The 70,509-nt window shown below is 48.6% G+C and overlaps 4 protein-coding genes and 1 pseudogene across 4 annotated transcripts; 3 read left to right on the forward strand and 2 right to left on the reverse strand.

Annotated features, from left to right (window-relative positions):
- Positions 1 to 15,324: 15,324 nt before the first annotated feature.
- On the reverse strand, positions 15,325 to 17,361 carry LOC128337431 (scale keratin-like). Its single transcript, XM_053278433.1, has 2 exons — positions 17,323 to 17,361; positions 15,325 to 16,130 (listed from the first exon to the last, which is right to left on the reverse strand). Exon 2 carries the CDS (start codon positions 16,110 to 16,112, stop codon positions 15,633 to 15,635), a length of 480 nt encoding a protein of 159 aa, XP_053134408.1. The 5' UTR covers positions 16,113 to 16,130; positions 17,323 to 17,361; the 3' UTR covers positions 15,325 to 15,632.
- Positions 17,362 to 20,166: 2,805 nt separating this feature from the next.
- On the forward strand, positions 20,167 to 21,907 carry LOC128337467 (claw keratin-like). The gene is made up of 2 exons (XM_053278501.1): positions 20,167 to 20,216; positions 21,293 to 21,907. Exon 2 carries the CDS (start codon positions 21,315 to 21,317, stop codon positions 21,831 to 21,833), a length of 519 nt encoding a protein of 172 aa, XP_053134476.1. The 5' UTR covers positions 20,167 to 20,216; positions 21,293 to 21,314; the 3' UTR covers positions 21,834 to 21,907.
- Positions 21,908 to 37,710: 15,803 nt separating this feature from the next.
- On the reverse strand, positions 37,711 to 38,385 carry LOC128337331 (scale keratin-like). The gene has a single exon (XM_053278193.1). It carries the CDS (start codon positions 38,383 to 38,385, stop codon positions 37,906 to 37,908), a length of 480 nt encoding a protein of 159 aa, XP_053134168.1. The 3' UTR covers positions 37,711 to 37,905.
- Positions 38,386 to 42,426: 4,041 nt separating this feature from the next.
- On the forward strand, positions 42,427 to 44,486 carry LOC128337332 (claw keratin-like). The gene is made up of 2 exons (XM_053278195.1): positions 42,427 to 42,590; positions 43,667 to 44,486. The coding sequence occupies exon 2, from the start codon at positions 43,689 to 43,691 to the stop codon at positions 44,205 to 44,207; it is 519 nt and encodes a 172-aa protein (XP_053134170.1). The 5' UTR covers positions 42,427 to 42,590; positions 43,667 to 43,688; the 3' UTR covers positions 44,208 to 44,486.
- Positions 44,487 to 63,557: 19,071 nt separating this feature from the next.
- LOC128337333 (shematrin-like protein 2) lies at positions 63,558 to 64,181 on the forward strand (annotated as a pseudogene).
- Positions 64,182 to 70,509: the final 6,328 nt, after the last annotated feature.

The following is a 70,509-nucleotide window of genomic DNA, read 5'->3' on the forward strand; positions in this document are numbered from 1 at the left end:
TGTCTCCAGATCTCAGGGAGGGCTTTGGACTGAGAACACAGAACCACAGGTCGGAGGGCTCAGAGGCAAGTGTGGAGAGGAAGGGCACACAAGCTGAGGAGAGGACTTCTCCACCTCTATTCACTATCCCACTTCCAGGTGGAGAAATGGAGACTCATTGGGGTGATGTGTCCACCCCACGTGTGTGTGTGTGGGGAGGGGTGAATGTGTGTTGGGGGTTAAATGGGGCATAAGATGGGGTAGCAGCTAGCTTGCCCCCTTCCCACACAATGCCCCTGTAAACATCTTTAGGTGGCAGAATTCCAGATTATACTGGTCACAGGGAGGGAGGGAGGGAGGGAGGGAGTCCCCCTGCATCAGAACTCCTCTGTCTGAAGTAAACAAAGTAAAAAATAATTCTGCACATGCCCAGCGACAACTTCACCCATAAGAGGTTTTCTTTAAGGTTTATTTCCCTTTGCAGGGAAACAACTCTGCACATGTTCAGAGGCACTCAGTCTCAGGTGACAAGACGACAGGTTTATAAGCAGAAGGCGGCATCTCTAAACTCCAGGGAGAAGATGAACAAAACCACTTCAAAATGAATGCTGATGCGGGAAACCACCTTTTCTTGACTTTGTTCCTTCTTACGGCAGCAAATAGCCTGGATCCGTGGGTTTTAATTAAGCAGAAGCTCTCGCGTTAGCCCAAACTGGCTACTGTTCCTGTTCCTCAGAAGACTGAGTTCACTCAAATCCTCAGGTCAGGGCAGTTTTTAAATTAATTAAAACAGAATTACAATGCTAAACAATATAGATCCAGACACAAACAGCAAAACAAATTGCAGGCAGGAGTCTCTCCTAACCCTACCTAGAGATGCTGCCAGGGACTGAACCTGGAATTCCCAGCATGCAAAGCAGATGTTCTTCCACTGAGCTATGGCTCCACACCCCGTGAAAGCCTGCTTGACTGCTAGGAGGGCCCAACGGGAGATAGTACCAAGAGCCTCACTGGGTTATGCCCTTATGAAAGCTTTTAAATTGATACCCCTGAAGGGTCATGAGCTGTCATTTGGCATGGCTGTGGTGGGAGGTGGGGAATGGTGGCAGAGACCCACACATGATGCAACAGAACACCATACTGCTACCCCACTGGTGGAACCACAGTGAAATGTCCATAAGCATCAGTGTTATTTGACCAGTGGGGGATGTCTCATTTCACCTGTGGACTGTTGGAAGTCTAAAATCTTTGCCCGTTGCATGTCTGCCTCCTATACATCTCCAAAGGGGACCTGGGACTTTCTGGGGAAGAGGAGATATCAGCTAGCAACAATAGTGTCATCTTCTCCCAGTGCAAATGGATGTCTCATTCCAAGCACTCCCAAGAGATCCCCAGCTATAAGGAGACCACCTTCTAACCAATGGTCCCACTGATGAAACATCACCCCCTTGGTCTGGGCTGTCCGCCAGCAACCTGCCTAGCCAAGAGATGCTTATCTTTGGAAGCTGTAACACTTTACTGGCTGCTTGCTTTGTTTCCCCTCTCCTCACTGTGAATGGTCACTAACTTCTCCTGTCTCTGCTGCTTACCCTGTGAAGGTCTGTATCCTTTTTCTCTCCCCCAGAGAGAGCTGGTTTTGTTAAAAAGGCAGGTGGCACCCACTCCCCAGTACTCATTCTAGTAAGCCACAACACATTATCATGAAATTTATTCTCAGAACCACATTTCTACAAAAATGATTGCAGAAAGAGTGAGTGTGTGTGTGTGTGTGTGTGTGTGTGTGTGTGTGTGTGTGTGTGTAGAGTCATGGTGGAGAGGTGGAGATGAATCTGAAACACAATATTGCATTATTGTGAGTTGTAGGTATCACAGAGCAAAAAGGAAGTATTACATTCAGAGTGGTGTTCTTGACAGTTTCGGAAGAAAGCTAAGGTTCCCTTGGCAAGTATCCTCTTTCCCAGAATAGCCAACCTTCAGGAAACCCACAAGAAGGGTGTTGAAGGCAGTAGCGATCCCTTGCTATTTGCCCATTCCCTACACAGCAACTTCTGCTCAGAGGTAGACTACCCCTGTGGCAGGAGGTTTCATTTATCTGCCACAGGTAACCATTCCTAGACTCCCCCTCCATAGAAAAGTCTTGCTGTGTTGGTCTTACCTGCTGCTCCTCTGAGAAGAAGTCGAGAGGGAGAGTTTGTCAGGGGAAGTTGTAGAGAGCTCTCTCAGAGCACTTTTATACCATTTTGGCCCAAAACGGTAGTAGTTACAAGACACCCCCATGATGCCTGAGGGATGAATCAGCCTGCCAAGACATTTTTGTCAATTCATCATAACACCAGTTAACTTTATTGTGCAGCCTGCCAGGAACATAATCAACATCTCATGCTACAACTTAATACCTCATGGGTGTATCCAGCCCTCTTTTCCTCTTCATCTCCATGATCTCTTTTACTCTTACTGTTTCCTGGAATGATTTAGATATTCATCAAACACAAGGCTGCACAATTTTGGCATGCCCGCTCTTTGTTGGACTACAACTCCCATCATTCCTGATGATTGGCCACTGTGGTGTGGATGATGGCTGTTGTAGTCCAACAAGCACTGGAGGGCATATAATGCCCCCCATGTTCAGTGGCAGTCCAAGACCTTTGCTGCAGCATTCCCGGTAACCGGGATTTCCAAATGTTCTGGCCTACAGCTGCCATCATTCCCAGCCCAAGCACACTGCCCCTGGGAATGATGGGAGTTGTAGTCCACAGCATTGGGGAGTCCTTGGTACAGGGAACACTGCTAGTCATCCATCCAATGCAGAAAAGGTGAACCCTGCTCAGCAGAGAGGACAATTCATGCTCATTTCTAGGGATCTGCGAATCGATTCGGGTACAAAACGATTTGTACCCGAATCTACCTGTTTGTGGTGATTTGTGGACAAAACAAATTGGCCCTGTGCTAGCTGGCCAGATTTGGGTTAAAAACACCACCCAGATTTCGGACCCGAAAGATTTGTCGATTCAGACCTCCATTTTGTGGCGATCCCTCTTGCTGTCTCCATTTTGTGTCAGGTAATTCGTTTTTAAAATCCCACCCTCACAAGCTTCAGATTGGTGACTTACAGTGTGCAACAACCGCCTGGCGATTCCCCCCCTGATTTCAGATTGGCTCGTTTCCATTCAAATCTTGTGTTGCCAGGGGTGACTGACCCCATATTGGCTAGGGGAAGAGTCAAAGAAGGGACAAGGGTTTGAAGGAGGGGTTTTAAAATGTATTTAAGGAGGCAGGCAGCCACCATTCTGCCTTTCGGACTCATGGAAGGAGAGAGAGAGAGAAAGAGAGAGCCAGAGGAGCTGGGCTTGGCTTTGCCTGCCTGCTGCCTGGAGTGGATTCGATGCTTTTAGTTCCTGCTTTTCAGATTGAGGAAAAGAGAAGAGAATTTTTTTTTCACCCCCTTGCTGCTGCTGAGAGAATCACTGCCTGCGCCTGCTGTCTGTGCAAATCGATTCGGGTGCAAACTGATGTGTACCTGAATCCATCTGTTTTGGGAAGTTTGTGGAGAAAACAAATAACCTCTGTACTAGCTGGCCAAATTGGATGATTCAATTTGAGTACAAATTGAATTGAAAAAACCGATCCTACTCATTACCACAAGGACTGCTATGCTACACCTGAAGCAGGGCACAAAATGGCATCCCCCTCATATATGCATCCTCTTCCCCTTTTCTTTCATAGGAACATAGGAAGCTGCTTTATACTGAGTCAGACGACTGGTCCATCTAGCTCAGTAAATCCATATTGCTCATTATTGCCTAAACAGACTGTCCCTATCTTGAGGATTATACAAAACAAACAAACAAACAAACAAACAAAACCCCAAATAGAAACTCATAATCAAGAAATATGGATAAATTGGATCCTATGATACCACAATTTATTCAGTTAGAAACATTAAATAATGTCACTATCAGGATACTGATCCCAATCACAAATAAAATACCTATCAAATAGATGCACTCAAAAGCCATATATAAATACATAAACAAAGATTCTTTGAAATAAAGTGCCACCAAGTGTTGAAAGATATTTGAATGCTATCACAGAACCTTCACGGAAACCTTCTTGCTCGTTGAGAAACCATAGGGAAAGTGAGCTATGCCTTCCTGCCCTGGATGGTGTGCTTCCTGGAAGCATCTGATTGGCCGCTGTGGAAAGGAAGATGCTAGACAAGAAACGGAGCTTTGATTCAAAGATGGAGCTTTGGCTTTGATTCAAAGATGGAGCTTTGGCTTGATTCAAAGGATCTTCATATGCTCCCCATAAAGCAGGGCTACACAACTTTGGCCATCCTGCCATTGTTGGAAGACAATTCCCATGATTCCCTTCCACAGTGGCCACTTGACTCCCTTAAGACAGTCACAACCCCTTCTGCTTCTGTGGGGGTAAAGTGTGCCATCAAATCAATTTCGACTCCTGGCATCCACAAAGCCCTGTGGTTTTCTTTGGAAGAATACAGGAGGGTTTTACCATTGCCTCCTCCTGCGCAGTATGAGATGATGCCTTGCAGCATTTATCTATATTGCTGCTGCCCAATATAGGAGCAGCAGGGATTCCAAACGGCAACCTTCTGCTTGTTACTCAAGCATGTCCCTGCTGCCCCACTTAAGGTGGCTGGTGTCTAAAACCTTCACCGTGCTCAGGGAACACAAGGGCACCAGGAATATACTGCAACATTTGTTGTGGGTCCGTGTGTGTGTGTGTGTGTGTGTGTGTGTGTGTGTGTGTGTGTGTGTTTGAAGTGTGAGAATGGGAATTTGGTTTATTCCTCTGCAGGTATTTACTCATCTCTGGAATTTCTGGCTTGATGATTCATTCTCTTATTTGCATCTCAAAGACACCACATTTTGTGTGCCCTGAAGTTTTACCCTGTACAAATATTTGCTGTTCAGATGCTTTGTTGTTGTCAAGCTAATTTTAAAAGATCAGAGCCCAGATTAAGAGAAGTAATGCTCTTAATTACCATACAAGCTAGAAACTGGTCCTACCCTCAACCTTGAACGGATCGCACTGATTTCCAAAAACAGCCCATCAGCAGCCCTGGATGATGACTATACAGACAACAAGACCCAGAGGGGGGAAATGACACTATTGCAGCCCAATCATTCTCTCTGACAGCTTAGCAGTCAATGGCATCTTTTTGCTAATGGCCCCTAGTTCTTTCAGGTCAGGAGTAGGTGGTGGGGCTGTGCCATGATGAGAGAGCAACCTTCTGTTGCCCACAGAAGGTCCCAGTTTCAATTTCCGGGTATGACTGGGAAAGACTCCTGCCTGAAACTTTGGTGAAATCACTACCAATCAATATAGAAAATCCAGAGCTAGATGGACCAATGATCCAGCTAGCTCAGCTTTCAGTAAAAGACAGATTCTCATAAGGGGATGGGGCTGTAGCTCAGTGAAAGAGAATCTGATTTGCATGCAGAAGGTCCTAGGTTCAGTTCCTGCTGTCTCCTGGTAGGACTGGGAAAGACTCCTGGAGAAGACACTACTAGTCAGATTAGATAATGCTGAGCTAGAATGATCCATCCAGCTCAGCCTTCAGTAGAAGACAAATTCTCATGAGGGGGTGGGGCTGTAGATCAGTGAAAGAGAATCTGCTTTGCATGCAGAAGTTCCCCAGTTCAATCCCTGGCAGCTCCCCCCCTGCTAAGCAGAAGAGAGATGCCATTTTAAGAACGTGCCCCCTGGCCCACTGGGGATTCTCATACTGGGTGTCAGAAGAAGACCTGAAGATGGATCTCTGTCCCAAAGACCTCCTAATCTGAAGAGAAACTCAAGGGAAACACCAAGAATATCCACTGAGGGCAAGGATGCCAGGCTGGGCTGAAGAGGGACAGTTGCTCTCCCCCTTACTAAGCGGAAGAGACTTACCCCCTCATTTATTTATTTATTTATTTTAATTATTTAATATTTATTTTTAAGCGTCTCTTGCTTTTAACCATGGGGATTGGGGAAATACTCACCTCCTTTAGTTGAGGGGTATGACTAGGAGCCCAGATGCGCAGAAACCCATTTTCTTTGGGGGCAGATAATTGCACCCGGAGCGAAATAAAGTGATGAATGAGGTACTGCAAGCTGGGACAGAAGGCCTGATGGGATAATGCACCCTTTGGGGTCCGAGCCCATTTCTTGTTTCTGTGCAGGTTGACCATTTGGGAGGCAGGAAACCCAAATGCTTGACACCCAGCAGGAAGTGGAAAACATCAAAGCGTCAGCTTGGCCACAAATTGCTTGTCTCCTCACACCATTGAGCACTGCTGACTTCATGATCTGCCTGTTAAGAATTAGGCTATTCTGCTAACAACCTGCATTAAGGATTCTGTCCTCTATTACACCCACATCCTCGGAGCATCAAAGCTACCTTGCATGTATCCCCTTGAGGAGCTTAGAATCTTTTACCCAGGTGGCTGTCTAAGCCCAAGGGGACCACCTCCCATATGATATCGCTGTTCCCATCTGGCAGCAGTCACAGTTCCTTCATTAAAATAAATAAATTTAAATTCCGACTTCATATTGTGCAACTCTTTGATTTCCCTACCGAGGACTGTCACATGAGACTAAAGCTCCGTTAGCACATCGGCCTGGAAGGCACACAGGAAGATGATTTTCTTCAGACATCTGCTCAAGTGTGTTAATAACAGGGTGGGAGGTGCATTTGTTTCAAGGGTGAAGCGAAACCCAGCCAAATAGAGCCCACTTAGCTTTAATTTATCAGGAAAGAGATGGAGACTTTAACCAATAGTGGCAGAGGGATGAGGATGGAGCTCAGTGTGGGTTTTAAGGGTCAAAGTTCAGTGGAAGCATGTCTGCTTTTTATGCAGGATGTCACATTTTCAATCCCTGACATCTCCACGTCAATACTTTATAGAAGAATGATCGTAGCTCGGTGGGAAACCATCCACTTTAGATGCAGGCATTTCCAGGTCAATCCCCAACATCTCCAGGTCAATACAATTCAGGTTGAAAGCACACCGCTCAGTGGTAGAACATCTGCTTTGCATGCAAGAGGCCCCAGATTCCATCCCTGGCACTCAGCATTTCCAGGTAGGACTGGGAAAGATGCCTGCCTGAAACCTTGGAGAGCTGCTACCAGTCAGTGTAGACCAGGTCTGCTCCACTCTGACCGTCCTTTAGACGTTAGCCTTCAACTCCCAGAATCCCTTCATATTGGTCATTGTGGCTGGGGTTTATGGGAGTTGTAGTCCAAGCACACCTGGAGGGCCGAAGCTGATCAACCCTCGTGTAGACAATACTGAGTGAGGTGGACCAATGACTTAACTCAGTATAAGGCTGCTTCCTGTGCACCTGTCCTATTCATTTGGGGGGATGGGGCCAAAGTTTAGTGGGAGAGCTTCTAGTTTGTATGTAGAAGGCGCTGGGTTCACAGTAGGGATGTGCAAACGTGTTCAACATCAAAGCAGTTCATGACGTCAAAACATGTTCAACGTCGACCCCGGACCAGACCACCACCCCAGCCCACTTGCGTACTGGCCCAGTCCGATTCGAACCAAATCAGACCAGCTGGTTCCATGCACACCCTTAGTTCACAGGTCTGACCATTAATGGCAGCTTCCTGTGTTCCTATTTTCTTCTTCTCTTTTAGAATACCTTTCATTTCTTTTCTTTGGTTTTTAGAAAGAAAGAAATATCTACTGCCATCACCACCCAAATATAATCTGGTGCCCCTTAATGAACTGGGTACCTCCAAATGGATCCAGAAATCTAATGTTCCAATACCTGAATCCTCCTGAAATGTATAAACCTATATGGGAAAAACAAAGAGAGGCCTGAAGTGGTTTTTTAAAATATGAACACTGGCTAAACGTTTATATGCAATTTATCTGTATCCCACACAAAGTCCAATAGGGCCGCCCACCAAAAAAAGAGAAAACCGCCTTCTGTGACTGGTGCTCCTCAACAACTGTCCAGAAGGCCTTGCCTTATGTTCTGTTGCTATGGAAACAGCTGCATAGTAGGTCCTTGTCATGATCAAAACTGGAACCATTCCTTTTGCGAACCACCACCACCCCTTGCAAACAGCTTCACCCATTCCATATTTACTTAGAGGGAAATCTGTATTTAGTAGGGCTTACTTCCAAGACGGCATTCCAAAATGTATAGCGTTAAGGAACATTCCGGGAAGAAGGAAGGCAATCTGGGTGTTTCCACTTCATTAGCTGATGCCAGCATAATTTTGTTTTTTGCTCTGAAATCTTTGGGGTAATTAGAGTAATCTTGGATGTGATGAAACCAGCCGATTTTGATAATTAAGATCATGAGTGCAAAAGGGTGTCTCTCAGCCATTAAGGACACCGTGAGCAGAGTATAAAAGCCTCCGTCTCTCCACAATCAACCATCAACTTATCTCTTGCCTTCTCTTGCCTTCCTACTCCTTCGAGGAACAGGTAAGCTTGGCTTGTTCAAGCCGTTTCATTTATACTTCCTGAAATATCACTTTACTGAGACGGTTAGCCTTGTGAGATGGATGCTTGCATTTCCATCTTGTGCTATGGGGTTCTTGGATTCATCGCCCAATATATTTCTGGGGGTGTTTGAGTCTTCGGATGGTCCAGATGTTGGCTGAGAAGCTAAACATTCTCCTCACATTTGGGCTTCTTTGGGTGTATCTACCTTACACACTTTAAATTAGTTTGTTATCCTCTCTCCCCCATGAAACCTAAGGGATTTTTGTTGTCTGAGAAGGGGCTAGGGACCTCGAATGGAATCCAAACAACATTTCCCAGGATTCCTTGGAGGAAGCCATGACAGTTGACACTGCTATGAAATTATTATCATGCTTTTGGAGTGGTGGAGAGGGCTGCTCTCAAGGGGTGAATAATATCTGGGCTTAATCCCGGAAGACCAAACTTGGTGAAGCAGAACATAGGAAGCTGCCTTCTACTGAGCCAGACCTTTGATCCATCTAGCTGATTGGCAGTGGCTCTCTCAGGTTCCAGGCAGGAGTCTTTCCCAGCCCTACCTGGAGATGCTGCCTGGGACCTTCTGCATGTGAAGTGGGTTCTCTGCCATGGAGAGATCTTCAGAAGTCTACAGCTTGAATACATTTTGGATGCACAGAATCTGTGGTTGGGCATTCTGGGAGCTATATTCCAAAAACAGTGGGAGGGTCAAAGTTGAGCAGCCCTGCCCAAGCTCTTCACTTGGTGCATATATATGAGAGGAGTGTGTAGTGGTCAGAGGCCTGAATATGAGCAAGGGTGGAATCCTTGCTTGTGAAGACAATGCCACCAGAATTTGGCCAATCCAGATTGGAAATTCCACAGGGCTTTGGAGGTGGGGGAACCCTCTTATTACATGCAAGCCAGAGGAAATGAAGTGAAATGAAATTCTGAAAACCTCACCAGGTTTCACTGGTGGCATCTTGGCTCCTGTGATGGTCCGAGCAAAGTAACAAGATCCACGACTGAGTATCTTGAGTAAGAGTTCAGTTCTGATGCCTTCTGTTCTGCCAATCTTACAGACTCACCTCCAGCTTTCCAGCCATGGTTTTTAACTGCGGACCAGCCTGCACCGTCCCATCCTGTGCTTCTACCCCAGTGGTCAGTTTCGACTCTGCAAGGAATGGCTAAGGCTATGGCCTTAGTGGTCTTGGCTATGGCTATGGCCTTGGTGGCCTTGGCTATGGAGGTCTGGGCTCTGGCTATGGAGCCGTCGAAACTTCTGGCAACCTGGGCACCCTGGCCGGAGTCATCCCTTCCCCCTTCAACCAGATCCCCCCAGCAGAGGTCGTGATCCAGCCTCCCCCCTTCTTGGTGACCATCCCAGGAGCCATCCTGTCCGCTAGCTGCGAACCCGTCTCCGTGGGAGGCATCACTCCCTGCGCCATTGGTGGTTCCGGGATTGTAGGATCCGGTCTCTATGGGGGTCTGGGTTATGGTTATAGAACCCTTGGAAGGAGGAGTGGATATTTTGGAAAGAGGTCTCTCCTGGGGCGCCGTGGAAGCGTCTGTGGGAATGTGTGCATATAAACCTATTAGAGCCAAGAAGAATTTCCACATGACCATAGGAACGACCAGGAATGGGCAGCCATGACCTAGAACCATAACTGACGTCAACCCCCTAGATTCAGTCATGCTAAGAGTCTGCTCTCCCATCCAGCGTCAACAGTAGTTTCCCATTCTCAGCGTGTCTGAAACTCAGGACCCAAGTTTTCTTGACTCTATTTTCCTGTCGCCCTCCGAGTCCCTCCAACATTTTCATCTCTCTGTGCTAATTTCGCTCTCTCATCTCCATTAAGATGTAGGCTTCTCTCTCGGGGAAAGAGCCTCTGCGTTTGATGTCTGTACATGAATCTGGAAAGATTTGCCGGCCTCGGACTTGAAGGAGAGCCCTTGGTTTCTTTCCTCTTTGCTTGTTCTAGAAGATACTAAATGAGGAAGCTGTTCAATTTCTGCACGACTCCTGCTCTTTTTTGCTATTACTGTCAAGTGTACTGCTGTTTTTCATGCCTATTAAAGCATTTTCTGCATCTCAACTCCAGTGTCTATGAATTTGGTTTCTTCACGTTCCTGTATGTTGTACACCAGTAAAATGGTTAGGGCCAAGTCCAGAGGCCAGGTCCAGAGGCCTGGTGGGGTGAAAGATCCTAGGAACACAGAAAGTTGCTTGATGCTGAGTCAGGACCCTGGTCCACCTCGCTCAGTATTATCTGCTCTGACTGGCAGCAGCTTGTCAAGGTTTCAGGCAGGAGTCTTTCCTGGCCCTACCTGGAGATGCCTCCTGGGACAGAGCCTGAACTCCTGAATGCAAAGCAGATGCTCCAACCCTGAGCTACAGCCCCATCCTCTAAGCATCAGGAATGAGTGATTGCTGTTGATGTATCTCCCATAGCTAAACAACACAGGAGTCCTCACCACTTCTTGGCATTTTGGCTAAGATCACATGTGAACTGAGGGATGTGGCTTAGCTTATTAGGAACATAGGAAGCTGCCATATACTGAGTCGGACTATTGGTCAATTTAGCTCTGTATTGTCTTCACAGACTGGCAGCGGCCTCTCCAAGGTTGCAGGCAGGAATCTCTCTCAGCCCTATCTTGGAGATGCTGCCAGGGAGGGAACTTGGAACCTAGATACTCTTCCCAGAGCGGCTCCATCCCCTAAGGGGGGAATCTCTTACAGTGCTCACACTTCTAGTCTCCCTTTCATATGCAACCAGGGTGGACCCTGCTGATCTAAGGGGCCCAGTCATACTTGCTACCACCGGACCAGCTCTCCGCTCCTCCCAGCTTGGGTGCCAGCTCCTTTTGGGCTACGACATCAATCATCCCCTTTGTGACTGAGGATGATGAGATTTGTAGTCCAGCAACATTGGGGAGCCCCAATTTGAGAACCTTTGGCATAGAGAAAGACTCAAGGGGTTACTATCTCAGTATTACTATCAGTTTTTATTACAGCCATTGGCCAACCAAGAGATAAAAATCAGAATAACAAATATAACTGATATGCACAAATAGTGGCTAATAATTACACACAATGCAACAGTATAGAAGCAGGGTTACTATCTCCCCATCTCTTGCATACAGAGCTTTAGACTATAGCCTTCCTCCCTCAAACCCCCGAGATTTCCTCCCTGCTCTACTTAAGCAAGCAGTTCATTACAATCAGATAGATTAGCTACAGAACAATCTTACAATATCCTAGAAAACACAACTTCCCGCACCATAAGGTTTCTCGGATGGATGGATGGATGGATGGATGGATGGATGGATGGATGGATGGATTGCTGTCAAGTTGGTGTCGACACTTAGCGACCACATCGAGAGATTCTCTCTAGGATAATCTGTCTTCCACTTGGCCTTGAAGGTCTCTCAGTGGTTCATTCACTGTCGTCCTCATTGACGAGTCCATCCACCTTGCTGCTGATCGTCCTCTTCTTCTCTTTCCTCCAATGTTCCCCATCATGATGGACTTCTCGATGGGGCTGGGTCTTTGCATAATGTGACCCAAGTATGATCGTTTGAGCCTGGTCATTTGTGCCTCGAGTGAAAATTCTGGATGGATTTGTTCTCTGATCCATTTGTTTCCTTTCCTGGCTGCCCATGGTTTCCCTATCTGTAGCCTTATCTACTGGCTAGCTACTGTTAACTAGGGATGTGCACGAATCAATTTTTTTCATTTCAATTTGGAATCACCCCTGATTTGTTTGGGGTCTGAATCTGACCACCCAAATCACCCCGGATTCCGTTTGTACCCGAATTTTCCTAATCTGCTTCTGAATCTTAATTGATTGGCTAGCTACTGTTAATTGCTGATGGGTTTTAACCCATTGCCTGCATTGTGAGGGAAAGCAGGCTTAATATTGAATAACTAGAGCTTGGCATGAAATTAATCTTCTCGACCGGGAAGATTCAATGACAAGGGAGTCATCGATCTATAAGAACACTGATTATAAAATTGGCGGTATAAGAAAACGTGTCCCTACTAGACTAGTATTGGTTTGCATTTGAATGGGAGACTACACATAAGACATTCCCCTTAGGAGATGGGGCCGCTCTGGGAAGAACACCTCCATGCTTGCAGGCAGACACTCTCAAGGTCCCTCTGTGCCATCTCTAGTTAGGCCTGCAAGATACTTTTGCCTGTGACCTTGGAGAAGATGCTGCCCATCTACGTAGACAATACTGAGCTAGATGGACCCATGGTCTGACTTGGTCTAAGGCAACTCCTTATGGTCCTAGAACACAGGCACATAGGAAGCTGCCTCAAACTGAGTCAGACCCTTGGTCATCAAGTTCAGTATTGTCAGCACTGGCTGGCAGCAGCTATTGCAGGCAGGAGTCTCTCCTAACCCTACCTAGAGATGCTGCCAGGGACTGAACCTGGAATTCCCAGCATGCAAAGCAGACACTCTTCCACTGAGCTATAGCCCCAAACCCCATGAAAGCTTGCTTGACTACTAGGAGGGCCCAACAGGAGATAATACCAAGAGTTGCACTGGGTTATGCCCTTATAAAAGCTGTTAAATTGATACCCCTGAAGGGTCATGAGCTGTTAATTGGCATGGCTGTGGTGGGAGGTGGGGAGTGGGGAGTGGTGGCAGAGACCCACACATGATGCAACAGGACTATATCACCCCTGAGTATTGGCCACTGTGGAAAACCATTGGTCCATCTAACTCAGTATTGTCTACACTGATTTGCAGCAGCACTCCAAGATTAGAGACAAGAAACTTTCCCAGCCCTACTTGGAGATGCCAGAGCTTGAATCTGGGACTTTCTGCATGCCAACATTCGGATGTTCTTGGAACCTTCTGCTCTTCCCAGAGCGGCTCCATCCTGAAGGGAATTTCTTAAAAGTGCTCAGATATGGTCTCCCATTCAAATGCAAGCAGAGGAGATCCTGCTCAGCTAATGGGACAAGTCATGCTTGCTACCACAAGATCAGCTCTCCTCCCATTAGGGGGATGGAGAGGTGGGGTTATGGCTCCCCAACTGTGGCGGCTATTTCAGTGGTGGTGGGGCAGAGATAGTTTAGTAGAGGGGAAGCGAAAACAGAAACTTAATAACAGTATCCCCTTCCAGCTGCCTTGTCAGTTCTTTGAACTTGGGGAGCAGTGCCAACTGCCCACAGAACCTCACCTTGTTCTTTTGCAATGCCAGTCCAGTCCAAAATAAAACAGAAATTATTTATGATCTGATAATGGATGAGGGATACAATCTGGTGTCTGTTACAGAAACCTGGTTGAGGGAGGCTAGTGGCTCAATTTGGTCCCAGCTTCTCCCTCCAGGATACTATTAAAAAGTCTGGGAGCCAGTGTAGCAGATAGTGTTAGTGTTAGTGTTAGTGTTAGTGTTAGTGTTAGTGTTAGTGTTAGTGTTAGTGTTAGTGTCAGGGTCAGGGTCAGGGTCAGGGTCAGGGTCAGGGTCAGGGTCAGGGTCAGAATCAGCTTCAAGGTCAGTATCAGGGTTAGGGTTAGGGTTAGGGTTAGGGTTAGGGTTAGGGTTACAGTTCATATCAGGTTAGGGTCAGGGTCAGGGTCAGGGTCAGGGTCAGGGTTATGGTTAGGGTTAGCGTTAGGGTTAGAGACTGGCATTATTTGGCCATTTTCAAAGGGAGCACCACATACAATGCACTGCAATGATCTAAACAGAAGTTTACCAGAGCATGGGTATCTCGCTAAACTATCTTTTGAGAGGAGAGCTTAACATATGCTAGCAAACATAAATTGTCCACTTTGCTAATCAACATTTGCTTTGTTTTGCACTTGGATGAGTGACTATATTTGAGCAGTTTACGATATTTCCCTTAGGGGATGGCACCTTAGCTCAGTGGAAGAACATTTGCATGCCTCCATGCAGAAGTTTGCAGGTTCAATCCCTGGGAACATCTCTAGGTAGGTCCGGGATAGTCTCCTGCCTAAAACTATTATGGGTAATACTGTGTTAAATGTACCAGTGGCGGGACTCAGTATAAGACAGCTTCCTCTGTTCCTGTCTTCATCCATGTAATGTCTCAGGCAGTGCATCAGCCAAAGCAGATAGAAGTGCTCCAAGAAGCTACTGAGGCTTTATGATCTGGACCGATGAGCACCTCCAGCTTGCAAACCTGGCCCTTTAGGGGGGATGCCGCCCCATCAGGAATAGGATGGACATCATTCACCCCGACAGATTAACCCCCCAAAACAATATCTCCATCTTCTCTCTGAGTCTCAGTTTGTCCACAAAGAACTCATTAAAAGCATCACAGCAGAACAAAGTCTCTGAGGGTTGGTTCGAATGGGAAGGAGCCTGAATCAGACTCCTCACAACCCAGGACAGCTCTGTTGGAAACAAACCCCCAGAAGCAATGCGGGCAGACCAGAATTGGGGTTTTGCCGCACACACTGCCTCCACATAAACCTTCAAATGGGCTCTATGCTGTGTCCTGTCACATTCAAGACACATTCTCCTCCACTTGCACACCAGTCACCTAACTTGCTGCTTCAGACCCTGCATTCTTCATATATGTTCAGCTCCTCCTACATTTCACTCAATTTCTATTTGGAAATGTGCTGTTATCCATCAAGCCTCATCTTCTGCCCCACTTAACTCCCAATGCACATTGTCGCAATGAGTCCCCATTTTCCCCACCTGGAAGTGGGATAGTGAATAGAGGTGGAGAAGTCCTCTCCTCAGCTTGTGTGCCCTTCCTCTCCACACTTGCCTCTGAGCCCTCCCACCTGTGGTTCTGCGTTCTCAGTCCAAAGCCCTCCCTGAGATCTGGAGACAGCCCCCACCACACGGTCATAAATTGGGCCGGGGGGTTTCAAGCAGACCAAGAGACTCGTGTTAGAGTGCAGCATGGATTTTATTGAAAAGGAGTGGAGGGAACAATTGTAGGAGATGAAGGTTGTGAAAATGATACAGGCAAGCTCAAGAAGAGAGTGGGGCTCCATCTTGGAAAGGAGACATTCAGGAAACAAAGCGGAAAGGGGGGCAAGAAAGTGGTAGCGGACGTTATTAGAGGAGCTGGAGGCTGGGATGATGGTCCCGGAGCCTCACAGCTCTTCTCACTCCGGGTATAGATGCTCCGTCACAAAACTCGATGGTGGCTGTCCGTTCCTGGTCATTTCTGCTTTCATGGGGATCTTCTTTTCAGCATTAAGAGGTTTATACGCAGATGTTCCCACAGACGCTCCCACGGTGCCCCAGGAGAGCCCCTCTTCTAAAATATCCACCCCCCCTTCCAAGGGCTCCATTACCGAAGCCAGAACCCAGGCTGCCATAGAGACCGGCTCCTACAATCCCGGAACCCCCAATGGCACAGGGAGTGATGCCTCCCACGGAGACGGGCTCGCAGCTAGCGGACAGGATGGCTCCTGGGATGGTCACCACGGAGGCGGGAGGCTGGACCACGACCTCTGCTGGGGGGAGCTGGTTGATGCAAGAAGGGTAGACTCCGGCCAGGGTGCCCAGATTGCCAGAATTTTCGACGGCTCCGTAGCCATAGCCCAGACCTCCATAGCCAAGACCTCCATAGCCGTAGCCGAGACCGCCGTATCCAAGACCACTGGAGCCTGCTGACCCAAAGCCAACAACAGGGCTGGAAGCGCAGGAGGGGACGGTACAGGCTGGTCCACAGTTGGCCATTATCTGCTGGAGGTAAAGCTGAAAGAAAATAGCCTCAGTACAGTGAACTTTGTACTATCAGGAGTGCAGGAGATATTCTGGCTTTCGAAATCATTGGCTGTAATTTCCTACTGTCCTTCAAGTCACCTATTTCCATCAATAACTCAAGTATAATAAAAACAACAACAACAACACCATAGCGACCACAGAAATCACCTTCATCCAGTTACAAAAAGCAGCTTTACTGGGAACAGCCTATATTCTGCGACGATATCTATAACAACTGACAATAAAATTCAGCCATCCCAGGTCCTTGGGAAAGACTCGATGTCTAGATAAAATGAACCAGTCAATGAAACCTGTCTGACTGTGTGAATAAATAAATAATAATAATAAATAACAAAAAAAACCTGCTTTTCAACAAATTCTTCATATAGAAAAATAATAGTACATAAATAAAGATGGCTGCCTCACAACTGGACAGTAAACCTAGATTTTCATTGTTTTATCTTTCACGTTATGTTGTGAATATATCTATGCATCTGAGAGACAGACTGCCCTCTCGTCATCTCTTCTGCCTTGTGGGCTTCACCCTGCTGCTGCACAGACTGTCTGATCCCTTGCTAAGGAGACATCTCTGGTGATCTGTCAGCAGGTGTGCTTTTCCACACATTTCCAAATGTGTGCACAGAACAACGCTTGCCAGGTTTGATCTCGAGGCAGCCAGAGTCCATGATCAGAACTCTCTCCCTCAGAGACCAGGGACGTCTGCCGTTCAAATACGACTCAGGCACAGATTCTTATACAGAGAAATCTTGCATCAACAGAGCACATTTTAGAGTGCCTGCTACAACATCTAACCACCTGCAAAATGCTCATGTCACTGGGATTTCAACCAATCTGTCCCAGTCCATGGTGTTTTGCTCTATGAAGCACAGCACCCTAACCCTAACCCTTTTCTTTTCCTTTCTCTCTTTCCCCCCCTAATATCAAATCTCCTGCCTTCTGTCAAACATCTCCCCTTTTCTTCCTTCTCTGTTAGGAAAGGAAAAAGAAAAGCAGTGATGTCCCATTTCTCCTTCCTTCCTCTGAGGCCGTCCATGGCAGGAGGGGAGGCTGAGTGGCTGTCATGCCACCCCTCCAAATCTGCCACCCAAAGAGGCCTGATTCCACATGCCTCATAGGAGGGCCGGCTCTTTGACAGGTCTGTTCAAAGTGCCTCTTGACTTACCTACAGGAGTAGAAAGCAAGAGAAGGAGAGCAGATCGAGTGAAGCTGATGGAAGATCTCAGGATGGGGAGGCCTTTTATACCATTTTCTCGGTGTCCCATGCTGGCCCCGTCAGCTTGGAGACACCACTTTGTGCCTGTGGTTTTAATTAGCAAGCAGCCCAGAGCCATTTGGGAACTGCATCATGCCCCCAAATTACTTTAATGACTCTCAAAGGAGAGGTAAAGTGTTAGCATTTTGACAGATCTGCACATTGTGGCTGGCACATTTCTGACACTTTGATCTTCTCCTTTGCATTCCTCAGCAAAAATGCATTTCCTTGTTTCCTTCTTCTGTGGCACTGACATCAAGAGGAGTTGGGGCCCTCTTCATTCTTCTCAAAAATGGCTGATCACAGGGGTTTGCATCCAGACTATGTAACTCAATGGTACTATTCAGGAGTTACTCAAAAGGACACCTTAATTTCCTTGGGATGTACGTTCACTAATTAATCAGTTTCAGTGAGTTCCAGTGAAATACCTGCCCTGTTTCATGCCCCAGATTCCATTTAGGATCATAAGAACATACAAAGATCTGACCTAAGGCCCATCTCCCAGTTTCACACAGTGGCCCACCAGATACCTTGACAAGCCACACAACCAGGAGATGAAGGGCTTCCTCCTCTCCTTCTGGCCTCCCATACTTGGAGGCCTCCTGCCTCTGAGCCTGGATGTAGCCTCTGGGCTTGAAGACAAGTAGCCTTCAATAAGCTTGTCCCCCGTGAATTTGCCAAATCCTGCCTTAAAGCCATCAAAGCTGGCAACTATCTCTACATCCCATGGCAGAGAGTTCCACAGATTTCAGTTTATATTTGTGCATTATCTGGAATATTCACAGGCCACTTTCAACCAACCAAAGTTCTTGAAGTGGTTTCCAGAGGGAGAAGAGGGAGAAGATGGATCCCTCTCCCAAAGGGCTCTCAACCAAGGCAGCGTTGGATGTTGTAAAAATCCCCGTTGTACAGTGAGGAGGAAGGAGGGAGAAAGTCCTGCCCTGCCAAATCACTCACCTGCATGCCTTCCTGCTCACGCTTACAGTGGGGCTTGTCTGAAGAGCACAGAGCCCTACCCGTGATGGTGGGCACATCCATGAATGTGAGGGTGGATCGATCCAACCTCACCATCACAGCAGTGCCTATAATCACATAATCACTTCCCTTTTCTGGCAAGCCCTTTCATAACCATGAGTGGCGTGGCGTGTGGATGATTGATGTAGCAGGGGTGGGACCCCCTCCCCCTTCATTCTGCTGTGGGGCTTTTGGCTCCAGTGGGGCTTTTGGATAACATCTGAAGGAAGTTTAAGTAACTCTCCAAACGACGTGCCGCAAGAGGACCTGAAGAAGGTTTCCTATCCACAAGGGGCTGACTATCTTAAAAAGAGACACAAGGGAAATAGCAGCGACAGCCACTGGTGGGATGATGTCCAGGGCTGGGTAAGGACTCTTGCTCTCCCCCTGTGCAGTACAAGAGAGCTGCCATTTTGAAAAGGCACCCCTTAACCGAGCTAGCAGGAATCCCTGACCTTTGCCTAAGGGGTAAAGGTCATATATCATTGATGTCCCATCTCCTCACTCTGCTTTGGAACCCAAAGAGTTCCCAATGTGGTTCCCAGAGCAAAAGCAGAGCCCCCAGGGCATGGGGCACACAGTCTGGAAAGTAACCCCAGGGATACAACCAGCAACAGCCAGTGGGAAGGAGGCTTTATTTGACTGAAGGGGGACAGTTGCTCTCCCCCTGCTCAGAACAAGAGAGCTGCCATTTTGAAAAGGGATATCATGCTAGGCTGAAAAGGGACAGTTGCTCTCCCCCTGCTCAGTACAAGAGAGTTGCCATTTTGAAAAGGGGATATTACTGCTAGGCTGAAGAGGGACAGCTCCTCTGTTCCTTTAACAGGTGTCTTTTTGGCCCTGTTGGCGAAGGGGAGTCCCAAGATGCCCGGATGATGGTTTCCTGTCCCAAACAGGCTTACAATCCAAAAAAGAATCCAAAAGAAACCGAAGAAAACCATGAGCAACAACCACTGGGAGGGACCCTCTGATGGGCTGTAGAGGGACTCAACCCAAACATTTATCCCAACGTTTCCAGCAAACCCTTTGAGGTTTTCCTCAAAGAACTCAAAATGGTTTTGAAGGGACCAAAATGAATGTGTGTGGCGTAGGTTCTCTTGAAAGAAGTAGAGGTGTTTTGCCTAAAACAAACCCTCTAAATTCAGCTCCTCTTTTCCCAGCCTGTAGGCAGCGAAAATTTGGAGGAAATGTGTGAGATAATTCTCCAAGGGTTATCCTCAGTAAGGACCCTGAAATCCTCCTTTTTGAAAATTCAGCTTCTCTTTGCATGAAATTCAGCTTCTTCTTGCCTGAAATTCTCTTCTGAATTTTACCTCAGAACCAGTTCAGTTCCAACCTCAGCATTATCTCTGACCTGTCCAGTCCCAGCAAGAAGACAAAAGATATCCTAAACTGCCCTGAGCTGCTGATGCAAGAACATCAAAGATTTTCATTCCCGCCCTCTGGGGATTCCCAATCCCTATTTCTCAACCTCAAATAAACTGAAGTGAGTTCAAGTCAGCAGATTTAAAAAGAAGCGAGAGATAGAAAAAATAAATGTGTGGAGAGGTGCTGGATGATTAGCATTGCATTTAGACAACTTAATTCATCACCACAGTTATGCAGATGCACAGTAATTTTGGGACATGAAAGGAAACTTGTCAACAGCCAAGTCTAAGGTTAGCTAGAATGATGGAGCATCCAAACCACAAGAGAGGCGGGGGAACTGTATAAAAGCTCCACGTTCCCTCTGTCCTTCCATCAGCTTCATTCGACTCTCCTGTCTTCACTGCATCCTCTCAGAGAAGCCGGTAAGTCCGTTTTCTTGGTGGTGTTTGGATAGAGTCTCGTTGACACAGAGCTTGGTGGATCTTCCACCTTGAGTCTTCTGTTCTTCAGAAAATGGAGTGGTTGACAGCTAGGCTAGGATTACTGTGCCACTGAATGCCAGGCATTGTGGAGCAAAACCGGGAAGGGGCTATTTCCTCCGTGCCTGGCTTGTGGACTTCTCAACGCCACCTTGCTGGACCACGGCTGGAAACAGGAGGCTGAACTGGATGGGTTTTAGTCTGATCCAGCAGTTCTCTTGTGTTTCTTCTAAGAGGAACAATGAACGCTGCCTTATATTGAGCCAGACCATTGGTCATTCAAGCTCAGGACTGAGGACTGAGTTAGACTGGCAGCAGCTCTCCAAGGTTTCTGGCATGGGTCATTCCCAGACCCACCTGCAAATGCTGCCAGTGAACCTTCTGCATGCAAAGCAGATGCTCTGCCATGAAGTTTACATTGGCTGGCACAGGTTCTCCAAGGTTTCAGGCGGGGATTTTCTCAGCCTCACCCGGTGGTGCTGCCAGGGATGGAAGCGTTCTGCATGCAAAGCAGCTGTTACACCACTGATCTACAGCCCCATCCTCTTGCTCAGGGCTGCTCAACTTGGGTCCTCCTGCAGATGTTGGCCTACAACTCCCATAATTCCTGGCTGTGGGCCACTGTGGTTGGGGATTCTGGGAGCTATAGTCCAAAAACAGTGGGAGGGCCAAAGTTGAGCAGCCGTGCCCAAGCTCTTCACTTGGTGGATATATATGAGAGGAGTGTGTAGTGGTCAGAGGCCTAAATATGAGCAAGGGTGGAATCCTTGCTTGTGAAGACAATGCCACCAATATTTGGCCAATCTAGCTCTGAAATTCCACAGGCTTTGGAGGTGGGAATACCTTCTTAATGCATGCAAGCCAGAGGAAATGAAGTGAAATGAAATTCTGAAAACCTCACCAGGTTTCACTGGTGGCATCTTGGCTCCTGAGATGGTCCGAGCAAAGTAACAAGATCCACGACTGAGGCAGAGAGTATGAGTTCATTTCTGATGCCTTCTGTTCTGCCAATCTTACAGAATCACCTCCATCTTTCCAGCCATGGTTTCTAACTGCGGACCATCCTGCACCGTCCCATCCTGTGCTTCTACCCCAGTGGTCGGTTTCGGCTCTGCAGGGAATGGCTTAGGCTATGGCCTTGGTGGTCTTGGCTATGGCTGTGGCTTTGGTGGTCTTGGCTCTGCCTATGGCCTTGGTGGCCTTGGCTACGGAGGTCTGGGCTCTGGCTATGGAGCCGTCGAAACTTCTGGCAACCTGGGCACCCTGGCCGGAGTCATCCCTTCCCCCATCAACCAGATCCCCCCATCAGAGGTCGTGATCCAGCCACCCCCCGTTGTCGTGACCCTCCCAGGAGCCATCCTGTCCGCTAGCTGCGAGCCCGTCTCCGTGGGAGGAAACACTCCCTGTGCCATTGGGGGTTCCGGGATTTTAGGATCCGGTCTCTATGGCGGCCTGGGTTCTGGCTTGGGTTACGGAGCCTTTGGAAGTAGGGGTGGATATTACGGAAGGAGGTCTCTCCTGGGGCGCCGTGGGAGCGTCTGTGGGAACATCTGCGTATAAACCTCTTAATGCTGAAAAGAAGATCCCCATGAAAGCAGAAATGACCAGGAACGGACAGCCACCATCGAGTTCTGTGACGGAGCATCTAGACATGGAGTGAGAAGAGCCATGAGGTTCCGGGACCATCCTCCCAGCCTCCAGCTCCTGTATTAACGTCCGCTACCCCTCTCTTGCCCCCCTTTCCGCTTTGTTTCCTGAATGTCTCCTTTCCAAGAAGGAGCCCCACTCTCTTCTTGAGCTTGCCTGTATCATTTTCACAACCTTCATCTCCTACAATTGTTCCCTCCACTCCTTTTCAATAAAATCCATGCTGCACTCTAACACGAGTCTCTTGGTCTGCTTGAAACCCCCCGGCCCAATTTATGACCGTGTGGTGGGGGATGTCTCCAGATCTCAGGGAGGGCTTTGGACTGAGAACACAGAACCGCAGGTGGGAGGGCTCAGAGGCAAGTGTGGAGAGGAAGGGCACACAAGCTGAGGAGAGGACTTCTCCACCTCTATTCACTATCCCACTTCCAGGTGGAGAAATGGGGACTCATTGGGGTGATGTGTCCACCCCACGTCTGTGTGTGGGGGAGGGGTGAATGTGTGTAAATGTGTGTTGGGGGTTAAATGGGGCAAAAGATGGGGTAGCAGCTAGCTTGCCCCCTTCCCACAGAATGCCCCTGTAAACATCTTTAGATGGCAGAATTCCAGATTATACTGGTCACAGGGAGGGAGGGAGGGAGGGAGTCCCCCTGCATCAGAACTCCTCTGTCTGAAGTAAACAAAGTAAAAAATAATTCTGCACATGCCCAGCGACAACTTCACCCATAAGAGGTTTTCTTTAAGGTTTATTTCCCTTTGCAGGGAAACAACTCTGCACATGTTCAGAGGGACTCAGTCTCAGGTGACAAGACGACAGGTTTATTAGCAGAAGGCGGCATCTCTAAACTCCAGGGAGAAGATGAACAAAACCACTTCAAAATGAATGCTGATGCGGGAAACCACCTTTTCTTGACTTTGTTCCTTCTTACGGCAGCAAATAGCCTGGATCCGTGGGTTTTAATTAAGCAGAAGCTCTCGCGTTAGCCCAAACTGGCTACTGTTCCTGTTCCTCAGAAGACTGAGTTCACTCAAATCCTCAGGTCAGGGCAGTTTTAAATTAATTAAAACAGAATTACAATGCTAAACAATATAGATCCAGACACAAACAGCAAAACAAATTGCAGGCAGGAGTCTCTCCTAACCCTACCTAGAGATGCTGCCAGGGACTGAACCTGGGATTCCCAGCATGCAAAGCAGATGTTCTTCCACTGAGCTATGGCTCCACACCCCGTGAAAGCCTGCTTGACTGCTAGGAGGGCCCAACGGGAGATAGTACCAAGAGTTGCACTGGGTTATGCCCTTATGAAAGCTTTTAAATTCATACCCCTGAAGGGTCATGAGCTGTCATTTGGCATGGCTGTGGTGGGAGGTGGGGAATGGTGGCAGAGACCCACACATGATGCAACAGAACACCATACTGCTACCCCACTGGTGGAACCACAGTGAAATGTCCATAATCATCAGTGTTATTTGACCAGTGGGGGATGTCTCATTTCACCTGTGGACTGTTGGAAGTCTAAAATCTTTGCCCGTTGCATGTCTGCCTCCTATACATCTCCAAAGGGGACCTGGGACTTTCTGGGGAAGAGGAGATATCAGCTAGCAACAATAGTGTCATCTTCTCCCAGTGCAAATGGATGTCTCATTCCAAGCACTCCCAAGAGATCCCCAGCTATAAGGAGACCACCTTCTAACCAATGGTCCCACTGATGAAACATCACCCCCTTGGTCTGGGCTGTCCGCCAGCAACCTGCCTAGCCAAGAGATGCTTATCTTTGGAAGCTGTAACACTTTACTGGCTGCTTGCTTTGTTTCCCCTCTCCTCACTGTGAATGGTCACTAACTTCTCCTGTCTCTGCTGCTTACCCTGTGAAGGTCTGTATCCTTTTTCTCTCCCCCAGAGGGCTGGTTTTGTTAAAAAGGCAGGTGGCACCCACTCCCCAGTATGGAACTCATTCTAGTAAGCCACAACACATTATCATGAAATTTATTCTCAGAACCACATTTCTACAAAAGTGATTGCAGAAAGAGTGAGTGTGTGTGTGTGTGTGTGTGTGTGTGTGTGTGTGTGTGTGTGTGTGTGTGTGTAGAGTCATGGTGGAGAGGTTGAGATGAATCTGAAACACAATATTGCATTATTGTGAGTTGTAGGTATCACAGAGCAAAAAGGAAGTATTACATTCAGAGTGGTGTTCTTGACAGTTTCGGAAGAAAGCTAAGGTTCCCTTGGCAAGTATCCTCTTTCCCAGAATAGCCAACCTTCAGGAAACCCACAAGAAGGGTGTTGAAGGCAGTAGCGATCCCTTGCTATTTGCCCATTCCCTACACAGCAACTTCTGCTCAGAGGTAGACTACCCCTGTGGCAGGAGGTTTCATTTATCTGCCACAGGTAACCATTCCTAGACTCCCCCTCCATAGAAAAGTCTCGCTCTGTTGGTCTTACCTGCTGCTCCTCTGAGAAGAAGTCGAGAGGGAGAGTTTGTCAGGGGAAGTTGTAGAGAGCTCTCTCAGAGCACTTTTATACCATTTTGGCCCAAAACGGTAGTAGTTACAAGACACCCCCATGATGCCTGAGGGATGAATCAGCCTGCCAAGACATTATTGTGGGTTCATCATAACACCAGTTAACTTTATTGTGCAGCCTGCCAGGAACATAATCAACATCTCATGCTACAACTTAATACCTCATGGGTGTGTCCAGCCCTCTTTTCCTCTTCATCTCCATGATCTCTTTTACTCTTACTGTTTCCTGGAATGATTTAGATATTCATCGAACACAAGGCTGCACAATTTTGGCATGCCCGCTCTTTGTTGGACTACAACTCCCATCATTCCTGATGATTGGCCACTGTGGTGTGGATGATGGCTGTTGTAGTCCAACAAGCACTGGAGGGCATATAATGCCCCCCATGTTCAGTGGCAGTCCAAGACCTTTGCTGCAGCATTCCCGGTAACCGGGATTTCCAAATGTTCTGGCCTACAGCTCCCATCATTCCCAGCCCAAGCACACTGCCCCTGGGAATGATGGGAGTTGTAGTCCACAGCATTGGGGAGTCCTTGGTACAGGGAACACTGCTAGTCATCCATCCAATGCATAAAAGGTGAACCCTGCTCAGCAGAGAGGACAATTCATGCTCATTTCTAGGGATCTGCGAATCGATTCGGGTACAAAACGATTTGTACCCGAATCTACCTGTTTGTGGTGATTTTTGGACAAAACAAATTGCCCCTGTGCTAGCTGGCCAGATTTGGGTTAAAAACACCACCCAGATTTCGGACCCGAAAGCTTTGTCGATTCAGACCTCCATTTTGTGGCGATCCCTCTTGCTGTCTCCATTTTGTGTCAGGTAATTCTTTTTTAAAATCCCACCCTCCCAAGCTTCAGATTGGTGACTTACAGTGTGCAACAACCGCCTGGCGATTCCCCCCCTGATTTCAGATTGGCTCATTTCCATTCAAATCTTGTGTTGCCAGGGGTGACTGACCCCATATTGGCTAGGGGAAGAGTCAAAGAAGGGACAAGGGTGGGGGGAGTTTGAAGGAGGGGTTTTAAAATGTATTTAAGGAGGCAGGCAGCCACCATTCTGCCTTTCGGACTCATGGAAGGAGAGAGAGAGAGAAAGAGAGAGCCAGAGGAGCTGGGCTTGGCTTTGCCTGCCTGCTGCCTGGAGTGGATTCGATGCTTTTAGTTCCTGCTTTTCAGATTGAGGAAAAGAGAAGAGAATTTTTTTTTCACCCCCTTGCTGCTGCTGAGAGAATCACTGCCTGCGCCTGCTGTCTGTGCAAATCGATTTGGGTGCAAACTGATGTGTACCTGAATCCATCTGTTTTGGGAAGTTTGTGGAGAAAACAAATAACCTCTGTACTAGCTGGCCAAATTGGATGATTCAATTTGAGTACAAATTGAATTGAAAAAACCGATCCTACTCATTACCACAAGGACTGCTATGCTTCACCTGAAGCAGGGCACAAAATGGCATCCCCCTCATATATGCATCCTCTTCCCCTTTTCTTTCATAGGAACATAGGAAGCTGCTTTATACTGAGTCAGACGACTGGTCCATCTAGCTCAGTAAATCCATATTGCTCATTATTGCCTAAACAGACTGTCCCTATCTTGAGGATTATACAAAACAAACAAACAAACAAACAAAACCCCAAATAGAAACTCATAATCAAGAAATATGGATAAATTGGATCCTATGATACCACAATTTATTCAGTTAGAAACATTAAATAATGTCACTATCAGGATACTGATACCAATCACAAATAAAATACCTATCAAATAGATGCACTCAAAAGCCATATATAAATACATAAACAAAGTTTCTTTGAAATAAAGTGCCACCAAGTGTTGGAAGATATTTGAATGCTATCACAGAACCTTCACGGAAACCTTCTTGCTCGTTGAGAAACCATAGGGAAAGTGGGCTATGCCTTCCTGCCCTGGATGGTGTGCTTCCTGGAAGCATCTGATTGGCCACTGTGGAAAGGAAGATGCTAGACAAGAAACGGAGCTTTGATTCAAAGATGGAGCTTTGGCTTTGACTCAAAGATGGAGCTTTGGCTTGATTCAAAGGATCTTCATATGCTCCCCATAAAGCAGGGCTACACAACTTTGGCCATCCTGCCATTGTTGGAAGACAATTCCCATGAGTCCCTTCCACAGTGGCCACTTGACTCCCTTAAGACAGTCACAACCCCTTCTGCTTCTGTGGGGGTAAAGTGTGCCATCAAATCAATTTCGACTCCTGGCATCCACAAAGCCCTGTGGTTTTCTTTGGAAGAATACAGGAGGGTTTTACCATTGCCTCCTCCTGCGCAGTATGAGATGATGCCTTGCAGCATTTATCTATATTGCTGCTGCCCAATATAGGAGCAGCAGGGATTCCAAACGGCAACCTTCTGCTTGTTACTCAAGCATGTCCCTGCTGCCCCACTTAAGGTGGCTGGTGTCTAAAACCTTCACCGTGCTCAGGGAACACAAGGGCACCAGGAATATACTGCAACATTTGTTGTGGGTCCGTGTGTGTGTGTGTGTGTGTGTGTGTGTGTGTGTGTGTTTGTGTGTGTGTGTGTTTGAAGTGTGAGAATGGGAATTTGGTTTATTCCTCTGCAGGTATTTACTCATCTCTGGAATTTCTGGCTTGATGATTCATTCTCTTATTTGCATCTCAAAGACACCACATTTTGTGTGCCCTGAAGTTTTACCCTGTACAAATATTTGCTGTTCAGATGCTTTGTTGTTGTCAAGCTAATTTTAAAAGATCAGAGCCCAGATTAAGAGAAGTAATGCTCTTAATTACCATACAAGCTAGAAACTGGTCCTACCCTCAACCTTGAATGGATCGCACTGATTTCCAAAAACAGCCCATCAGCAGCCCTGGATGATGACTATACAGACAACAAGACCCAGAGGGGGGAAATGACACTATTGCAGCCCAATCATTCTCTCTGACAGCTTAGCAGTCAATGGCATCTTTTTGCTAATGGCCCCTAGTTCTTTCAGGTCAGGAGTAGGTGGTGGGGCTGTGCCATGATGAGAGAGCATTTGTGTTGCCCACAGAAGGTCCCAGTTTCAATTTCCGGGTATGACTGGGAAAGACTCCTGCCTGAAACTTTGGTGAAATCACTACCAATCAATATAGAAAATCCAGAGCTAGATGGACCAATGATCCAGCTAGCTCAGCTTTCAGTAAAAGACAGATTCTCATAAGGGGATGGGGCTGTAGCTCAGTGAAAGAGAATCTGATTTGCATGCAGAAGGTCCTAGGTTCAGTTCCTGCTGTCTCCTGGTAGGACTGGGAAAGACTCCTGGAGAAGACACTACTAGTCAGATTAGATAATGCTGAGCTAGAATGATCCATCCAGCTCAGCCTTCAGTAGAAGACAAATTCTCATGAGGGGGTGGGGCTGTAGATCAGTGAAAGAGAATCTGCTTTGCATGCAGAAGTTCCCCACTTCAATCCCTGGCAGCTCCCCCCCTGCTAAGCAAAAGAGAGATGCCATTTTAAGAACGTGCCCCCTGGCCTACTGAGGATTCTCATACTGGGTGTCAGAAGAAGACCTGAAGATGGAGCTCTGTCCCAAAGACCTCCTAATCTGAAGAGAAACTCAAGGGAAACACCAAGAATATCCACTGAGGGCAAGGATGCCAGGCTGGGCTGAAGAGGGACAGTTGCTCTCCCCCTTACTAAGCGGAAGAGACTTACCCCCTCATTTATTTATTTATTTTAATTATTTAATATTTATTTTTAAGCATCTCTTGCTTTTAACCATGGGGATTGGGGAAATACTCACCTCCTTTAGTTGAGGGGTATGACTAGGAGCCCAGATGCGCAGAAACCCATTTTCTTTGGGGGCAGATAATTGCACCCGGAGCGAAATAAAGTGATGAATGAGGTACTGCAAGCTGGGACAGAAGGCCTGATGGGATAATGCACCCTTTGGGGTCCGAGCCCATTTCTTGTTTCTGTGCAGGTTGGCCATTTGGGAGGCAGGAAACCCAAATGCTTGACACCCAGCAGGAAGTGGAAAACATCAAAGCGTCAGCTTGGCCACAAATTGCTTGTCTCCTCACACCATTGAGCACTGCTGACTTCATGATCTGCCTGTTAAGAATTAGGCTATTCTGCTAACAACCTGCATTAAGGATTCTGTCCTCTATTACACCCACATCCTCGGAGCATCAAAGCTACCTTGCATGTATCCCCTTGAGGAGCTTAGAATCTTTTACCCAGGTGGCTGTCTAAGCCCAAGGGGACCACCTCCCATATGATATCGCTGTTCCCATCTGGCAGCAGTCACAGTTCCTTCATTAAAATAAATAAATTTAAATTCCGACTTCATATTGTGCAAGTCTTTGATTTCCCTACCGAGGACTGTCACATGAGACTAAAGCTCAGTTAGCACATCGGCCTGGAAGGCACACAGGAAGATGATTTTCTTCAGACATCTGCTCAAGTGTGTTAATAACAGGGTGGGAGGTGCATTTGTTTCAAGGGTGAAGCGAAACCCAGCCAAATAGAGCCCACTTAGCTTTAATTTATCAGGAAAGAGATGGAGACTTTAACCAATAGTGGCAGAGGGATGAGGATGGAGCTCAGTGTGGGTTTTAAGGGTCAAAGTTCAGTGGAAGCATGTCTGCTTTTTATGCAGGATGTCACATTTTCAATCCCTGACATCTCCACGTCAATACTTTATAGAAGAATGATCGTAGCTCGGTGGGAAACCATCCACTTTAGATGCAGGCATTTCCAGGTCAATCCCCAACATCTCCAGGTCAATACAATTCAGGTTGAAAGCACACCGCTCAGTGGTAGAACATCTGCTTTGCATGCAAGAGGCCCCAGATTCCATCCCTGGCACTCAGCATTTCCAGGTAGGACTGGGAAAGATGCCTGCCTGAAACCTTGGAGAGCTGCTACCAGTCAGTGTAGACCAGGTCTGCTCCACTCTGACCGTCCTTTAGACGTTAGCCTTCAACTCCCAGAATCCCTTCATATTGGTCATTGTGGCTGGGGTTTATGGGAGTTGTAGTCCAAGCACACCTGGAGGGCCGAAGCTGATCAACCCTCGTGTAGACAATACTGAGTGAGGTGGACCAATGACTTAACTCAGTATAAGGCTGCTTCCTGTGCACCTGTCCTATTCATTTGGGGGGATGGGGCCAAAGTTTAGTGGGAGAGCTTCTAGTTTGTATGTAGAAGGCGCTGGGTTCACAGTAGGGATGTGCAAACGTGTTCAACATCAAAGCAGTTCATGACGTCAAAACATGTTCAACGTCGACCCCGGACCAGACCACCACCCCAGCCCACTTGCGTACTGGCCCAGTCCGATTCGAACCAAATCAGACCAGCTGGTTCCATGCACACCCTTAGTTCACAGGTCTGACCATTAATGGCAGCTTCCTGTGTTCCTATTTTCTTCTTCTCTTTTAGAATACCTTTCATTTCTTTTCTTTGGTTTTTAGAAAGAAAGAAATATCTACTGCCATCACCACCCAAATATAATCTGGTGCCCCTTAATGAACTGGGTACCTCCAAATGGACCCAGAAATCTAATGTTCCAATACCTGAATCCTCCTGAAATGTATAAACCTATATGGGAAAAACAAAGAGAGGCCTGAAGTGGTTTTTTAAAATATGAACACTGGCTAAACGTTTATATGGAATTTATCTGTATCCCACACAAAGTCCAATAGGGCCGCCCACCAAAAAAAGAGAAAACCGCCTTCTGTGACTGGTGCTCCTCAACAACTGTCCAGAAGGCCTTGCCTTATGTTCTGTTGCTATGGAAACAGCTGCATAGTAGGTCCTTGTCATGATCAAAACTGGAACCATTCCTTTTGCGAACCACCACCACCCCTTGCAAACAGCTTCACCCATTCCATATTTACTTAGAGGGAAATCTGTATTTAGTAGGGCTTACTTCCAAGACGGCATTCCAAAATGTATAGCGTTAAGGAACATTCCGGGAAGAAGGAAGGCAATCTGGGTGTTTCCACTTCATTAGCTGATGCCAGCATAATTTTGTTTTTTGCTCTGAAATCTTTGGGGTAATTAGAGTAATCTTGGATGTGATGAAACCAGCCGATTTTGATAATTAAGATCATGAGTGCAAAAGGGTGTCTCTCAGCCATTAAGGACACCGTGAGCAGAGTATAAAAGCCTCCGTCTCTCCACAATCAACCATCAACTTATCTCTTGCCTTCTCTTGCCTTCCTACTCCTTCGAGGAACAGGTAAGCTTGGCTTGTTCAAGCCGTTTCATTTATACTTCCTGAAATATCACTTTACTGAGACGGTTAGCCTTGTGAGATGGATGCTTGCATTTCCATCTTGTGCTATGGGGTTCTTGGATTCATCACCCAATATATTTCTGGGGGTGTTTGAGTCTTCGGATGGTCCAGATGTTGGCTGAGAAGCTAAACATTCTCCTCACATTTGGGCTTCTTTGGGTGTATCTATCTTACACACTTTAAATTAGTTTGTTATCCTCTCTCCCCCATGAAACCTAAGGGATTTTTGTTGTCTGAGAAGGGGCTAGGGACCTCGAATGGAATCCAAACAACATTTCCCAGGATTCCTTGGAGGAAGCCATGACAGTTGACACTGCTATGAAATTATTATCATGCTTTTGGAGTGGTGGAGATGGCTGCTGTCAAGGGGTGAATAATATCTGGGCTTAATCCCGGAAGACCAAACTTGGTGAAGCAGAACAAAGGAAGCTGCCTTCTACTGAGCCAGACCTTTGATCCATCTAGCTGATTGGCAGTGGCTCTCTCAGGTTCCAGGCAGGAGTCTTTCCCAGCCCTACCTGGAGATGCTGCCTGGGACCTTCTGCATGTGAAGTGGGTTCTCTGCCATGGAGAGATCTTCAGAAGTCTACAGCTTGAATACATTTTGGATGCACAGAATCTGTGGTTGGGCATTCTGGGAGCTATAGTCCAAAAACAGTGGGAGGGTCAAAGTTGAGCAGCCCTGCCCAAGCTCTTCACTTGGTGGATATATATGAGAGGAGTGTGTAGTGGTCAGAGGCCTGAATATGAGCAAGGGTGGAATCCTTGCTTGTGAAGACAATGCCACCAGAATTTGGCCAATCCAGATTGGAAATTCCACAGGGCTTTGGAGGTGGGGAAACCCTCTTATTACATGCAAGCCAGAGGAAATGAAGTGAAATGAAATTCTGAAAACCTCACCAGGTCTCACTGGTGGCATCTTGGCTCCTGTGATGGTCCGAGCAAAGTAACAAGATCCACGACTGAGTATCTTGAGTAAGAGTTCATTTCTGATGCCTTCTGTTCTGCCAATCTTACAGACTCACCTCCAGCTTTCCAGCCATGGTTTTTAACTGCGGACCAGCCTGCACCGTCCCATCCTGTGCTTCTACCCCAGTGGTCAGTTTCGACTCTGCAAGGAATGGCTAAGGCTATGGCCTTAGTGGTCTTGGCTATGGCTATGGCCTTGGTGGCCTTGGCTATGGAGGTCTGGGCTCTGGCTATGGAGCCGTCAAAACTTCTGGCAACCTGGGCACCCTGGCCGGAGTCATCCCTTCCCCCTTCAACCAGATCCCCCCAGCAGAGGTCGTGATCCAGCCTCCCCCCTTCTTGGTGACCATCCCAGGAGCCATCCTGTCCGCTAGCTGCGAACCCGTCTCCGTGGGAGGCATCACTCCCTGCGCCATTGGTGGTTCCGGGATTGTAGGATCCGGTCTCTATGGGGGTCTGGGTTATGGTTATAGAACCCTTGGAAGGAGGAGTGGATATTTTGGAAAGAGGTCTCTCCTGGGGCGCCGTGGAAGCGTCTGTGGGAATGTGTGCATATAAACCTATTAGAGCCAAGAAGAATTTCCACATGACCATAGGAACGACCAGGAATGGGCAGCCATGACCTAGAACCATAACTGACGTCAACCCCCTAGATTCAGTCATGCTAAGAGTCTGCTCTCCCATCCAGCGTCAACAGTAGTTTCCCATTCTCAGCGTGTCTGAAACTCAGGACCCAAGTTTTCTTGACTCTATTTTCCTGTCGCCCTCCGAGTCCCTCCAACATTTTCATCTCTCTGTGCTAATTTCGCTCTCTCATCTCCACTAAGATGTAGGCTTCTCTCTCGGGGAAAGAGCCTCTGCGTTTGATGTCTGTACATGAATCTGGAAAGATTTGCCGGCCTCGGACTTGAAGGAGAGCCCTTGGTTTCTTTCCTCTTTGCTTGTTCTAGAAGATACTAAATGAGGAAGCTGTTCAATTTCTGCACGACTCCTGCTCTTTTTTGCTATTACTGTCAAGTGTACTGCTGTTTTTCATGCCTATTAAAGCATTTTCTGCATCTCAACTCCAGTGTCTATGAATTTGGTTTCTTCACATTCCTGTATGTTGTACACCAGTAAAATGGTTAGGGCCAAGTCCAGAGGCCAGGTCCAGAGGCCTGGTGGGGTGGAAGATCCTAGGAACACAGAAAGTTGCTTGATGCTGAGTCAGGACCCTGGTCCACCTCGCTCAGTATTATCTGCTCTGACTGGCAGCAGCTTGTCAAGGTTTCAGGCAGGAGTCTTTCCTGGCCCTACCTGGAGATGCCTCCTGGGACAGAGCCTGAACTCCTGAATGCAAAGCAGATGCTCCAACCCTGAGCTACAGCCCCATCCTCTAAGCATCAGGAATGAGTGATTGCTGTTGATGTATCTCCCATAGCTAAACAACACAGGAGTCCTCACCACTTCTTGGCATTTTGGCTAAGATCACATGTGAACTGAGGGATGTGGCTTAGCTTATTAGGAACATAGGAAGCTGCCATATACTGAGTCGGACTATTGGTCAATTTAGCTCTGTATTGTCTCCACAGACTGGCAGCGGCCTCTCCAAGGTTGAAGGCAGGAATCTCTCTCAGCCCTATCTTGGAGATGCTGCCAGGGAGGGAACTTGGAACCTAGATACTCTTCCCAGAGCGGCTCCATCCCCTAAGGGGGGAATCTCTTACAGTGCTCACACTTCTAGTCTCCCTTTCATATGCAACCAGGGTGGACCCTGCTGATCTAAGGGGCCCAGTCATACTTGCTACCACCGGACCAGCTCTCCGCTCCTCCCAGCTTGGGTGCCAGCTCCTTTTGGGCTACGACATCAATCATCCCCTTTGTGACTGAGGATGATGAGATTTGTAGTCCAGCAACATTGGGGAGCCCCAATTTGAGAACCTTTGGCATAGAGAAAGACTCAAGGGGTTACTATCTCAGTATTACTATCAGTTTTTATTACAGCCATTGGCCAACCAAGAGATAAAAATCAGAATAACAAATATAACTGATATGCACAAATAGTGGCTAATAATTACACACAATGCAACAGTATAGAAGCAGGGTTACTATCTCCCCATCTCTTGCATACAGAGCTTTAGACTATAGCCTTCCTCCCTCAAACCCCCGAGATTTCCTCCCTGCTCTACTTAAGCAAGCAGTTCATTACAATCAGATAGATTAGCTACAGAACAATCTTACAATATCCTAGAAAACACAACTTCCCGCACCATAAGGTTTCTCGGATGGATGGATGGATGATGGATGGATGGATTGCTGTCAAGTTGGTGTCGACACTTAGCGACCACATCGAGAGATTCTCTCTAGGATAATCTGTCTTCCACTTGGCCTTGAAGGTTTCTCAGTGGTTCATTCACTGTCGTCCTCATTGACGAGTCCATCCACCTTGCTGCTGATCGTCCTCTTCTTCTCTTTCCTCCAATGTTCCCCATCATGATGGACTTCTCGATGGGGCTGGGTCTTTGCATAATGTGACCCAAGTATGATCGTTTGAGCCTGGTCATTTGTGCCTCGAGTGAAAATTCTGGATGGATTTGTTCTCTGATCCATTTGTTTCCTTTCCTGGCTGCCCATGGTTTCCCTATCTGTAGCCTTATCTACTGGCTAGCTACTGTTAACTAGGGATGTGCACGAATCAATTTTTTTCATTTCAATTTGGAATCACCCCTGATTTGTTTGGGGTCTGAATCTGACCACCCAAATCACCCCGGATTCCGTTTGTACCCGAATTTTCCTAATCTGCTTCTGAATCTTAATTGATTGGCTAGCTACTGTTAATTGCTGATGGGTTTTAACCCATTGCCTGCATTGTGAGGGAAAGCAGGCTTAATATTGAATAACTAGAGCTTGGCATGAAATTAATCTTCTCGACCGGGAAGATTCAATGACAAGGGAGTCATCGATCTATAAGAACACTGATTATAAAATTGGCGGTATAAGAAAACGTGTCCCTACTAGACTAGTATTGTTCCTTATTTAGGCAAAATTGGAAGGCGAGGAAAGCTGGTCTTGTGGTAGCAAGCCTGAATTGTTCTTGTTGCTAAGCAGGGTCTGCCCTGGTTTGCATTTGAATGGGAGACTACACATAAGACATTCCCCTTAGGAGATGGGGCCGCTCTGGGAAGAACACCTCCATGCTTGCAGGCAGACACTCTCAAGGTCCCTCTGTGCCATCTCTAGTTAGGCCTGCAAGATACTTTTGCCTGTGACCTTGGAGAAGATGCTGCCCATCTACGTAGACAATACTGAGCTAGATGGACCCATGGTCTGACTTGGTCTAAGGCAACTCCTTATGGTCCTAGAACACAGGCACATAGGAAGCTGCCTCAAACTGAGTCAGACCCTTGGTCATCAAGTTCAGTATTGTCAGCACTGGCTGGCAGCAGCTATTGCAGGCAGGAGTCTCTCCTAACCCTACCTAGAGATGCTGCCAGGGACTGAACCTGGAATTCCCAGCATGCAAAGCAGACACTCTTCCACTGAGCTATAGCCCCAAACCCCATGAAAGCTTGCTTGACTACTAGGAGGGCCCAACAGGAGATAATACCAAGAGTTGCACTGGGTTATGCCCTTATAAAAGCTGTTAAATTGATACCCCTGAAGGGTCATGAGCTGTTAATTGGCATGGCTGTGGTGGGAGGTGGGGAGTGGGGAGTGGTGGCAGAGACCCACACATGATGCAACAGGACTATATCACCCCTGAGTATTGGCCACTGTGGAAAACCATTGGTCCATCTAACTCAGTATTGTCTACACTGATTTGCAGCAGCACTCCAAGATTAGAGACAAGAAACTTTCCCAGCCCTACTTGGAGATGCCAGAGCTTGAATCTGGGACTTTCTGCATGCCAACATTCGGATGTTCTTGGAACCTTCTGCTCTTCCCAGAGCGGCTCCATCCTGAAGGGAATTTCTTAAAAGTGCTCAGATATGGTCTCCCATTCAAATGCAAGCAGAGGAGATCCTGCACAGCTAATGGGACAAGTCATGCTTGCTACCACAAGATCAGCTCTCCTCCCATTAGGGGGATGGAGAGGTGGGGTTATGGCTCCCCAACTGTGGCAGCTATTTCAGTGGTGGTGGGGCAGAGATAGTTTAGTAGAGGGGAAGCGAAAACAGAAACTTAATAACAGTTTCCCCTTCCAGCTGCCTTGTCAGTTCTTTGAACTTGGGGAGCAGTGCCAACTGCCCACAGAACCTCACCCTGTTCTTTTGCAATGCCAGTCCAGTCCAAAATAAAACAGAAATTATTTATGATCTGATAATGGATGAGGGATACAATCTGGTGTCTGTTACAGAAACCTGGTTGAGGGAGGCTAGTGGCTCAATTTGGTCCCAGCTTCTCCCTCCAGGACACTATTAAAAAGTCTGGGAGCCAGTGTAGCAGATAGTGTTAGTGTTAGTGTTAGTGTTAGTGTTAGTGTTAGTGTTAGTGTTAGTGTTAGTGTTAGTGTTAGTGTTAGTGTCAGGGTCAGGGTCAGGGTCAGGGTCAGGGTCAGAATCAGCTTCAAGGTCAGTATCAGGGTTAGGGTTAGGGTTAGGGTTAGGGTTACGGTTCATATCAGGTTAGGGTCAGGGTCAGGGTCAGGGTCAGGGTTATGGTTAGGGTTAGTGTTAGGGTTAGAGACTGGCATTATTTGGCCATTTTCAAAGGGAGCCCCACATACAATGCACTGCAATGATCTAAACAGAAGTTTACCAGAGCATGGGTATCTCGCTAAACGATCTTTTGAGAGGAGAGCTTAACATATGCTAGCAAACATAAATTGTCCACTTTGCTAATCAACATTTGCTTTGTTTTGCACTTGGATGAGTGACTATATTTGAGCAGGGTACGATATTTCCCTTAGGGGATGGCACCTTAGCTCAGTGGAAGAACATTTGCATGCCTCCATGCAGAAGTTTGCAGGTTCAATCCCTGGCAACATCTCTAGGTAGGTCCGGGATAGTCTCCTGCCTAAAACTATTATGGGTAATACTGTGTTAAATGGACCAGTGGCGGGACTCAGTATAAGACAGCTTCCTCTGTTCCTGTCTTCATCCATGTAATGTCTCAGGCAGTGCATCAGCAGTGCTCCAAGAAGCTACTGAGGCTTTATGATCTGGACCGATGAGCACCTCCAGCTTGCAAACCTGGCCCTTTAGGGGGGATGCCGCCCCATCAGGAGTAGGATGGACATCATTCACCCCGACAGATTAACCCCCCAAAACAATATCTCCATCTTCTCTCTGAGTCTCAGTTTGTCCACAAAGAACTCATTAAAAGCATCACAGCAGAACAAAGTCTCCGAGGGTTGGTTCGAATGGGAAGGAGCCTGAATCAGACTCCTCACAACCCAGGACAGCTCTGTTGGACACGAACCCCCAGAAGCAATGTGGGCAGACCAGAATTGGGGTTTTGCCGCACACACTGCCTCCGCATAAACCTTCAAATGGGCTCTATGCTGTGTCCTGTCACATTCAAGACACATTCTCCTCCACTTGCACACCAGTCACCTAACTTGCTGCTTCAGACCCTGCATTCTTCATATATGTTCAGCTCCTCCTACATTTCACTCAATTTCTATTTGGAAATGTGCTGTTATCCATCAAGCCTCATCTTCTGCCCCACTTAACCCCCAATGCACATTGTCGCAATGAGTCCCCATTTTCCCCACCTGGAAGTGGGATAGTGAATAGAGGTGGAGAAGTCCTCTCCTCAGCTTGTGTGCCCTTCCTCTCCACACTTGCCTCTGAGCCCTCCCACCTGTGGTTCTGCGTTCTCAGTCCAAAGCCCTCCCTGAGATCTGGAGACAGCCCCCACCACACGGTCATAAATTGGGCCGGGGGGTTTCAAGCAGACCAAGAGACTCGTGTTAGAGTGCAGCATGGATTTTATTGAAAAGGAGTGGAGGGAACAATTGTAGGAGATGAAGGTTGTGAAAATGATACAGGCAAGCTCAAGAAGAGAGTGGGGCTCCGTCTTGGAAAGGAGACATTCAGGAAACAAAGCGGAAAGGGGGGCAAGAAAGTGGTAGCGGACGTTATTACAGGAGCTGGAGGCTGGGATGATGGTCCCGGAACCTCACAGCTCTTCTCACTCCGGGTATAGATGCTCCATCACAAAACTCGATGGTGGCTGTCCGTTCCTGGTCATTTCTGCTTTCATGGGGATCTTCTTTTCAGCATTAAGAGGTTTATACACAGATGTTCCCACAGACGCTCCCACGGCGCCCCAGGAGAGCCCCCCTTCTAAAATATCCACCCCCCCTTCCAAGGGCTCCATTACCGAAGCCAGAACCCAGGCCGCCATAGAGACCGGCTCCTACAATCCCGGAACCCCCAATGGCACAGGGAGTGATGCCTCCCACGGAGACGGGCTCGCAGCTAGCGGACAGGATGGCTCCTGGGATGGTCACCACGGAGGCGGGAGGCTGGACCACGACCTCTGCTGGGGGGAGCTGGTTGATGCAAGAAGGGTAGACTCCGGCCAGGGTGCCCAGATTGCCAGAATTTTCGACGGCTCCGTAGCCATAGCCCAGACCTCCATAGCCAAGACCTCCATAGCCGTAGCCAAGACCGCCGTATCCAAGACCACTGGAGCCTGCTGACCCAAAGCCAACAACAGGGCTGGAAGCGCAGGAGGGGACGGTACAGGCTGGTCCACAGTTGGCCATTTTCTGCTGGAGGTAAAGCTGAAAGAAAATAGCCTCAGTACAGTGAACTTTGTACTATCAGGAGTGCAGGAGATATTCTGGCTTTCGAAATCATTGGCTGTAATTTCCTACTGTCCTTCAAGTCACCTATTTCCGTCAATACCTCAAGTATAATAACAACAACAACAACAACACCATAGGGGCCACAAAAATCACCATCAGCCAATTACAAAACGCAGCTTTACTGGGAACAGCCTATATTCTGCGACGATATCTATAACAACTGACAATAAAATTCAGCCATCCCAGGTCCTTGGGAAAGACTCGATGTCTAGATAAAATGAACCAGTCAATGAAACCTGTCTGACTGTGTGAATAAATAAATAATAATAATAAATAACAAAAAAACCCTGCTTTTCAACAATTTTTTCATATAGAAAAATAATAGTACATAAATAAAGATGGCTGCCTCACAACTGGACAGTAAACCTAGATTTTTATTGTTTTATCTTTCACGTTATGTTGTGAATATATCTATGCATCTGAGAGACAGACTGCCCTCTCGTCATCTCTTCTGCCTTGTGGGCTTCACCCTGCTGCTGCACAGACTGTCTGATCCCTTGCTAAGGAGACATCTCTGGTGATCTGTCAGCAGGTGTGCTTTTCCACACATTTCCAAATGTGTGCACAGAACAACGCTTGCCAGGTTTGATCTCGAGGCAGCCAGAGTCCATGATCAGAACTCTCTCCCTCAGAGACCAGGGATGTCTGCCGTTCAAATACGACTCAGGCACAGATTCTTATACAAAGAAATCTTGCATCAACAGAGCACATTTTAGAGTGCCTGCTACAACATCTAACCACCTGCAAAATGCTTATGTCACTGGGATTTCAACCAATCTGTCCCAGTCCATGGTTGTGTTGCTCTATGAAGCAAAGCACCAATAGCTGTCCCTTCCTTTTCTTTTCCTGTCTCTCTTTCCCCCCTAATATCAAATCTCCTGCCTTCTGTCAAACATCTCCCCTTTTCTTCCTTCTCTGTTAGGAAAGGAAAAAGAAAAGCAGTGATGTCCCATTTCTCCTTCCTTCCTCTGAGGCCGTCCATGGCAGGAGGGGAGGCTGGGTGGCTGTCATGCCACCCCTCCAAATCGGCCACCCGAAGAGGCCTGATTCCCTATGCCACATAGGAGGGGCAGCTCTTTAACAGATCTGTTCAAAGTGCCTCTTGACTTACCTACAGGAGTAGAAAGCAAGAGAAGGGAAGCAGATTGAGTGGAGCTGATGGAAGATCTCAGGATGGGGAGGCCTTTTATACCATTTTCTCGGTGTCCCATGCTGGCCCCACCGTCAGCTTGGAGACACCGCATTGTGCCTGTGGTTTTAATTAGCAAGCAGCCCAGAGCCATTTGAGAACTGCATCATGCCCCCAAATTACTTTAATGACTCTCAAAGGAGAGGTAAAGTGTTAGCATTTTGACAGACCTGCACATTGTGGCTGGCACATTTCTGACACTTTGATCTTCTCCTTTGCATTCCTCAGCAAAAATGCATTTCCTTGTTTCCTTCTTCTGTGGCACTGAAATCAAGAGGAGTTGGGGCCCTCTTCATTCTTCTCAAAAATGGCTGATCACAGGGGTTTGCATCCAGACTAGGTAACTCAATGGTACTATTCAGGAGTTACTCAAAAGGACACCTTAATTTCCTTGGGATGTACGTTCACTAATTTAGTCAGTTTCAGTGAGTTCCAGTGAAATACCTGCCCTGTTTCATGCCCCAGATTCCATTTAGGATCATAAGAACATACAAAGATCTGACCTAAGGCCCATCTCCCAGTTTCACACAGTGGCCCACCAGATACCTTGACAAGCCACACAACCAGGAGATGAAGGGCTTCCTCCTCTCCTTCTGGCCTCCCATACTTGGAGGCCTCCTGCCTCTGAGCCTGGATGTAGCCTCTGGGCTTGAAGACAAGTAGCCTTCAATAAGCCTGTCCCCCGTGAATTTGCCAAATCCTGCCTTAAAGCCATCAAAGCTGGCAACTATCTCTACATCCCATGGCAGAGAGTTCCACAGATTTCAGTTTATATTTGTGCATTATCTGGAATATTCACAGGCCACTTTCAACCAACCAAAGTTCTTGAAGTGGTTTCCATAGGGAGAAGAGGGAGAAGATGGATCCCTCTCCCAAAGGGCTCTCAACCAAGGCAGCGTTGGATGTTGTAAAAATCCCCGTTGTACAGTGAGGAGGAGGGAGGGAGGAAGTCCCGCCCTGCCACATCACTCACCTGCATGCCTTCCTGCTCACGCTTACAGTGGGACTTGTCTGAAGAGCGCAGAGCCCTACCCGTGATGGTGGGCACATCCATGAATATGAGGGTGGATCGATCCAACATCACCATCACAACAGTACCTATAATCACATAATCGCTTCCCTTTTCTGGCAAGCCCTTTCATAACCATGAGTGGCGTGGCGTGTGGATGATCGATGTAGCAGGGGTGGGACCCCCTCCCCCTTCATTCTGCTGTGGGGCTTTTGGCTCCAGTGGGGCTTTTGGATAACATCTGAAGGAAGTTTAAGTAACTCTCCAAACGACATGCCGCAAGAGGACCTGAAGAAGGTTTCCTATCCGCAAGGGGCTGACAATCTTAAAAAGAGACACAAGGGAAATAGCAGCGACAGCCACTGGTGGGATGATTTCCAGGGCTGGGTAAGGACTCTTGCTCTCCCCCTGTGCAGTACAAGAGAGCCGCCATTTTGAAAAGGCACCCCTTAACCGAGCTAGCAGGAATCCCTGACCTTTGCCTGAGGGGTAAAGGTCATATATCATTGATGTCCCATCTCCTCACTCTGCTTTGGAACCCAAAGAGTTCCCAATGTGATTCCCAGAGCAAAAGCAGAGCCCCCAGGGCATGGGGCACACAGTCTAGAAAGTAACCCCAGGGATACAAGCAGCAACAGCCAGTGGGAAGGAGGCTTTATTTGACTGAAGAGGAACAGTTGCTCTCCCTCTGCTCAGTACAAGAGAGCCGCCATTTTGAAAAGGAATATCATGGTGGGCTGAAGAGGGACAGTTGCTCTCCCCCTGCTCAGAACAAGAGAGCTGCCATTTTGAAAAGGGATATCATGCTAGGCTGAAAAGGGACAGTTGCTCTCCCCCTGCTCAGTACAAGAGAGTTGCCATTTTGAAAAGGGGATATTACTGCTAGGCTGAAGAGGGACAGCTCCTCTGCTCCTTTAACAGGTGTCTTTTTGGCCCTGTTGGCGAAGGGGAGTCCCAAGATGCCCGGATGATGGTTTCCTGTCCCAAACAGGCTTACAATCCAAAAAAGAATCCAAAAGAAACCGAAGAAAACCATGAGCAACAACAACTGAGAGGGACCCTCTGATGGGCTGTAGACGGCCTCAACCCACACATTTATCTCAACATTTCCAGCAAACCCTTTGAGGTTTTCCTCAAAGAACTCAAAATGGTTTTGAAGGGACCAAAATGAATGTGTGTGGCGTAGCTTCTCTTGAAAAAAGTAGAGGTGTTTTGCCAAAAACAAACCCTCTAAATTCAGCTCATCTTTTCCCAGCCTGTAGGCAGCAAAAATTTGGAGGAAATGTGTGAGATAATTCTCCAAGGGTTATCCTCAGTAAGGACCCTGAAATCCTCCTTTTTGAAAATTCAGCTTCTCTTTGCATGAAATTCAGCTTCTTCTTGCCTGAAATTCTCTTCTGAATTTTACCTCAGAACCAGTTCAGTTCCAACCTCAGCATTATCTCTGACCTGTAAAGTCCCAGCAAGAACACAAAAGATATCTTCTTTTTTTTATCTTCACAAAAGCTAAACTCTCCTGAGCTGCTGATGCAAGAACATCAAAGATTTTCATTCCCGCCCTCTGGGGATTCCCATTCCCTATTTCTCAACATCAAATAAACTGAAGTGAGTTCAAGTCAGCAGATTTAAAAAGGAGAGATAGAAAAAATAAATGTGTGGAGAGGTGCTGGATAATTAGCATTGCATTTAGACAACTTAATTCATCACCACAGCTATGCAGATGCACAGTAATTTTGGGACATGAAAGGAAACTTGTCAACAGCCAAGTCTAAGGTTAGCTAGAATGATGGAGCATCCAAACCACAAGAGAAGCGGGGGAACTGTATAAAAGCTCCACGTTCCCTCTGTCCTTCCATCAGCTTCATTCGACTCTCCTGTCTTCACTGCATCCTCTCAGAGAAGCCGGTAAGTCCGTTTTCTTGGTGGTGTTTGGATAGAGTCTCGTTGACAAAGAGCTTGGTGGATCTTCCACCTTGAGTCTTCTGTTCTTCAGAATATGGAGTGGTTGACAGCTAGTCTAGGATTACTGTGCCACTGAATGCCAGGCACTGGGGAACTAAACCGGGAAGGGGCTATTTCCTCCGTGCCTGCCTTGTGGACTTCTCAATGCCAACATGCTGGACCACGGCTGGAAACAGGAAGCTGAACTGGATGGGTTTTAGTCTGATCCAGCAGTTCTCTTGTGTTTCTTCTCAGAAGAATAATGGACACTGCCTTATATTGAGCCAGACCATTGGTCATTCCAGCTCAGGACTGAGGACTGAGTTAGACTGGCAGCAGCTCTCCAAGGTTTCTGGCATGGGTCATTCCCAGACCCACCTGCAGATGCTGCCAGAGAACCTTCTGCATGCAAAGCAGATGCTCTGCCATGAAGTCTACACTGGATGGCACCGGTTCTCCAAGGTTTCAGGCGGGGATTTTCTCAGCCTCACCCGGTGGTGCTGCCAGGGATGGAAGCGTTCTGCATGCAAAGCAGCTGTTACACCACTGATCTACAGACCCATCCTCTTGCTCAGGGCTGCTCAACTTGGGTCCTCCTGCAGATGTTGGCCTACAACTCCCATAATTCCTGGCTGTAGACCACTGTGGTTGGGGATTCTGGGAGCTATATTCCAAAAACAGTGGGAGGGCCAAAGTTGAGCAGCCCTGCCCAAGCTCTTCACTTGGTGGATATATATGAGAGGAGTGTGTAGTGGTCAGAGGCCTGAATATGAGCAAGGGTGGAATCCTTGCTTGTGAAGACAATGCCACCAGAATTTGGCCAATCTAGCTTTGAAATTCCACAGGCTTTGGAGGTGGGAAAACCTTCTTAATGCATGCAAGCCAGAGGAAATGAAGTGAAATGAAATTCTGAAAACCTCACCAGGTTTCACTGGTGGCATCTTGGCTCCTGCGATGGTCCGAGCAAAGTAACAAGATCCACGACTGAGGCAGAGAGTATGAGTTCATTTCTGATGCCTTCTGTTCTGCCAATCTTACAGACTCACCTCCATCTTTCCAGCCATGGTTTCTAACTGCGGACCATCCTGCACCGTCCCATCCTGTGCTTCTACCCCAGTGGTCGGTTTCGGCTCTGCAGGGAATGGCTTAGGCTATGGCCTTGGTGGTCTTGGCTATGGCTGTGGCTTTGGTGGTCTTGGCTCTGCCTATGGCCTTGGTGGCCTTGGCTACGGAGGTCTGGGCTCTGGCTATGGAGCCGTCGAAACTTCTGGCAACCTGGGCACCCTGGCCGGAGTCATCCCTTCCCCCATCAACCAGATCCCCCCATCAGAGGTCGTGATCCAGCCACCCCCCGTTGTCGTGACCCTCCCAGGAGCCATCCTGTCCGCTAGCTGCGAGCCCGTCTCCGTGGGAGGAAACACTCCCTGTGCCATTGGGGGTTCCGGGATTTTAGGATCCGGTCTCTATGGCGGCCTGGGTTCTGGCTTGGGTTACGGAGCCTTTGGAAGTAGGGGTGGATATTACGGAAGGAGGTCTCTCCTGGGGCGCCGTGGGAGCGTCTGTGGGAACATCTGCGTATAAACCTCTTAATGCTGAAAAGAAGATCCCCATGAAAGCAGAAATGACCAGGAACGGACAGCCACCATCGAGTTCTGTGACGGAGCATCTAGACCCGGAGTGAGAAGAGCCACGAGGTTCCGGGACCATTCTCCCAGCCTCCAGCTCCTCTATTAACGTCCGCTACCCCTCTCTTGCCCCCCTTTTCCGCTTTGTTTCCTGAATGTCTCCTTTCCAAGAAGGAGCCCCACTCTCTTCTTGAGCTTGCCTCTATCATTTTCACAACCTTCATCTCCTACAATTGTTCCCTCCACTCCTTTTCAATAAAATCCATGCTGCACTCTAACACGAGTCTCTTGGTCTGCTTGAAACCCCCCGGCCCAATTTATGACCGTGTGGTGGGGGCTGTCTCCAGATCTCAGGGAGGGCTTTGGACTGAGAACACAGAACCACAGGTGGGAGGGCTCAGAGGCAAGTGTGGAGAGGAAGGGCACACAAGCTGAGGAGAGGACTTCTCCACCTCTATTCACTATCCCACTTCCAGGTGGGGAAAATGGGGACTCATTGGGGTGATGTGTCCACCCCACTTCTGTGTGTGGGGGAGGGGTGAATGTGTGTAAATGTGTGTTGGGGGTTAAATGGGGCAAAAGATGGGGTAGCAGCTAGCTTGCCCCCTTCCCACAGAATGCCCCTGTAAACATCTTTAGATGGCAGAATTCCAGATTATACTGGTCACAGGGAGGGAGGGAGGGAGGGAGTCCCCCTGCATCAGAACTCCTCTGTCTGCAGTAAACAAAGTGAAAAATAATTCTGCACATGCCCAGCAACAACTTCACCCATAAGAGGTTTTCTTTAAGGTTTATTTCCCTTTGCAGGGAAACAACTCTGCACATGTTCAGAGGCACTAAGTCTCAGGTGACAAGACGACAGGTTTATTAGCAGAAGGCGGCATCTCTAAACTCCAGGGAGAAGATGAACAAAACCACTTCAAAATGAATGCTGATGCGGGAAACCACCTTTTCTTGACTTTGTTCCTTCTTACGGCAGCAAATAGCCTGGATCCGTGGGTTTTAATTAAGCAGAAGCTCTCGCGTTAGCCCAAACTGGCTACTGTTCCTGTTCCTCAGAAGACTGAGTTCACTCAAATCCTCAGGTCAGGGCAGTTTTTAAATTAATTAAAACAGAATTACAATGCTAAACAATATAGATCCAGACACAAACAGCAAAACAAATTGCAGGCAGGAGTCTCTCCTAACCCTACCTAGAGATGCTGCCAGGGACTGAACCTTGAATTCCCAGCATGCAAAGCAGACGCTCTTCCACTGAGCTATGGCTCCACACCCTGTGAAAGCCTGCTTGACTGCTTGGAGGGCCCAACAGGAGATAGTACCAAGAGTTGCACTGGGTTATGCCCTTATAAAAGCCGATTAAATTGATACCCCTGAAGGGTCATGAGCTGTTATTTGGCATGGCTGTGGTGGGAGGTGGGGAGTGGGGAGTGGTGGCAGAGACCCACACATGATACAACAGAACACCATACTGCTACCCCACTGGTTGAACCACAGTGAAATGTCCATAATCATCAGTGTTATTTGACCAGTGGGGGACGTCTCGTTTCACCTGTGGACTGTTGGACGTCTAAAATCTTTGCCCGTTGCATGTCTGCCTCCTATACAACTCCAAAGGGGACCTGGGACTTTCTGGGGAAGAGAAGATATCAGCTACCAACAATAGTGTCATCTTCTCCCAGTGCAAATGGGTGTCTCATTCCAAGCACTCCCAAGAGATCCCCAGCTATAAGGAGACTACCTTCTAACCAATGGTCCCACTGATGAAACATCACCCCCTTGGTCTGGGCTCTCTGCCAGCAACCTGCCTAGCCAAGAGATGCTTATCTTTGGAAGCTGTAACACTTTACTGGCTGCTTGCTTTGTTTCCCCTCTCCTCACTGTGAATGGTCACTAACTTTTCCTGTCTCTGCTGCTTACCCTGTGAAGGTCTGTATCCTTTTTCTCTCTCCCAGAGAGAGCTGGTTTTGTTAAAAAGGCAGGTGGCACCCACTCCCCAGTATGGAACTCATTCTAGTAAGCCACAATACATTATCGTGAACTTTATTCTCAGAACCACATTTCTACAAAAGTGATTGCAGAAAGAGTGTGTGTGTGTATGTGTGTGTGTGTGTGTGTGTGTGTGTGTGTGTGTGTGTGTGTAGAGTCATGGTGGAGATGAATCTGAAACACAATATTGCATTATTGTGACTTGTAGGTATCACAGAGCAAAAAGGAAGTATTACATTCTGAGTGGTGTTCTTGACAGTTTCGGAAGAAAGCTAAGGTTCCCTTGGCAAGTATCCTGTTTCCCAGAATAGCCAACCTTCAGGAAACCCACAAGAAGGGTGTTGAAGGCAGTAGCAATCCCTTGCTATTTGCCCATTCCCTACACAGCAACTTCTGCTCAGAGGTAGACTACCCCTGTGGCAGGAGGTTTCATTTATCTGCCACAGGTAACCATTCCTAGACTCCCCCTCCATAGAAAAGTCTCGCTGTGTTGGTCTTACCTGCTGCTCCTCTGAGAAGAAGTCGAGAGGGAGAGTTTGTCAGGGGAAGCTGTAGAGATCTCTCTCAGAGCACTTTAATACCATTTTGGCCCAAAACGGTAGTAGTTACAAGACACCCCCATGATGCCTGAGGGATGAATCAGCCTGCCAAGACATTTTTGTGGGTTCATCATAACACCAGTTAACTTTATTGTGCCACCTGCCAGGAACATAATCAACAGCTCATGCTACAACTTAATACCTCATGGGTGTATCCAGCCCTCTTTTCCTCTTCATCTCCATGATCTCTTTTTCTCTTACTATTTCCTGGAATGATTTAGATATTCATTGAACACAAGGCTGCAAATTTTGGCATGCCAGCTCTTTGTTGGACTACAACTCCCATCATCCTTAATGATTGGCCACTGTGGTGTGGATGATGACTGTTGTAGTCCAACAAGCACTGGAGGGCATATAATGCCCCACCACATCCAGTGGCAGTCCAAGACCTTTGCTGCAGCATTCCCGGTAACCGGGATTTCCAAATGTTCTGGCCTACAGCTCCCATCATTCCCAGCCCAAGCACACTGTCCCTGGGAATGATGGGAGTTGTAGTCCACAGCATCGGGGAGTCCTTGGTACAGGGAACACTGCTAGTCATCCATCCAATGCAGAAAAGGTGAACCCTGCTCAGCAGAGAGGACAATTCATGCTCATTTCTAGGGATCTGCGAATCGATTTGGGTACAAAACAATTTGTACCCGAATCTACCTGTTTGTGGTGATTTTTGGACAAAACAAATTGCCCCTGTGCTAGCTGGCCAGATTTGGGTTAAAAACACCACCCAGATTTCGGACCCAAAAGATTTGTCGATTCAGACCTCCATTTTGTGGCGATCCCTCTTGCTGTCTCCATTTTGTGTCAGGTAATTCTTTTTAAAAATCCCACCCTCCCAAGCTTCAGATTGGTGACTTACAGTGTGCAACGACCGCCTGGAGATTCCCCCCTGATTTCAGATTGGCTAATTTCCATTCAAATCTTGTGTTGCCAGGGGTGACTGACCCCATATTGGCTAGGGGAAGAGTCAAAGAAGGGACAAGGGTTTGAAGGAGGGGTTTTAAAATGTATTTAAGGAGGCAGGCAGCCACCATTTAGTTCCTGCTTTCCTGATTGAGGAAAAGAGAAGAGAATTTTTTTCACCCCCTTGCTGCTGCTGAGAGAATCACTGCCTGCGCCTGCTCTCTGTGCAAATCGATTTGGGTACAAACCGATGTGTACCCGAATCTAGCTGTTTTGGGAGATGTGTGGAGAAAACAAATAACCTCTGTGCTAGCTGGCCAGATTTGGACCCAAAACAAATTGGGGTTATTCGATTCAAGTACAAATTGATTTGAAAAAACCGATCCTACTCATTACCACAAGGACTGCTATGGTTCACCTGAAGCAGGGCACAAAATGGCACCCCCCTCATATATGCATCCTCTTCCCCCTTTTATTTTATAGGAACATAGGAAGCTGCCTTATACTGAGTCAGACTAGTGGTCCATCTAGCTCAGTAAATCCATCTTGCTCATTATTGCCTAAACAGATTGGCCCTATCTTGAGGATTATACCAAAAAAAAGAACCCCAAATAGAAACTCATAATCAAGAAATATGGATAAATTGGATCCTATGATACCACAATTTATTCAGTTATAAACATTAAATAATGTCACTATCAGGATACTGATCCCAATCACAAATAAAATACCTATCAAATAGATGCACTCAAAAGCCATATATAAATACATAAACAAAGTTTCTTTGAAATAAATTGCCACCAAGTGTTGAAAGATATTTGAATGCTATCACAGAACCTTCACGGAAACCTTCTTGCTCATTGAAAAACCATAGGGAAAGTGGGCTATGCCTTCCTGCCCTGGATGGTGTGCTTCCTGGAAGCATCTGATTGGCCACTGTGGAAAGGAAGATGCTAGACAAGAAATGGAGCTTTGATTCAAAGATGGAGCTTTGGCTTTGATTCAAAGATGGAGCTTTGGCTTGATTCAAAGGATCTTCACATGCTCCCCGTAAAGCAGGGCTACACAACTTTGGCCATCCTGCCATTGTTGGAAGACAATTCCCATGATTCCCTTCCACAGTGGCCACTTGACTCCCTTAAGACAGTCACAACCCCTTCTGCTTCTGTGGGGGTAAAGTGTGCCATCAAGTCAATTTCGACTCCTGGCATCCACAAAGCCCTGTGGTTTTCTTTGGAAGAATACAGGAGGGTTTTACCATTGCCTCCTCCTGCGCAGTATGAGATGATGCCTTGCAGCATTTTTCTATATCGCTGCTGCCCAATATAGGAGCAGCAGGGATTCCAACCTGCAACCTTCTGCTTGTTACTCAAGCATGTCCCTGCTGCCCCACTTAAGGTAGCTGGTGTCTAAAACCGTCACCGTGCTCAGGGAACATAGGGGCACCAGGAATATACTGCAACATTTGTTGTGGGTCCGTGTGTGTGTGTGTGTGTGTGTGTAGTGTGAGAATGGGAATTTGGTTTATTCCTCTGCAGGTATTTACTCATCTCTGGAATTTCTGGCTTGATGATTCATTCTCTTATTTGCATCTCAAAGACACCACATTTTGTGTGCCCTGAAGTTTTACCCTGTACAAATATTTGCTGTTTGGATGGTTTGTTGTTGTCAAGCTAATTTTAAAAGATCAGAGCCCAGATTAAGAGAAGTAATGCTCTTAATTACCATACAAGCTAGAAACTGGTCCTACCCTCAACCTTGAACGGATGGCACTGATTTCCCAAACCAGCCCATCAGCAGCCCTGGATGATGACTATACAGACAACAAGCCCCAGAGGGGCAAAATGACACTATTGCAGCCCGATCTTTCTCTCTGACAGCTTAGCAGTCAATGGCATCTTTTTGCTAATGGCCCCTAGTTCTTTCAGGTCAGGAGGAGGTGGTGGGGCTGTGGCATGATGAGAGAGCATCTGTGTTGCCCACAGAAAGTTCCATTTTCAATCTCCGGGTATGACTGGGAAAGACTCCTGCCTGAAACTTTGGCAAAATCACTACCAATCAATATAGAAAATCCAGAGCTAGATGGACCAATGATCCATCCAGCTCAGCCTTCAGTAAAAGACAGATTCTCATAAGGGGATGGGGCTGTAGCTCAGTGAAAGAGAATCTGCTTTGCATGCAGAAGGTCCCCGGTTCAAGCCCTGGCAGCTCTCCCCCTGCTAAGCAGAAGAGAGATGCCATTTTAAGAACGTGCCCCCTGGCCTACTGAGGATTCTCATACTGGGTGTCAGAAGAAGACCTGAAGATGGATCTCTGTCCCAAAGACCTCCTAATCTGAAGAGAAACTCAAGGGAAACACCAAGAATATCCACTGAGGGCAAGGATGCCAGGCTGGGCTGAAGAGGGACAGTTGCTCTCCCCCTTACTAAGCGGAAGAGACTTACCCCCTCATTTATTTATTTATTTATTTTAATTATTTAATATTTATTTTTAAGCGTCTCTTGCTTTTAACCATGGGGATTGGGGAAATACTCACCTCCTTTAGTTGAGGGGTATGACTAGGAGCCCAGATGCGCAGAAACCCATTTTCTTTGGGGGCAGATAATTGCACCTGGAGCGAAATAAAGTGATGAATGAGGTACTGCAAGCTGGGACAGAAGGCCTGATGGGATAATGCACCCTTTGGGGTCCGAGCCCATTTCTTGTTGCTGTGCAGGTTGACCATTTGGGAGGCAGGAAACCCAAATGCTTGACACCCAGCAGGAAGTGGAAAACATCAAAGCGTCAGCTTGGCCACAAATTGCTTGTCTCCTCACACCATTGAGCACTGCTGACTTCATGATCTGCCTGTTAAGAATTAGACTGTTCAGCTAACAACCTGCATTAAGGATTCTGTCCTCTATTACACCCACATCCTCGGAGCATCAAAGCTACCTTGCATGTATCCCCTTGAGGAGCTTAGAATCTTTTACCCAGGTGGCTGTCTAAGCCCAAGGGGACCACCTCCCATATGATATCGCTATTCCCATCTGGCAGCAGTCACAGTTCCATCATTAAAATAAATAAATTTAAATTCCGACTTCATATTGTGCAACTCTTTGATTTCCCTACCGAGGACTGTCGCATGAGAATAAAGCTCAGTTAGCACATCGGCCTGGAAGGCACACAGGAAGATGGTTTTCTTCAGACATCTGCTCAAGTGTGTTAATAACAGGGTGGGGGGTGCATTTGTTTCAAGGGTGAAGCGAAACCCAGCCAAATAGGGATGTGCGGTTCGGTCCGGATCCGGACCGGTTCGTCCCGAACCGGTCCGGATCCGGCGGCTCGATCCCGGACCGTATCGGGCCCTTCCGGGACCGAGCCGGACCGAATTCGAGCCGGTTCGGTACCGAACCGGCTCGGGTTTCCCTAACCGGTTCGGGAATGAAATTGAGTCTCTGAGTGTCTCTTTAAAGTTCCAAGTGTGTCCTCCATTTTGTGTCTCCTTCCCAAAACTTTTGCTCCTCCTTGCATCCATTTTGTGATGCTATTTCCAGGCATTGTATTGGCTGCGCTATTGATCCTTGATTGGCCAGAATGAGTCCTTTGGTCTGGTAGGCTGCTTGGCTGTTGCACTGTTGAGAGCTGGCACCCTGTTGGCCGTGGGGGGAGTGCAAAGGTGGGGGCTCCCAAAGGAGGGAATTTCAAACCTATATAAACCCAAGCCTCTTCTCTGGAAACTTCTCTTGGCTGCAGTTGTGGGATCATCTCTGAGACCTGCTTGCCCTTTGCTGGCTGCTCTGGTGTCTCTGTGAGTCCTGACTGTGTCCTGTGTCTCTCTGTGTGTGCTCTAATCCTTTGTCCACCTGCCCTTTGTGACTCTCTGTGTGTCTCCTCTCTCTGTCTGTCTCTTGTCTGTATACTGTGTGTTACTTCACTTTACTTTCTTCTTAATTTCCCCCAATTTTCCCTGTTCCTTGTCTGTCTGCTTTTCTCCCCCCCTCCCCCCCCCCTTTCCCTTCTCATCCTTTGGGCCTACCCTCCCCCTCCCCCACTCCCACCCACTGCATCCTCATTGCTTTAAAACTTCTTCCATTAATTATTGCTCTTTGTCCTGCCTTGTTTTTGTCCAACTTTTTGATTTTCACATTGCATTGCATTGGTTTCATTTATATATTGCTTGCTGGTTTTGCTTAAATTGTACCATTTTGTTTGTTTCTGCTGACTGCTGCTGCCCTGCAAGTTGGTTCCCTGAATCCCTCCCCCCCACCCCCAGAGGATTCTGTTGTTGTTTCTTGTTGTCCCATATAATCAGTTTTGGTTCCCTGCTCCCAACTTGCCCCTCCAAGTCCAACCACACCCCACCCCAACCCCACCCCATCCAGCCTTCTCCCAAGTTTGCTGCTGCCAAACAGAGTCCAGTTTTCTTTGCTTGCAGTTCCACTTAATCATTTGCTATTATTAATTTGCAGCAATTGTGGTTTCATTGTCTCTGTTCACTTAGTGGCCCCCCTCAGAGTCTGTGTTTGGTTCCCCCTCCCCACCACCCCACCCCCAAGTTTTTTCTGCTGGTTAGAGTCTTTCTTTTCATTTTTTTTAAAACTTCTGGCTTGTGTTCTCTTGATATATATTGCTTTATATATTTTGCTACCCTCCTCCTCCTCCTCCCCCCCCTGCCTGCCCCCCCACCCTCCCTCCTCCCAGACCCTAGCCCAGGCCCAGCTCCTCCCCCAACCACCCTATCCAGCCTAATCGCTGCTGCTGCCCGAGTTGTTCCAGTTTCTCCTTTGCTGTTTGTTGTTGCCCCCTCCCCTTCCCCCCAACACCCCTCTGCCACACACTAGCCCCCAACCACACACACCCTCTCTGCTCCCCCACCCCACCTCTTTTTCTCCTTGCCCCTGACTCTCTCCACTTACCCCAGGCCCCCTGCCACACACTAGCCCCCAACCACACACACCCTCTCTGCTCCCCCCACCCCACCTCTTTTTCTCCTTGCCCCTGACTCTCTCCACTTACCCCAGGCCCCCTACCACACACTAGCCCCCAACCACACACACCCTCTCTGCTCCCCCCACCCCACCCTCTTTTTCTCCTTGCCCCGACTCTCTCCACTTACCCCAGGCCCCCTGCCACACACTAGCCCCCAACCACACACACCCTCTCTGCTCCCCCCACCTCTTTGGACCGCTGCTACTGCTGTGTCCTCCCCCCACACCTGAATCCCCCCTCCCTGCTGCGCTGCGCTTCTCCTCTCTCCTCTTTCTCTCTATCATCTCTCTTTCTCCTCTCTCTCTCTTTCTTTTCTCTCTCTCTCCTCTCTTTCTCTTTGTCCCTGCCCCCCCTTTTCTCTCTCTCTTAGTCTTTTCTCTCTCTGCTCCCCTTCACTTTCCACCTCCTCTCCCACAGCTGCAGCCGCACACAGTAGCCTACCCACCTGGCGGCTGCCATCGGTGTTTTTTTTCTTTCTTTTTATAGTTTTTGGTTGATTTTGTCTCTGCTTGGGGGTGAGTTGAGCGACACAAATAGTGTTGTCTCCTCACTTCTGCCCCTCCATCGTTGTTGAACTACCCCGGTTGCCTGTGTGCCTCGTGCGGCCGCCCTGCTGTGTCCCAGCCCAGGGTGGATGGCTGGCGGCGGCGAATCCGTGACCAGCAGTGAGCGGCAGGAGAAGGACCGGAAGAAGAGGGGTTAGTGCGTGTGCGATTGTGCACCTTTTGTTGCCGCTTTCTCTCCCTAGCTGGCGGTTTTAAATAGGGACACCCCTATTCTGAAATGCATTTGGGTGTGGGGAGGAGGGAGGGAACCTTGGAGAGGAGATGTACTGTTGTAAAACTTGTGTCTTCATGCCCATGCCCAGTAAAGAAATTGCTGCTGTGTGTTGCGTTGCATTGCATGCGTCTTGCAGGTGGTTTTTGAACAGGTGCCTTCCAGAGTGCTTCCTTGCCTCTGGGGCAGTCTGAGTGGGGTCCAGGGTTCTGATGCGATGCTGCCACTACATGCTGGGCCCATGCCATGCCAGAGTGCTTCCTTGCCTCTGGGGCAGTCTGAGTGGGGTCCTGGCTGGGCTCTGATGCTGCCACTACATGCTGGGCCCATGCCATGCCAGAGTGCTTCCTTGCCTCTGGGGCAGTCTGAGTGGGGTCCTGGCTGGGCTCTGATGCTGCCACTACATGCTGGGCCAATACACACGTATGATGATGATCATGATGTTCACTCCATGAGGCTGCCATCAAGTGTTTGCTGCTGCTTGCTTGCCATGGCATTGGGCAGGCAGAGTCACAGAGTGGGTGGGTTCAACCTCTGTGTTGGTGTGACTGGGTTCTGGTTTTGGTTGTGTGCAATTTAGAGTCACTAAATAGGCTGCATTGAGTTTGATGCTCCCCCCACAGGAGCATTACTTGAGAACCACCCCCCAGAACCCACACTTTGTGTTCCAGTTCACTAAATAAGGGTTTCCTCCTTTGATCTGCAGGTTCCCAAGCGTTGACTGCATCCCTCCCCCACCCCCGGTAGGTGCTGTGCCCTCCCCCCATCCACTCTCCCCCCCCAAAAAAGCTAAAAACTTGCCACCCACACCACAACTACTCCACCCAACTGCCCGTGCCACCCTCCCACACCGGGGTTCCACCCTTTAACCCCCTATTTTTGAAAAAAAAAACCCTCCCAGACCCATCTCCCCAATTGGCTTGGTGGTTGACTCCCAAATTCAAAAAGGACACCCTCCCCCTCACTTCGATTGGCTTCCCCCCCCCATATCAAAAAGTCTTCCTTTCCCCCCAATTGGCTTCCTTTTTTGAAAACAAACTTCCCCCCCGCCGCCTAAATATCAGCTGCCTTTTTTTTTGGCCCCTAAGCCCCTCCAAATTATTTTTTTGACCCTGTCTGGCCTTCCTCCTAAAGTTTCCCTCCTTCTGACCTAGCAGCATGTCTGAGCGCCGTGTGGCGGGCAGGGCTCGCTCAAGGCTGGCAGGCAGAGGTGGGAGAGGCCAGGTGCGGGGTGTGCCTGTGGCACGGGGAGGGAGAGGACGCGGGGAGCCTGAGGACACCCCAGTTCTCCCCATTGGAGAATTCTTTGCTCTGGCCCCATCTTTGGTGTGCAGGATTCAGTTCCCCACGCCTGCTGCCGCCAATCGCGGCAGAGGCAGAGGCACCGTTAGGGCTGTGGCAGGTCCCTCCTCGCCGGCGGCACCAGGTGCTGCTGAGCTACCGCCAGTTGTTGAGGTGGAGGAGACTGTGGAGTTGGAAGAGCAGGTAGAGGGCGGTGAGGACCGTGCGGCTGGCAGCGATGCAGCCAGGTTCTCCCTCCCTCTGGGGCCCCTTCCCCCTATCCTTTCGCCGCTCAGTGGGGCCTCCCCTCGTGAAGCCCGACACTCTGGTGGGGAGCGGTCTGGCGAGGTGGTGGAGGAGAGGCCTGCCTCTCTGATGCCAGTTCAGCCGGGCCCTTCCTCCGCTGTGGAGGGCGGAAGGGGCGGGTTGGGTGGCAGCAGTGGGCAGGCAGCGGCGGCCGCCCCCCCCAGGACTGCAGCCACCCTGCGAGAAACGGCCTAGGACGGCGCCCAGGGCGCAGGAGGCCAAGGGCAGTGGTGCATGGGTGCATTTTGAGGTCCCTCAAGATGACCCATTCCATGCCCGCTGTGTCCACTGCAGGATGCTTGTCAGCCGTGGAAGGGACCCTGCGCACCTGGGTACGACGCCTATGTGGAGACACCTAGAGCGTCACCACCCAGGTCTCAGGGAACAGGCTGGCAGCGCTAGTGCGCCTTGTGCATCTGCCACTAGGGCGGGCAGCGGCAGTGTGCCAGCCAGCAGGCAGGCTACACTGCCCGTCCAGCGGTGGACGCAGTCCTCGGGCATCCAGCGTATTGTTCGCGTGGACCATCATCACCTCACCCGCCTCATAGGGGAGATGATTTCCACCGATGACCAGCCGTTTCAGGTGGTCGAGAACAACGGCTTCCGCCGGATTCTCCAATACCTGGCTCCCGAATACGTCATCCCCTCAAGGACCACGTTCAGCCGGAACGTGGTCCCCTCCCTGTACCGCCGGTGCAGGGAGCTCGTGTCGGCCGAGCTGCGTGCAGCTCCGGCCGGGACAAGCGTGCATTTCACGACTGACCTCTGGACCAGTGTCAGTGGGATGCACGCTTCTTTCCTGGCCCTCACTGCCCACTGGTGGGGACCGGAGAGTGAGGGGACCTCCGCGGGCGATGCTTCCGGGTCCGGCGCGGCTCCCGCTGCACTACGGCACAGGTGGGCCGTCCTGCACGTGGAGACGATGGACACGAGGCACACCGCGGAGGAGGTGGCAGCCGTACTCGACCGCCAGATAGAGGAGTGGATTGGCAGGTGTCCACACCTCTCCCGCGGCTTCATTGTCACCGACAATGGAGCCAACGTTACCGCCGCTGTCGAGACAGTCATGGACTGTGTGAACATATGGTGTATGGCACACACGCTCCATCTGACCGTCAGGGACGCCCTTGGCCTTAAGGAGCTGAAGGCGTCCCAGGAGAAGGGGGCCCACCCCATCCCAGCTGCTGTTGCTGCCACGGCCATGCTTGTGGATAAGTCTCGCAAGCTGGCCGCCCACTTCCACCGCAGCGAGAAGTCCAGGAGACTGCTTCGCCAGAAGCAGGATGACCTTGGCCTTCCTCGCCATCTCATCCCTACGGATGTGGAGACGCGGTGGAACTCCACCTTCCTCCTGTTCCAGCGCCTGTTGGAGCAGGAGAGAGCCCTTGTCGCCCTGGCGAGGGACGAGTCCTTGGATGTCTGCGACTTCTCGAACGCAGAGTGGAAGCAGATGTCCGAGGCGGTGTCGGCACTCGAGCCCTTCCAGCTTGCCACGAAGGGCTTGTGTGGCGACACCACTCCCTTGAGCCAGGCGCTGCCCACAGCTGTTGGTCTCGAGAAGCTGATGGGTGGACTCCATATCTCTCTGACCACGCCAGAGGGTCGTGCTCTGGCTGGGAGGCTGAGGTCTGGGGTTGACAAGCGGCTCGTTGATGTGCTGAGAGACAGGGAGGAGTATGTCCTCGCTTGTCTCTGTCACCCAGCCCTCAAGGGCAATGCCGTGAGTGCCGACGACTTGCCCAGGTGGAAGGGCATCCTGGTCAAGAAGGTTAGGGAGGAGGAGGCCGCTAGGGCCCGCAGAGACCAGGGTGTTGGTAGTGGTGCAGGGGCAGCCCTCGCGGCCCAACCCGCACCCAGCAGCAGCATGGGCGGCCAGCCGGCGTCAGCTTCCCCTTCCCCTCCCTCTTCCCAGTCCAGCAGCGCGGCATCCCAGGCGGCGCCATCGCAGCAGCCATTTGCTACCGACTCGAGATCCGCCCAGTGGTTTCAGCGGTTCTGCTATGGCGCCATGCCTGGTATGCGGGAGGCTCGACCTGCCAGGCCCCCCTCCAGTGCTGAGCAATGCGTTGCGCAGTACTTGGAGGAGCCTGTGGAGGGAGACGGCGTGGACTGCGCACAGTTCTGGGCGAGCCGCCGCCAAGTCTGGCCGGACCTGGCGGTGGTGGCTGTGCGCCTCCTCTCCTGCCCCCCAACCAGTGTCCAGAGCGAGCGGGTGTTTTCACGTGCCGGGGACGTGGTGACACCCTCTCGCTCCCGCTTGGACCCTGATCTGGTGGAGCAGCTGGTCTTCCTTAAGGTGAACCTCCCCCTGTTGGGCTACCCCAAGCTGGAGTTTGAGCCGGGCGAGTGATTACCGTGGGTTGCCCCATCGTTGGTCACCTGCCTGGCTCGACCTCTGTGCTTATCCCTACCCTCCCCCCTTCCACCTCTAGCTGAGCTGACGTGACAGATGCTGAGCCGTGCCAGCCAGTTGCAGCGTGTAGTGTGCCCACACAGAGATGCAGTGGTAGTAGTAGTTGTAGTGCTGCGACTGGCCAGATGTTTACAATGCCCACGCCCACCTAAAAAGAAACCCAATGCTGACCAGCACAGGCCCTTTATCTATCCACCTGTCAGCATTTGGGGACCTGGCGTGGGCACGGCACACCCCCCCAAAGTAGCACAGCCCACGGAGTACTAGACTTAGCGGCAGCGGCGGGTATACGTTCTAAAATGCAGTGTAGATATGTAAATACTGTATGTAAATAAACATGTAAATAATTTTTTCTTTAAAAACCCCATGTCAAAATCAAGCCTCAAAATTATGCAAAAGAAAGAAAAAAAGGTGACAAAGGGAGAACAAAATGATGAATTCCAAATGAATTGATTTTATTGAAAATGTTACCAGAAATCATGTGTGGGGGGCTTGGTTTACATGGAGAAAATGATTGGGTGATTTTTTCAAATGAAACGAATGAATTATTATCATCTTATGTTCATCTTGATTGTGGTCACTGTTGATGCTGGCTGATGGCAAAAAACCCAAAACCATCAGAATAGCAATGAACTGGCTGCCAACACAACATATTGATTGATAACTGTGCAGGGGGGAATTGGGTCTGTGTGTGTGTGTGTGTGTGTGTGTGTGTGGTGCAGGCTCAGTCTGTCTCTTCCTGTTGTCTGTCTGTCTGTCTGTCTGTGTGAATGGATGCCTAGCACTGTCTCTGTGTGTGGATGCTTTCTGTGTGTAGTGTGGTGTGTGTCTGTCTACATGTTTTTTTTCCTCCCCCCCCATGCCTCCCTCCATCCTTCCCCTCTCATCCTCTCCCCTTCCTCTTCACCACCTTCCATCCTCCCTCCCTTCCAGCCCACCACCGCCTCACCTGCCCCCAACCCCGGTCTGGCAGATGATGAGAGTCTGGTCTCTCCCACCGAAGCACACACGTGAGCACGTGTGTGCACAAATATGTGGCTGACCAACTCTGAGCCGGACCCTCCCCCCTTCAATCCCCTCTACATCCCTCTCCCCCTCCCCTTTCCTCCCCCCTGCCTCACTGCCTCCCTGCCTCCCTCCCTCCCTGCCTCCCTCCCCCCTCCTAGCTAGCAGCGCACACATACACACACAAAACACCTGTGGTGGCAAACACCACCAGCACACATGCACTCACACTGGTGCCACCACCTCTGCCTTGGGCCTCTGTGTCCTTGAGCAGATATGTGGTGGTGGACCAGAGAAGCATTTCTTTCCAGCAAGGCAAAAGGCATGCACTCACTGCACACACACACACACACACACACACACACACACACACACGAAGAGGTGAAAAGACGAGAAGAGGCAACTTCTAGAACCAGCAGCAGCAGGTGAGTGTCGTGTAATTGTGTTGCTTCCCAAGGCCACTGCCCATGCTCAATGCTCAGTCTGCTGAAACTAAAGAACTAGCCACAATCATCCTTCCTCACACGCAGCTCAGCTCAGCTCAGCTGCACAGCACACTGACTAACTAGACACTACAGCTGGTGGTAGAAAAAACAGAAGTCTAGATTCTAGAAGATGTCCTGGTGGATTTTAAACTTTCAAATCTGTGCTAGGATTGCCTCGCCCGCCTCCTCCTCCTCCTCCTCCTCCTGCCTGTAATTGTGCCCTCTCCCCTTGCAGTTGCGCCGTCGTGATGGGTTGGTGATGTGCGTGCGCCGTCTACTTGTTAGCTCTCTCCTCCTCATGTTGGCTGGGCTTGCCAGGCACTGGCTGGCAGCAGCTGTTGGCTGTGTGCTAGGCTCAGGCTGTGGCACGCGTGACTGGACTGGGAATGTTATTGTAGCGGCAACACTGCTTGTGGTGGTAGCAGTAGTAGCTGTTGTTGTTGCTGGGCTGGTGGCTGCTGGCCTGTGCTGACTCTGCGCACTTGGTCTGGTCTGGTAATTTGGATGCAGATGTAGGGTGTGTGTGCATCATCCATGGGGAGCACCAGAGCAGAGCAGAGCAGGTTGGCTGGCTTCTGTCTGTCGGGCCTAGTCAGTGGCAGGCACTGAGTGAGGCGGTGGTTTCTTTGGGCGTCACATCACCCATCATGCAGAGCGGCAGGTCTGCTGCTCCGCCTCCTGCTTCTTCTCTGTGTGTGCTGCTCTTGTGCTTAGTGTGCTGCTCCGCTGCTGCTGCTGTGCTGGCAGGCAGCACAGCAGTGGCCTTTTTGTTAGATCAGAGAGTGGGTGTTGTCTCTCTGAGTGTCCTCCTCTTACTTGCTTGGACAGGAGTGGTGGTAGTAGGTAGGCATTAAGATGGACTGACTAGGTGTTACGTGTTAGGGCGCCCAGAGAGAGGGGCCAAAAAGATGGGGTGGCAATTGTTGGGTTGCTCCTAGTATTATTGGTGAATTTTTGAAGAAATTTTTTTTTCCATTGGCTAGAATGGGGGTTTGGGGCTGCCCCAGACCCGCCTCTGTGGGGTGGCAGCACCGCCAAAGTGGGTCCGGGGCCATGGCAAAAATGCCCTCAGTCCCTCCCAGCAATCCCCGTAGAGATAGGAGTGATGGTTCTGTTGTTTTTCTGAGGTGTTCTGAGTGAGTGTGGATTCTGTGATAGCAAATGAGAGTGGATTCATGGTGTCTCATTGGAAATCTCATTAGCTATCATAGAATCTACACTCAGAACACCTCATAAAAACAACAGAACCATCACTCGTATCTCTACGGGGATTGCAGGGAGGGACTGAGGGCATTTTTGCCATGGCCCCGGACCCACTTTGGGGGTGCTGCCACCCCACAGAGGCGGGTCTGGGGCAGCCCCAAACCCCCATTCTAGCCAAAGGAAAAAAAATTTTTTTCAAAAATTCACCAATAATACTAGGAGCAACCAATTGCCTTGGGATTTTTGGGGTGGAGGACACCCATGGGTGGCTACCACTCACCCCAGCTCTTTTGCCCCTAAGGGCTCCACATTGTGAGTTATGGGCAAGAATTATTTTTTTAAAAAAAATTGTAAAAAATCAGAGGAAGGTCCAATCGACTTGAAATTTGGGTGGCAGGTAGAACACAATGTCCCCTTCAAAACCAGCCACTTTTTGTAATCCGAACCGGTTCGGATCCGAACCGGACCGGGGGGGTGGTCCGGCAAAACCAAAACCGAACCTCCCCGGTCCGGTCCGGACCCGGTTCGGACCCGAACCGAACCGGGAGAACTGGTTTTATGCACATCCCTACAGCCAAATAGAGTCCACTTAGCTTTAATTTATCAGGAAAGAGATGGAGACTTTAACCAATAGTGCCAGAAGGATGAGGATGGAGCTCAGTGTGGGTTTTAAGGGTCAAAGCTCAGTGGAAGCGTGTCTGCTTTTCATGCAGGATGTCACATTTTCAATCCCTGACATCTCCACGTCAATACTTTATAGAAGAATGATCGTAGCTCGGTGGGAAACCATCCACTTTAGATGCAGGCATTTCCAGGTCAATCCCCAACATCTCCAGGTCAATACAATTCAGGTTGAAAGCACACCGCTCAGTGGTAGAACATCTGCTTTGCATGCAAGAGGCCCCAGATTCCATCCCTGGCACTCAGCATTTCCAGGTAGGACTGGGAAAGATGCCTGCCTGAAACCTTGGAGAGCTGCTACCAGTCAGTGTAGACCAGGTCTGCTCCACTCTGACCGTCCTTTAGACGTTAGCCTTCAACTCCCAGAATCCCTTCATATTGGTCATTGTGGCTGGGGTTTATGGGAGTTGTAGTCCAAGCACAGCTGGAGGGCCGAAGTTGATCAGCCCTCGTGTAGACAATACTGAGTGAGGTGGACCAATGACCTAACTCAGTATAAGGCTGCTTCCTGTGCACCTGTCCTATTCATTTGGGGGGATGGGGCCAAAGTTTAGTGGGAGAGCTTCTAGTTTGTATGTAGAAGGCGCTGGGTTCACAGTAGGGATGTGCAAACGTGTTCAGCATCAAAGCAGTTCATGACGTCGAAACATGTTCGACGTCGACCCCGGACCAGACCACCACCCCAGCCCATTTGCGTACTGGCCCAGTCCGATTCGAACCAAATCAGACCAGCTGGTTCCGTGCACACCCTTAGTTCACAGGTCTGACCATTAATGGCAGCTTCCTGTGTTCCTGTTTTCTTCTTCTCTTTTAGAATACCTTTCATTTCTTTTCTTTGGTTTTTAGAAAGAAATATCTACTGCCATCACCACCCAAATATAATCTGGTGCCCCTTAATGAACTGGGTACCTCCAAATGGATCCAGAAATCTAATGTTCCAATACCTAAATCCTCCTGAAATGAATAAACCTATATGGGAAAAACAAAGAGAGGCCTGAAGTGGTTTTTTAAAATATGAACACTGGCTAAACGTTTATATGGAATTTATCTGTATCCCACACAAAGTCCAATGGGGCCGCCCACCAAAAAAAGAGACAACCGCCTTCTGTGACTGGTGCTCCTCAACAACTGTCCAGAAGGCCTTGCCTTATGTTCTGTGCTATGGAAACAGCTGCATAGTAGGTCCTTGTCATGATCAAAACTGGAACCATTCCTTTTGCGAACCACCACCACCCCTTGCAAACAGCTTCACCCATTCCATATTTACTTAGAGGGAAATCTGTGTTTAGTAGGGCTTACTTCCAAGACGGCATTCCAAAATGTATAGCGTTAAGGAACATTCCGGGAAGAAGGAAGGCAATCTGGGTGTTTCCACTTTTAGCTGATGCCAGCATAATTTTGTTTTTTGCTCTGAAATCTTTGGGGTAATTAGAGTAATCTTGGATGTGATGAAACCAGCCGATTTTGATAATAAAGATCATGAGTGCAAAGGGGTGTCTCTCAGCCATTAAGGACACCGTGAGCAGAGTATAAAAGCCTCCGTCTCTCCACAATCAACCATCAACTCATCTCTTGCCTTCTCTTGCCTTCCTACTCCTTCGAGGAACAGGTAAGCTTGGCTTGTTCAAGCCGTTTCATTTATACTTCCTGAAATATCACTTTACTGAGACGGTTAGCCTTGTGAGATGGATGCTTGCATTTCCATCTTGTGCTATGGGGTTCTTGGATTCATCGCCCAATATATTTCTGGAGGTGTTTGAGTCTTCGGATGGTCCAGATGTTGGCTGAGAAGCTAAACATTCTCCTCACATTTGGGCTTCTTTGGGTGTATCTAACTTACACACTTTAAATTAGTTTGTTATCCTCTCTCCCCCATGAAACCTAAGGGATTTTTGTTGTCTGAGAAGGGGCTAGGGACCTCGAATGGAATCCAAACAACATTTCCCAGGATTCCTTGGAGGAAGCCATGACAGTTGACACTGCTATGAAATTATTATCATGCTTTTGGAGTGGTGGAGATGGCTGCTGTCAAGGGGTGAATAATATCTGGGCTTAATCCCGGAAGACCAAACTTGGTCAAGCAGAACATAGGAAGCTGCCTTCTACTGAGCCAGACCTTTGATCCATCTAGCTGATTGGCAGTGGCTCTCTCAGGTTCCAGGCAGGAGTCTTTCCCAGCCCTACCTGGAGATGCTGCCTGGGACCTTCTGCATGTGAAGTGGGTTCTCTGCCATGGAGAGATCTTCAGAAGTCTACAGCTAGTATACATTTTGGATGCACAGAATCTAGTAGCCTGACAGAAAAGCACTCATCAGGCGTGATCATTTTCCAGTGCCTGAAATTTCTTTCTCCCGGCATCCTTTGCTGTAGAACTGGGCTGCACAGCTTCCACCCTCCTGCAGATGGGGGACTACAACTCCCAGCATCCCTTACTATTAGCCACTGTGGCTGTGGATGTTAGGAGTTGTATTCCACCAACATCTGGCAGGACGAAGCAGTGCAGCCCAGTTACAGAGGAACACTGAGTGAATCATTTCTCCAGGATTGTATCATTAGTGCTTCCCTTCCACATAGGAAGCTGCCGTATACTGAGTCAGGGATTGTACATGAATCTGTGCCATTCACGGAATTTCTCATGGATCATATAATTTGTTCTCCCTCTTGCATTCTTTCAGACTCACCTCTACTCACCAGACATGCCTCTCTGTGGACCATCCTGCACCGTCCCATCCTGCGCTTCCACCCCCGTCGTTGGCTTTGGATCAGCAGGTCTCTGAGGAAGTCTCTGCGGTGGCGGCTACGGAGGTCTCGGCTACGGAGGTCTCGGCTATGGCTATGGAAGTCTCAGCTATGGCTAGGGTGCTGGCGGACGAGCTGAAACTTCTGGCAACCTGGGCACCCTAGCTGGAGTCTTCCCTTCCTGCATCAACCAGATCCCCCCAGCAGAGATTGTGATTCAGCCACCCGCCTCTGTTGTGACCATCCCAGGACCCATCCTGTCCGCTAGCTGCGAGCCCGTCTCCGTGGGAGGCAACACTCCCTGTGCTGTGGGTGGTTCCGGAATCATCGGTGGTTATGGTGGTTATGGCAGTTACGGTGGTTACGGTGGTTACGGCTATGGTGGATATGGCTACGGCAACGGTCTCCTTGGGCGCCGCTATGGTGGAGCCCTTGGACGCAGAGACAGCGTCTGCCTGTCCCCTTGCTAAATTCTAATGGACTATCTAGCTAGGAAGAAGAAGAATGACCCAATTCCACAGTGGGATGTATAGTCCTGGGTTTAGATATGCAGAGATCCCTCTACCCTAACTGGAGTCAGTGGGTGAAAAGGGTTTTTTTGGCATCCCTGAAAACCAGGCCTAGCTCTCTTTCTTTCCTGCCTCTGCTTTCAATTTGACTTCTCTTTATTTATGCACTTCATCTGGGGCTCCTTTATTCAGGTCTTTCAAATGGGCACGCACAAAGTCACGGGGAAAGGCAACAGAAGCATTTAGTTCAGCCCCTGAATTTTGAACCCAGGTGAACTAGCAAAACTGTGCAAACATTGCTTGAGGGAGAGAAGAATGTTCTAGAAATATCAACCACCCACCTCTCTCACACACTTGCATGGTCTCTTTCATCCATGTTGCTTTCTCCCTTTGCATAATACTCCTTGGGAATGATTCGTGCCTTGTTTTGTTTCCATTCCAAAAAAAATTACTTTTCATCATAATGGTCATCTGTTGGTTATGTTACATAGGGACACAGGAAGCTGCCTGCCTTATACAGAGTCGGACCATTGGTCCACCTAGCTCAGAAGTTTCTACAAGGACCAGCAGTGGTTCTCCAGTTATCAGGCAGCAGTCTTTTCCAGGCTTACCAGGAGATGCTGCTTGTTCTTGTACTTAATAATTAAGTGCCTCTGGACTATCCAGATCATCTAGTAGATGACCATCCAGTAGATCATCAGTAGACCATCCAGTAGACCATCCAGCTCTAAAGCCTGCCTGCTCATCCACCAGTACACTTTCTCGGTCAAACCAGTCAAGGAGCTTCCTATTTAAGTTTCTGGCATAAGGTTTACCAGTGATAGAGAATTGGTTGATATTGGCTAATTGGCTAATTGGTCAATAGTTAGCTGGGTCAGTTTTGTTTAAAGATCGGGATAATTATAGACAATCCCCAGTCGTGAGGTATACATGCAGTTTGGTTAATAGACGTAAAGAGTGATGCTAATACTGGATCCCACCATGCCAAATTAATTTTTCACTGGGGACAAAATCACCTCCAGGCGCTTTCCCAGAACTTTGTTGCCCAACCAGTTCATTAATCTCCCCAGGCGTAACAGGGATGGGAGCATGCACTGTATCATCAATCATTTTGGGACCATCTGCAACAGCCATAAAATGGGCACAAAAGTGGGATTCCCATATTCCAGGTGGGATCAGATAATAATCTCGGACTGTTTGGGGGCTTCTACTCCCTCTGACTAGCGACCAGAATCTAGAGGGATTTTTCAACCTAGAGGCCTGAATCAGAAGCTGCCAGGACACTTTCACTGACACTTTTTTCTTATGGTGAATCAGATTTTTGTACTGTTTTTTTTTTCCCCCAGGACAATCACTGATTGAGAAGATGTTGAAGGGATCCCTGCTCTAAATAAACGAAATTCCTTAACCAGCTGTTTCCTAGCTAGAACATAAACGTGGTCGAACCATGGCCTAGATCTGTTATTATTGGATAGGGGGCCCGATTACTTCTCAATAGTGAAAGGACCCTGCAAACACTGAATCAGTGATTGATAGTGATCTAAAATTTCATTCATTGAATCACTTCTCGGCCTTTTGGCTAAGATCAAGTGTAGACAGTCTATGGGAGATGAGCAGGAGATGAGTTTGAGAAGTCTCTCAGCATCTGAATTATCCGTCTGGAAAAGGTGGTTCTCAAAGATTCACATCCAAAATAGTTCCAATCTCACTCGCTCTCTTTCACTCTCTCCACCCCGCATCTCTTGAAGTAGGTTTTTGCCTACCCCAATTCATGCCCCAATAAACTGGGGGGAGGGGAAAACAGTGCTTGCTTTTGCTAGGAGAGTCTAACTGCTGCCACTTTGCTCCTTGGTGCAGCTGTTCCCCAAGGGTCTGGCTTACCTCCCTGCACACACGCGTGTGTGTGCAGAGGCCTGAAATGGGCCGAAATGGCCCGATCTTTCATTTAGGAGGGAGGCGGACTCAGGGAAGGAGCTCTTGCCACCGCCGCCTTCCCCGCCTCGGTTTCCCCTTGAGTGGCTGCCACGCAGAGGTGGTTGTAAAAGGTAAATTTTAAAAAAGATTTAACTTGCCCCTAACCCTCCCCAAGCCTTCAAGCATGGGGGGCACCTCTGAAGCCCTTCAGGTCTGGGCTTCAAAATTAGCTAGGTGCGCCCCGACCGTGAGGCAACTTCTTAAAATGGTTATCCCCTGCTTACCGAGCAAAGATCCACCTTTTAAACGTAGTGATTCTCTTTATTGAACAGGGGGAGAGCAACTGGCCCTCTCCATCCCCAGCACAGCATCCCTCCTGTGGCTGTTACTGGTGTCTATCTTATGTTTCTTTTTTAGATTATGGGCCCTTTGGGGACAGGGAGCAATTTTGTTTGTTTGTTTGTTGATCTGTATCAACAAACAAACCAGCATGGTGTAGTGGTTAGAGTGCTGGACTAGGACCAGGGAGACCCGAGTTCAAATCCCCATTCAGCCATGATACTAGCTGGGTGACTCTGGGCCAGTCACCTCTCTCTCAGCCTAACCTACTTCACAGGGTTGTTGTGAGGAGAAACCTAAGTATGTAGTACACTGCTCTGGGCTCCTTGGAGGAAGAGCAGGAGATATAGATATAGATATAGATATAGATATAGATATAGATATAGATATAGATAGATAGATATAGATAGATACACACACACACACACACACACACACACATACACACCACTTTGGAAACTTTTGTTGAAAAGTGGTATATAAATATTTGTTGTATTCATATTCATAGGGTGGCTCTCTGCTCTACAGTTGTATAGATCATTGTTCAATGATTCCGTTAATGATTCCGTTAATGATTCCCTTAATGATTCCCTTAATTATTCTGTTAATGATTCCATTAATGATTCCGTTAATTGAAAGTAAGCTGGAATGTTGATATAGTCTATATAATTAATTCTCTAAGCCAGAATTTGTGGGGATGCGTAGGGATGCCTGATGGAACCTTTGCAAGATCCTGCAAGTGTTCCAGCATGCTGCCCCATGCACCAGTAATGGGTGGCTGGACAGAGGAGGACAGACAGTGGGTGAAGCCTCACTGTCCTGAGCAGCAGGATGGACGCCGGGATGGAGGAGGATGTGCGATGGCCGAGGACGAGCAACAGGCAATGGGCAAGGACGTGCGAGGAGGACGTGTGATTGGTGGGCAGAACGGAGGAGGACGGGCGGCAAGAGGAGGGCCGGCGGCAGCCAAAGCCCCAGCACCCTGAGCAGCAGGACCGGAGGAGGGTGGCCCTGTGGGCATAAGGTGGGGAGGGTACTGGGGCAGAAGGTGGGGGAGGGCAGGGGAGACTGGGGCAGAAGGTGGAGAACTAACTGGGCCTGAAGGGTGGGTGGGGAACTAACTGGGGCAGAAGGTTAGGGGGAGAACAAACTGAGCCTGAAGGTGGGGGGAGTGTACTGCCGCACAGATGCTCTGTGCAGGATCAGCTAGTTAACGTTAAAAGCATTTAAGAAACAAACAAAAGCCTACTGAAAGTCCTGCAGTCCCAATCAGACCACCCTCTTCCCCCAGTTACTGCTCATTTCCCCAAAAAATGTAGAGAGAGATGATCCAGTCACAGGCATTCATCTCATCCAGCATGGCCTGGAGGTGGAGAAGGGTTGTTTAAAAAAATCTAACACTGGGATATTTGCAGATCCTTTCCTCGCCAGTAGGTGTTACTAGAAGAGTGTCCAGAGCATCACCTCCCGTTAGGGCTGTGCACAAGAGTCAATGTTGGGATGAGGTCCGACCTGATCTGAGCCAATACCACAAATGTCAGCAAGGGGTCCTTTGGGCTTTTTAGAATGTCAGGGTCAGGGTCAGGTTTTTGTCCCACCAAGTGGGATACTCATGGTTTAACCTGGAAGAAAAGTAATGTAACGGAGTGACGGGCCCCCTCCCTATTACAACCCATCCCAAGGATGGGACAGGACAAGTCCAGAGGCAGAGATTGGAACAGTGGCAAGATATTTAATATATTTCAACAATCTATATCGAAACGTTTAGCATGGGGGATGGGGAAATGCCTTTGTGCCATCCCCTACTGAACAAACTGTGCTGGATCAAAGCTGCACTTCTGGAGATATATTCCGACAGAATTCTTGAGGTATATTTAGACTATATATTTCCCACTACCCATTCTGTCCTTGCTGCCCCCTTTGCTGGGAACTGCCTCCCCGAAAGCTTCAAGGAAGACAGGAATATGGGAAGCTGCCTTTTACCGAGTCAGACCCTCGGTCCATCTTGCTCAGAACTGTCTTCTACACAGACTGGCAGCAGCTTCTCCAAGGTGGCAGGCAGGAGTCTCTCTCAGCCCTATCTTGGAGCTGCTGCCAGGGAGGGAATTTGAGACCTTCTGCATGCAAGCAGGCAGGGGCTCTTCCCAGAGCGGCCCCCTCCCCTAAGGGCAATATCTCACAGTGCTCACACATGTAGTATCCCATTCAAATGCAAACCAGGGTGGACACTGCTTAGCAAAGGAGAACATCCAGCTCTCCTCTCTGTGATGCCACCTCTCTCGTTTCCTTCAGACCCCACCTTAAAACCCCTTTTTTCCTACCAAGTCCTTGACCCAACAACCCCATCCTCCCAATCCCCCCGTAACTACACCGAAGGATCTGTGGCTGAAATCATCACACATCCTTACTTCATTTTCCTTGCCCTTACTCTGCTCTCTCCTTTGTCTTGGTATCTAGATTGTAGGCCACGTGGGGCAGGGACCTATGCACCCGAAGCACCATGTAAATAGATGGCATCATCTTATTTGTGTTACTGTTCTTATTATTGCTATTTATAGGTTTTGATCAAAAGAAGAAATGTCATCCTTCCTGCACTCCCCAGCAGATAGGAATGTCAGGTGTTCCTCAATATTTGCAAGTTGTAGAAGTGTTTGGCTAGACACTAAAAGTATTGTGAATGGACCCTAATCCTTACATGTATAAAGTAGGAGTCTGTCTCCGCTTCTTGATCTTACTGTCCCTCCTCATAATGGGTTGGAGCTCCCCTCAACACCTGAGATTTCTGGGGATACCTAGCTGCTGATATTGGAACCTATGAAACTTTAATCTGCTTCAACAAGGTAGTTTTTGTCTCCTTGTGTTGGGGGAAGGACCATAACTCAGTGAAAGAGCATCTGCTATAGATGCAAAAGGTCCCAGTTTCAAGCCCTGGCATCTCTGGGTCAGTACAATATGGGAGAAGGACCACAGCTCAGTGGAAGAGCATCTGCTTTTCATGCAGAAGGTGCCAGTTTCAATTTCTGGCATCTTCAGGCCAATGCAATATGTCTTGAAGGACCATAGCTCAGAAGAAGATCAGAAGAAAATAATAACAGCCCTGCTGGATCAGGCCCAAGGCCCATCTAGTCCAGAGTTTTTAACCTTGGGCCCCCAGATGTTGTTGGACTACAACTCCTGGGGATTCTGGGAGTAGTAGTCTAACAACATCTGGGGGCCAAAGGTTAAGAAACCCTGATCTAGCCTGTCACACAGTGGCTACCAGGGAGACTCCCACAGGTTTCAATTCCTGGGTTCAATCCCTAGCGACATCTCCAGGTAGGACAGGGAAAGACTGCTGCCTGATATGGTGGAGAACCACTGCCAGACCATGTAGACATTTCTGAGCTAGGTGGACCAATGGTCTGACTCCGTATAAGGCAGGCAGCTTCCTGTGTTCCTATGTAACAAAACCAACAGATGGCCATTATGATGAAAAGTAAGTTTTATTTGGAATGGAAACAAAACAAGGCACGAATCATTCCCAAGGAGCATTAAGCAAAGTGAGTAAGCAACATGGATGAAAGAGACCGTGCATGTGTGTGAGAGAGGTGGGTGGTTGATATTTCTAGAACATTCTTCCCTCCCACAAGCAATGTTTGCACAGTTTTGCTAGTTCACCTGGGTTCAAAATTCAGGTGGCCAAGCTAAATGCTTCTGTTGCCTTTCCTCGTGACTTTGTGCGTGGCCTTTTGAAAGACCTGAATAAAGGAGCCCCAGATGAAGTGCATAAATAAAAAGAGAAGTCAAATTGAAAGCAGAGGCAGGAAAGAAAGAGAGCTAGGCCTGGTTTTCAGGGATGCCGAAAACCCCCTTTTCACCCACTGACTCCAGTTAGGGTAGAGGGCTCTCTGCATATCTAAACCCAGGACTATACATCCCACTGTGGATCTTGGGTCATTCTTCTTCTTCCTAGCTATACAGTCCATGAGAATTTAGCAAGGGGACAGGCAGACGCTGCCTCTGCGTCCAAGACCTCCACCATAGCGGCGCCCAAGGAGACCGTTGCCGTAGCCATATCCACCATAGCCGTAACCACCATAACCGCCGTAACTGCCGATGATTCCAGAACCGCCCACAGCACAGGGAGTGTTGCCTCCCACGGAGACGG

The sequence above is a fragment of the Hemicordylus capensis genome, chromosome 14 (genome assembly GCF_027244095.1).
Source record: "Hemicordylus capensis ecotype Gifberg chromosome 14, rHemCap1.1.pri, whole genome shotgun sequence".
Classification (NCBI taxonomy): Eukaryota; Metazoa; Chordata; class Lepidosauria; order Squamata; family Cordylidae; genus Hemicordylus; species Hemicordylus capensis.

What these genes read in the sequence shown, in the direction of transcription:
- LOC128337431 (XM_053278433.1), bottom strand. Translation starts at nt 16,112, where the DNA reads ATGGCCAACTGTGGACCAGCCTGTACCGTCCCCTCCTGCGCTTCCAGC.
- LOC128337467 (XM_053278501.1), top strand. Translation starts at nt 21,315, where the DNA reads ATGGTTTCTAACTGCGGACCATCCTGCACCGTCCCATCCTGTGCTTCT.
- LOC128337331 (XM_053278193.1), bottom strand. Translation starts at nt 38,385, where the DNA reads ATGGCCAACTGTGGACCAGCCTGTACCGTCCCCTCCTGCGCTTCCAGC.
- LOC128337332 (XM_053278195.1), top strand. Translation starts at nt 43,689, where the DNA reads ATGGTTTCTAACTGCGGACCATCCTGCACCGTCCCATCCTGTGCTTCT.